The following is a 60,948-nucleotide window of genomic DNA, read 5'->3' as shown; positions in this document are numbered from 1 at the left end:
AAAATCACAGAAGCGATTAGATTAAAACTAAAAGATTGTAGAGAAAGCTTTTATGCTACAATGATCAAATTTATTAAGCTATTATTTTCCTTGCTAATTCTAAAGGTATATGAATCAAAGATTGAAATAATTAACAATAATTTCGAATTTAGCAAAGAATTTTAAGAACTTCTTTCTATCTCAAATATTATTTTATTCTTTTTATTTAATTTCCAATAAGTAATTAGCATATTATATGATTCGTTTGTTTCTTCTTTTTGAGATTTGCTCAATTTTGTTGGATAGTAATAAAGCTGTTGACAATGATATTAATAATTAAGCGCAATTTCTTTTTTTTTTTATTATGAATATAAATCAAATACACACCGGTAAGTCTAATTTTATCGTTTATTTTTCTTTTTTTTTTCACTTTTTTGTTGACAAGAAAAATGAGCTGTGATTTCATTCCAATACTCATTAAAAATTAAAAATTGCTAATAAAATATTATCTTGTGTAAGCATTTGTCAAATATATGGTTAAGTCAAGAAATAACGCTGAATTATTCAAGGAATTCATTGATTCTTTTTCTTCTTTTTTGTTTTTTTGTTTGGTGCAAAATCAATTAATTTCTCTTTTCAGTTCCTATATATTTTCAGAAAAAAAAAAAAGATATTAAAAAATTTATGGAAATGCTAGCAAAAAATAACGACGACATTCAGGACAAAAACTGAGCAAGGACACAAATATTAATTTTGACAGAATTAGAACCTAAAATTTTAATCTCTTCTCTCCTCCTCTTTCTCTCTCTCTGTTTCTCTCAAAAAAAAATTATATCTTTCCTTTTTTTTCATTTTTCACTTAAATCATAACATATTGATAACATATTTGGACTGTGAGAAAGGTTTGAAAATATGTAGAATTTAATTTATTTTACAAAATACCAGAGTACAAATGCTGTAAATAATTCATTGAAATTGAAATTTTAGAAAAAAATTAAATTGAAATTGAAATAACTGTGCTAAAATTAATATTTACACCTGCCCAGTTTATCTGAATATTGCATATTCTGGCATCATTTTTATAAATTTTTTTTTCAATTTTTTTTTCACTAGTTTTCTTGAAGATTAAAAAACTGAAAACAGAAATTAATTAATTTTGAAATACAATTGCAACTCATCCTGAAATCCATTTCTTTTCTTTTCGCAGATCAGAAATAAATAATTTAATTTGCACTGACAGCCAATGTCAGTAAAGATACTTCCTGCTTCAGATGTAACTCACATCAGCACCATGAAAAAGTGCTGCTGTTCCGGTAGGATGAATACATTGATTGTTGCTACCCGTATCCGGTTTTGACTCTACCGTTGTATGGCTATTTTCCGAATCCTTTCCAACAATATTCAACCGGCTACAAAGACCCATCAATATTAATTGCTCATGTCCTGCTGATTTATGTCGACAATCATCAGTTACACTTGGCATATAGAATTGATCCTGCAGCAGAAGGTGTTAATTGATGCGTGACATCACTTACGCATAGCACGAAAAATTTACGTGACAATTCAACGTGCTTTCTTTATAAATAATCGAGTTTAATTTATTTTACCATATCTAAAATAAAATAAGTCAACAAAAATTCGGCTTCAAAAATGCTTACTTCTGAATTTAAAACTGGATGAAGCTGAAAAACTGATAAGAAAAACCACTAGATTGAATTTTTCGTAAAATTATTTCCAAAACTCAGCAAATTCAAGAAATGAAAGAAATTGGTTGGGAAAAAGAATCAGAAGAATCTTAATTAAGCAGAATTTGTAAGAATCTTACCTTACTAACTTCAACTGTCACGTCACCGGATGAAATGTTAGGTGGATAATTGTCTTCTGCCGAATGTTGTCTCTGGGGTAACGCCAGCTTCCGATCCGGATGAGGTGATACTAAAATTGATGTCGTGTAGCTACGCTTTTTATCAATTCGGCTGCGTAAACGTGTCGCATTACCACTGATATCTACATTACCTTTCTCGATGACATGTCCCAACCGATCTGTAAATATCCCAGAATAATCTAATGATGGAATTCACATCTTCGGAATAACATTCTGAATTAGCATAATGTCACTCTCGATTATTAATATTCTCTGAATATAAAACGCATCGATATCTAAATGTGAAACGTGTCACGCATACACAAGTAAACATACGATAAGTGCAAGAATTTTTGCTTATTTTAATTAGGCTAATTAGTTCAGCACAAACCTGATAATGAGTAAGCTCTTGCAGATAGACCGCCGGATTGACTTGATCCACTAGCACGTGCTGATCCCGAGGGAGTATCCAAATCGATATCTTCGTTTATGTGATCTAAAACACAACTAACACAAAAAAGCTCACCAATTTTTAATTTTATTTTTAAAAATTCGACTATTATTTGTCATTTTTTTTTTTCAATTTTCAATTTCTACTCATAAACGTAAATTACGTTAACATAATTTTAGAATTACAAATAAAATGACTTTCGATAATCTAAAATAAGATTTCCTTTGAATTTTTTAAACTTTAATAAATATTTTTCGAATTCATTTCAGAATTTTTAAAAGCAAATTTCAAAACAGAAAAAAAAGATCGTACAAGCTTCATTTTTATTACGAGATGTATTCTTTAACAAATCTGGAGTTGGTGGTTGCGGTAGAAAAGTGGAACAAACTACATCTGTTTCATCTTCAAGTAAATCTTCATCTACTATTCCTGAAGAAAAAAAAATACATTGCATCTCGGAACAAATAATTCATGATCGAGTGATTAAGGGAACAGTGATTCACTGATCAGTAATTAAGGGAACAGTAATTCACTGATCAGTAATTAAGGGAACAGTAATTCACTGATCAGTAATTAAGGGAACAGTAATTCACTGATCAGTAATTAAGGGAACAGTAATTCACTGATCAAGTAATTCAGGAAACAGGTAATTCACTGATCAAAATTTAGAAAAAATTACTGCAAATATTTGAAAAAAAAGACTATTCGAAATTTGATAAACTATTATTATGAGATACCCAAGCATTGCAAAGAAAAAAAAAGTGTTAAATTAGAGATATTTGTAACTCGAAGATACCTACCTTCACCTTCACACAACCGATCATCTAATTCCGGATCTACAGATAGTGAATCTACGGCATCTGGATATTGCTGGAAAAAAATCCGTCTATCTTCAGCGATATCAACATTGAACACTTCCTGAATTTATTCAAGTTCAACGTTATTTTAGCATCTTATTACATCAGTGATAATAACATCATTGTTATCACTATCATAAATAAGTGGTGTTAACAAAGCATATCATGATCTACCACACTTATTTTACAATCTCACCATTTATCTTCAAAATTTGAGCTAAATATTCAAGCTTTAACAAAATTCACAACTTAAATAATTCCCTAAATTGATTAAATATAACAACAAAAAAAATTATCATCATTGTCATTCCTTCTTCTTTTCCCTTGCATTCCCTTGGATTTACTTTCTTTTTTTTTTTTTTTTTTTGTTGAAATTATTAAAAAAATTCCCACACTAATAATTTGAAATTCAAATTTTAATTCATGAATGAGTTATTTGAGATTTAAAACATTTCAAAAAACTAACAAAAGCATATTTGATGATTAGTTCTACTGCTTTGCTCATCAAATGAGCACTAGAAAGAAATGAATTATTGTTTGAATTGGACAACGGTGATGGTGATGGATGTTTCCAAATCATCGATGGTGTTATTACGGCACCCAAATTTGATGCAGTCATTAAATTATCCATTTCAAACCTAAACTTATCAATATATCATGAATAAAACAATTAAATTATCATTTGAAACTATCATATCATTGTGATAAAAATAATGAGATATGCTTTGTTTAGATCGAGAATTCTTTAAAGCATTAGAAAAAAAAAAATCTTTTTTTTTCACTCATTTATTTCTACCAACTATTTTTCAATCATAACTTTTCGAAAGGAAGAAGAAAAATTATTAAATGTAAATATATACAATGCACAATTTCTATTTTTAGATTATCAAAAATTAGGTTAAATTTGTTTAGAGTAATTCAAAATCATTTTAAAAAAATAAAACATTTATGCAAATTATCAAAAATTCAGAATTCAAAAAATTGAAAAAGAAAATAACCAGGTGACTCGTTTTAAATGAAGCAATAGGAATTGCAATGCATCTACATTTCTTGATGGTAGTTTTTTCATCAGTAATCTAATATGATCAACAATTTCTGGATCTTCCTCAACCAAATTTTTCTGAAATTTTCCGAAATTTTTTTTTTTTTTTTTTTTTTTTTTTTAAGGTTACAACTCGCTCAAATTCATAATTAATGTTTATTTATCATTTTACAAATTTTTACTATTCATAACATTATTTTATTACGGTAAAAAGTAACATTTTTGAACATATGAAGCATAAAATTATATAACAATTTAATAAAGAAATAAAATTATGCAGATCTAGAAATAATTTAAATAAAATTTAAATTAAAAAGAAATTTTTTTTAAACATTCCAAATAATTCCAATAATTCACCTCAGCAAATGCTATCCATTCATCGTATAATTCATGCGTCAGTAATGGTTCCGGTAATTTTCTCAAATAAAGTTTAATAACGGAAGCAATATTCATCGGATGATAGTTACTTAAATCAACTTCGTTATCGCTATTTGCTCGTTCAAAATCTTCACAAATTTGTTCAATTTTACTTTTTACACCGCATGTACGATAGATGCCCTTTAAAGAAAAAACCATATTATAATAAATAAAAAAAAAGATTTGATAATTTTTTTTTTTTATTATATTTTTTATTACTAGTAATAAATTTTTTTTTTTTTACTTTTATTTATTGTAGTTGTTAAATTTTTTAGAAATCTTTTAACAATATATAAATAAATACTAAATAAAAAACAAACAAATACTAAAAATTAAAATTTTAAAATTCAAAAATTACACCTTCACTTTTAATCCACGTTTTTGAAGCTCATCGACGCAACGTTCCAACACAACGGGAACCAATCGAGAAGGTCCATTTAGCTGACTGCATAATGGTACACCGAATACACTCGTACGTCGAGATGAATCCGAGAAACTTTTCGGATTCTGATCACACGGAACGGTAATGCGTGGTAAACATGACTTATGCCACGTCATACCACACTTTGAGCATTGAACAGTAGATAGTAATGAAAGGGTTTCACAATGGGCGCATTTTGTAGGTTGTCGTGTGCGTTGTAATGTATGGGACCTGTATGATTTGATTTGAGTTAATTATTGATATGAATTAATTTGTATCATAAATTATAATTGCTACAAATAGGTGGAGGTACTAAATTAGATATAATTTAGAATATTTATTTCTAAATTTAATTAAGTTTATTAATTTTATTAAGATTTAGATGAGAGAGAAAAAAAAAGAAAGTATTACTAACCTTGCAATTTCAGTATTCGGTCCTTCAAATGCGGCATGTTCAAACAATCGAGCTGAAATGTACATCAATAAAATGTGAGCAGAATGGGTTCGTAAAGAGAACTGGCCTGATATTAAATGAACGAATGAATGAATAAATGAATAAATAATAAATAAATAAATAAACAAATAACTAAATGAATGAATGAAAGGAATAGATGAATGGCTAATTTGGAAGGAAAGCGAACAACAAAGTATTCTAAAATTAATTGAATTCAAATCCCCATAGCAAATTTTTTCTTTAATGCTATCAACACCTCATCTTCATGTTTTCTTCCATATTGCGCTACCACTAATTATTTGACAAGCAAAAATACATTCCAAAAATACATTCCCAATATTTTGCGTCCACAGAAATTTAAAAAAAAAAAAAAGTATAATTTAATATTTCGTTTTGCAAATGTTTTTAAATATTTGAATAAAATTCGACATAATATTTAATTAGAGTATAAAAAACACAGCAGTTCAGGAATTTTGCAAAAAATCAAATTTCCAAAGTCAAAAAATTGAAATTTTGAATTTTAAATTAGAAATTTCATTTCATTAAAAGTTTAAAAAAATGAAAATGTTAGCAATTGCTGTAAATTAATTCAAGAAACACATTAATCTATTTCCGGAATCACTAGTTCATTTCAATGCATTTTTCTATGTGTTTTTTTTTTTTTTTTTAAACATATTTTCCAATTTGAAATTTTTGATTTTATCTCAAAATGGGAATTTAATTCAAAAGAGATTTGATTTAAAAAAGTGAATTAATTTGCAAAAAATTGTTAATATTTTCATTTCCAACAGATCACAATCATGTGCAAAATGTCATAAATTTTATTTTTAAATCTTTAATTCAGATATATGCAATTCATAAAATTAAAAAAAAAAAAAAAAGAAAACTAATATTAAATGAGAGTTTAAAAAATCAATGAAAATTTCCACTATATCTTCATTTAAAATTGGATATTTTTTTTTTTGCCCTAAAATTTAAATATTAAACAAAAAATTGAATATTTTTGAAATAACAACTTTTCATTTTAATTTTACCAACAACATACCAGCATTTTTCTTCTGCTTTCGTTCAAAGATTACATCCTGATCCATTAAATCAATCGCATTTCGTCGTTGCGATGAAACGGATGAGGACGACGAGGTTTGATTTTCTGACGATATACCGTCACCATTGTCACCTCTATAAATTTCCATTAATTATTAATGAAAATAATTTAAATTTGCATTAAATCAAAATAATGTTTATTTTGTTGCAAATTTCATATTGAAAATAAGTGGATGAAAAAAAAAAAATTTTTTTTTTTATTTCAATTATGATAAGACTTTATACTATAAAATAATTAGACTTACCGAAAAAGTGATCCAGTAGAGACAGTACGGCGTGGAAGATTTTGTAAGAAGGACATGTACTCAGCCCCGGGAATATATGTTCGCGTTGCATCCGCGAATTCGTGATACTTTCCAGGTTGTGGTACCCACAAATTTGCCAATGCCTATAAAAAATTAAAAATGAAACTTTTAGGAGACAGAAAAAAGAGATAACAAAGTTAATTATAGTTATGATGTCAAATATTCTTGATGAAACTCAATAATGATGAAAATAAACTAATTGAATTTCAAAAAAACCAAGATCTTTTGTTTTTAAAATTTTGATTAGAGAATTCAAACTTTTTTTTTTTCATCTAACAATGTTGTTTGAAATTATATAATAAATTAAAAGCATTAGTCGTCAAAGTGAGAAATGTTGCAGTTTGATAGATGGAAAATAACCAGGACATACTTTAAAATTATCCTTAAATTATGGTTAAGTTACGTCAAAACTTACGTCATGAAATAAGCATGTCAAATGAAAGCAAAAACGATGCTAATATGAATGAAATATGAAAAAGAAAAATTCCACATGAAATTATTTCACTTTCATTTTAAGTAAACATCAAAGATTGGTGACGTCGTCGAAGGAATAAGAAAAAAAAAAGAATGTTTACAGAAAGATAAATAATGCATTAAAGCATTGATAATCCTTACTTATCATTACTTAAATCGTTTGACAAACTTTTACTTTTATTGCTTAAAAATATTATAGACAGAAAATTAAAAGAATTCTCATAAACTTTTTTTAAATTTAAAAAAGAAAAAACTTCTTATATGTTGAATAAATGAGGAAAATTCTGTTATAATTTATTATATTTAATTTATTTCAGTCAAGTTAAGCTAAATTTAAATCCTATTCAATTCAGTCATTCCTTTTTCTTTCTTTTTTTTTTTTTTAAATTTAATTTCGCCTCAACAAATACATATTATAAATTGCTAAAAGCATTCTTCAAAAAGACAAAGAGAGAGAAAGAGAGAGAATGGAAATTTTTTTAAAAAAGGCTAATAATAGTATTAAATTATTAAGAATGAAATAACTTTTAATGCTATTAATGCAAGAGAATGCAACATTTGATCGATTAAACGTGAAATGGTCACGTTTTTTAAGAGAAAATTAATTTATAAAACGTGAAGAAAGAGGGAAGAATTAGGATAAAAATGATTGTTATCAGTGATACTGAGAGATTAAATAATTTTTGTGAAGTATTCAAATTTGAAAAGCAATAATTTGATTTAATTAATTCTAGTGAATTAATTCTAGTTCAATGATGAAAATGTATTTATGAATATTCCATCAGATCAGTGATAATTGTAATATGATTAATAATAATGATATTTACTTAAATTATATTTTATTAAAAATCAGTTTCAAATAGTTTATTAAGTAGAATTATATGATGCAAATTAGTGAATACCAGACGAAAACAATTGAAAAACTTATTAATTCATTTAATTTATTACTCAAAATATATTTCTCTGATTATTTAATATATATATTTGTTAACGATGTTAAAGTTATTAGAAAACTGGTCAAAAAATTTGAAACCATAATGTGTTACAAATTTTAATACAAGAATAAATTGTTGTTGAAACATTTTGAGTAATTGAAATGTTGAAAGGTTAAAGGTCGAAAATTGTGAAATTTTTGACAGTTAACAGATCAATCAATCGTCTTTGCAGCTTATCAATGTAATAGATCTACTGTTGAGCTAGTTACAATATTCCGATTAATTATGTTATATTGTCGATTATAATTTCGTGGCTAGTTATAGCATATGGTCACTATAATATGTCCTGGTCACTTAGAGAATGTCTTGATCACTTAGGGAATGTCCTGGTCACTTAGAGAATGTCCTGGTTAATTAAAGAAAGTCCTGGTCATTTAGAGAGTGTCCTGGTCAATTAGAGAATGCCCCGGTCACTTACAGAGTGTCCGGTCAATTTCATGTGTCATGAAAGCAAGAATAGATAATGGCTTGTCAACATTTATCTAGCCAATTCTTGACTGAATTATATTTTTAATTGCATTGTTGTTGACTTATGGCATTTAACTTCTCGTTCGTAATTTTATAATTGTTTTGTAAGTGAGAATTGACAGAGTTTAGCTGAGAAAAGAGAAATTCTTTTATAATTACACAATTAAAACGGTTTATGGATACTGTAAAAGAGAATTTTAGCAAATATGAAATGATGAATGATTGATGAATGATTGAAGTACATTTCAGGGCTTTTTGCCTTAGGCCTGTAAGTGGATGGTGATTTGAAAAAAGAAAAAAAAAATAGGAAGTGAGGATAAAATGTCTATAATAGATTATACGAGGGAAAAAGAGAGGAAAGAGTCAGAAAGATGGGTAATAGAGAGAGAGAGAGAGGGAGAGGGAGAGGGAGAGGAAGAAAGAGGTAAAAGGAAAAAATGAAAAAGATTGGAAAAAAAAAACCATAGCGAAAATAGTGATGCGAATTGATTTTAAAGTGAGAATGAGAAAAGGAATGAATAGCAAATATATAATGAGCAAACCAAAATAGAGAGCCTTGTAAGGCCTTAAATTGATGTTATAGAGGGGCCAACCGAACAATCAGTTAATAAATTGTAAACGAGAAAAAAATGATTGCTACCTGATCCATCAATCTTTTCCTCTCATAGCATTTGTTTATTGTGCCGTGATTTGAATTACTATTTAACTCTTCGCTACGAATAAATGATTCGAAAAGAAAGAGAGAGGAATTAATTTATGGAAGAAATGTTGAAAATCAGGAATTAATTTTATGAAAGAAATGTTGATGATTAATTTTTAAAAAAGCTACAATAGTAGTTTAATTATGCATCTTTATTAATTATGCATCTCTTATTTAAAGTATAATATTCTTTTATTGCATTACAACACATTTATGGTTAGTTTTAATCAAAAAAAAAAAAAAATTTAATTCAATTGTTTAGATAATTTGACAAAGTGAGCATAGCATATAGCACAGTTATAGCAATTATACAAAAGATTAAATTAATGAAATAGAATATTTGAATTTACCTGAAAATAATGTGTGGAACAAGCTTTTGTCGTTTGATCACATCGATAGACCAATTCCCTTAGCTGTCCAACGATTCGAACCTGAAGGATGCAAAATTTTTAGTATACTTCATAACAAGCAGACATTTGTATAAAATTTTGAAATTTGTTGAACCATTATCTAAGCTCTTTTTACCAAATCAGAATGATTGCAATCGTTTTGAAAAGTTTTCTAATTCTAAGGAAACATCGAGTGGAGATATGAATAGAAAATATAAGATTTGATTTGAAAATTTCAACAAAGTATACCAAAGTCAAAATATATCAATCATTGAATTTTCAAAATTTCAAAAATATCATAAATGATAACAATAAAAAAAGCATTTTATACTCTAAAAGTCTTGAAGTCAATCCTCCTTTTCATTTCTTTCATATTCCTCTCTCTCTCTCTCTCCCTCTCTCCTAATTTTTAAATATTTTGAATGGCGAAAGCTATTCGTTTTCCGGATTTCCGATATTTTATTAGAAATAATCGAAATAAATAAAAGAGTAAAATGGGAATAATAAAAAAAAAAAAAAAATGTATGTCAGAAATAACTCAAATATTCTAAACTTCCTTTTTCTAAAGCTAATTTTTCTCCCATATTTCAAAATGATTTCTGAGAAAAGTGCAAATCCTTAAGAAAGGAAAAGATGAGACAACTGAACAGTGCATCTTTTCCGAATCCATTTTCATCCTTAATATCTTCTCTATCTATTACTTCTCAGATATTCTATAAAATACTATTCAAATAAATTTCACATTCCTTTTTCTTTCTTCAAATACCAATCATTGCAATTCATTTGAAACAAATACTTTCAAATTTAATTGAGATAATGTGTATGTACAAAACTGTGGAAATCATTTACAAAAAGGAATATTTCGTTAATGAAAATAAATTAAATTAGAAAAGATAACAATTGCTTATCTTACTGAAACTTTCTCATTGCTGTTTTTTTCATCTTTTAATTTGTAATTTTGAAATTTCGAATTTTTTCATTTTATAATTTTATTCAAAGAAATCCTCATTATATACATTTATATATTCTCCCAAATTATTGAGACAAACGTATATATTATATGTTCAAAAATTACTGACTATAGCTTAAAGCCTAGTTTCATATGGCCCCAAGCCTACAAATTCAATTCTTTGCACTTCTAAAAGATATTAGCCTAGTCATCTGAATTCCTCTCCTCATATTTCCTCTCGCTATGTGCATATGAATATATAATTTTTACAAATCATTGTCACTCTTATAGGCCATCCTCATTTCATCTTTCTTCGATCCATAAGAAAAGACATTTTGTTTTTTTTTAACGATCATAAATTACAGAATTTAAAATTAAATTACAGAAATTAAAATCATCTTGAATAAACAGAGTTCTTCTTCTTTCTTTCTAATTAACTGAATTTTCTTTTAATTAGCATACTTTTAAGGTCATCTTATACCTATGAGAAAGTTAATTTTTAATCCTAGCATTGCCATAATTAATTAATTAATCTTTATCTTTGTGTTTCATTTAATTTCTAATATTTTAATTAAAAAAAGCGGTATCGATCAAAGCAAAAAAGAGATATTTTTGATGTATATCTTTTATTTCATTGAAACCATAAGCCTTAGGCTCGTTTTGCCTTTTCAAATCAGCAATAAGCCAAGCATAGTTCGATGATTAAATGACTCAAATAGTCACTTCCCACTTTTCTCTTTCAAAATTTTCCTACATTCATTCATTTTTCCCTTTCATTCTTCCATTATTTTTTATTTTTCTTATTTTTTTTCATAAAATGAAGAAGCAAAAAGAAGAAAAGGAAGAAAAGCAATCAAAATCAAAATGATTACTTATATATTTGATTTCAATTTTATAATTTTTATTTTTTACAACAAAAAATTTTTCTTTCATTTCTGAATCAGAGTTAAAAAAATGAAATAGAAAATGAATGAAGGAATGAAAAAAAATTCTTCAAAAAAGTTTAAAGAATAAAAACCAATTATTTGTATTGGTTAAAAAGTTTGAAAATACGATGACGTAGCGTTTTTCATTTTCACGTTATCAATTTATTACGTGGATGAAATTGATAAGGGAATGTTTAAAAATGATAAAATAATTTGTAAAAATTGCTGAAATGTTGAACAAAGATTTAAACATTTTTTGAGAAGAAAATTCCAATTTGCTCATTTATTTTCTCATTTTTTTTTTAGTTTTCACTGAAAATTTAAAAATTGTAAGATTATTTTTTTGATTATCAAACATAATTGTGAATTGAAGATTATGAAATATAATGGAAAGAAATTTTCCAGTTATTTTGGAAGAATTTAATTCAAAGAAAAAAGAAGGAAAAGTAGTAATTTATAAAATTTGTAATTTAAAATTAAAATGCAAACACTGAATGAGTAAATTTTTAAAATAATATTTTTAGCATTTTTTTTTTTATAATAACCTTCTTAGTGATTAAATAATTAGCATACAAGTAAATATTAGAGTTAATTACTTGGGTATAGAGACAAATTAAATAATACAGTGAAAAGAAATTAATACCTTTGTATCTTCCATATGATTTTGTCGTCGTTCCAGTTCCACTTCGAGCCTTTCAACTTGATTCTGTGCTTCATCTCTCTAAAATTTTTTAAAATTTAATTCAAAATATTAAATTAATAATGTTCTTAAAACTTTTTCGATAATAATTATAAATTTTAAATAATATTATCCCATTTTAAAATATTAATAAATAATATTTTATGAAATTTGATTCCATTTAAACAATGTTATTCCTTTTACTATCTCAGTTGAAATATAATGAAATTCTATTAAACCTTATTTAGCGCTTCTTCTTCATTTTTTCGTCTTTTTTCCAATTCTTTACGACGTCGAAGAAGTTCCGAACCAACAGCCGGACCCGTACATTCCGTACGAATGGATATCTCTTGCGCTTTCCGGTAGCCATCATCACGTGAACCAAGTAATGTTCGAGCTCGTTGCAACTCTTGTTGAGTGTCCTTCTGCAAAATGTGTACTGTTGTCGTTCCAACCAAATGCTGCGTAGATTTTTGTTCCCTTACTTAAATTATTGCTTCAGTAACGAAAAACTCTAAAGTTATACCTAAATGCAAATTCTATCGTCCATTTTTTTTTTTCAAATTAGTCCAAAATATTTGCAAGTTTATTCCAGTTGACCTTTTGACACTATCACTTTCTATTCTTTCATACCTTAAATTATAGGGACTATAATAATTATAAATTAGTTAATGTGATAAATAAATCTACTTACAACTTGTTTTGTTACTCGTAACCATTCATTTTTTAAACTTCTTCGTTGCCGTTCATGATCATCTCGTCTCAGTTCTAATGACTACAATTAGTAATTTAAAAATGAATGAATAATTTTACAAGTAAGATGAGAATTTAGAGAAAAACAGTAGGTGAAGAATTTATTGATTACTATCTGATAGATTATTAATTTGAACGCTTTTCAACAAAATATGACAAAATAGCATGAAAAAAAATATTCAAATAGATATGATAAATAATATATGGCATGAATTACCTTAATAAATCTATCTTGAATGTACTTTACAGCTTCCTGTGTTTGCTCACAAAATGTGATGTCATTTTCAAAACTATTTTCGAATACATCTTTTAACGGCAAATAATGCTATAAATAAAAATTTCTCGAAAAAAAAAAATTAGATTGATTAAAATTAAAAATAATGCGAAAAAAGTAAATAAAAGCATAGATATTTGAGGTAATAAAAGTAAGATTCAAATTTAATTTAAAATGTTCAATCAATTAGCTCCTTCAATATATCAATCAATTAACTGCGAATTCAGGTTGAATACAATTAATGAACAAAGATAATTGATAAGCTTTATCTTAATATTTGTTTTATTATTTCAACTCACAAAAAATTTTCAATTTACAAAAAATCTTTAAACTAAAATTAAGAAATCGATGACAAACTCACTTCACTGATGGCAGTTTTTGACTGATTCGCAAGATTTTGTACACGTTTTGCGTGTTCTAAGTCAAGTTGCACCCGACGTGACACATGATTTAACAAGTCTTTACAATATTTGGTCCATGCTGGAAACAATAATTGAAATTAAAATTTAAGAAATAACAAATAATATTTCATAATGCTGTAGAATTTTGCAATCAGTAATGCAAACTTAGTGTTTGGATGAAATTATGTGACACATTCAATTAAACAGTATCTTTTTAATTTCCAGTTCAAGTATTTAAGTAAAAAATATCTGACACAATCACTGAAATATTGATTTCTTAAATTGAGATTTTTCCCTAATTAGACAGGATTTTGAAACGGAAAAAAACAAGAAACGCTATTCACTTGGCATTTAATTTAATTCTAAATTTAAATATTTCAATTTGCCATTCCAATTATTTTTGCGATTCTTTGTTACTTGATAAATACCTCAGTTCTCACTTCTTTCATCACTGATTACTGATTATCTTTTCAAGTTTACAAATGAAAAAAAGAATCGATGATTTTCTATTTTATTTTTTTTGTTTTTAAATAATTCCTAAGCCACCATTTCAGTTGAAAATATTTTATGAAATTGATAAATTACCTTTAGCTCGTTCAAAAGCTAAATCAATGCCGTCGCTTCGATCAGCAACCATTCGATCCATTTCTTCCAAATTAATAAAACCTAAAATTTAATAATTATTCAATTTATCTGACTTTTTTTCCGTTATTAAATGATTTATTAAAGAAATTCTCTAATATTAATATAACTTTTATCACATTAAAGAAAAAAAAAGAATTAACCCAAAAAATTGAAACAAAATTTTATCAAAAAAAGATATTTTCATCATATTTACAATGAATAAATATAATAAATATTTGACTGCAAAGAGATTTAAAAAATGAGAAAAAAAAATTATTTTTTTATCAGTACTATTGATTCTATAGTACAATACTAAAATGATAATTTGAAGTGATCGATCACATTGAATGTCCGATGTTGACCTATTCTACCTGTCACTATCTGTTTGACCTCGAGAAGTTAAGTCTTATCTATTACAAAATATGTCTAAATGATCGGTAACATAATACACTACTGCTACTACTTCATCAAAATACTATTTATGTGAGTTGACATTTGGTTGACAAAATGGATGATAATACGATTAGCAGTAGCATTAGTAAATGGAACTAACTGATATCACAAATGTTGCTACTTCTCTCTAATTCCAGCATAGTAATCAAATACTCATATATATTAATGTCTATAATATCATCTTTCTCCTTTGCTAGATATCATCAATGTAACAGTGTCACCTGTCACCTGTCTCATTCTCCAATCTTTTCTCTCTCCCTCTTATGGCTAAAACTCTTCAGTCAATACTAATTCCAAATTTGAGCCTTTTCATTGTTTTCACTTTATAACAATCATTGATCTTTACAAATAAAAATGAATAAGCGACAAAATTTTACGAAAAATATTTAACAATGCGTTTCGACAATTACATTTTATATTATTAAAATGGTAAAACTTTTTTTTTTTTTTTGAAATGTTACTATTTGAAATGAACTGCTATTAATTACTTAGAGCTTTTTCAAAATATTTGCGATCGATATTTGAATTAAAATATGCTTAGATTTAAAATGTATTTTAGGAAAGATTAGAACTTATTATTATCTTATTAATAAATAATAGAGTAATCATTAAGATATAAATGTTTAAATAATGACTAACAGATGATTAAAAGATTATTTCATATGCTTATAAGATAATTTTAATGAAAAACAAATATATAATGATGACTGTTAATCTTAATTGTAATAAAGTTTGAAACTAAAATTTAAACTTTCATCATTATTTCAAATGAAAGTTGAGAAAACATTAAATTTTCATTGCCAAAATTTATAAATTTATGATAAGTAAAAAAAGAAAAAACCATATATATACATATATAATAATAAATAATTAAATAAGTAATTTGATAGTATAAATCACTAAAAATTGATCAAAACAAGCTGCGATTGAGTGAATAAATGATGAAATATGCTTGTGTTTTGTTTACTTTACATTACTTTATTTTACTTTCTTTTGTTCTCTGTTTTTTCTTTTCTTTCTATCCATGATTGATTATATGATAGGAATATTATAATAGATTTGTTGTTGTCATTTCAATTATGGATAAGTTTTTGTTTTGAAATGATTAGCTATTTTCAGATGGCAATCACAAATTTATAGAGAAACAAACATGAGCACATATTTGATGATAAATGAAAAAAAAAAAAAAAAAATTGAGGTGATATAATGGTGATGGGTTTACAAAGTTCAAAGGGAGAAAAGAAGAGAGGACAGGGAGAAGCAAAGAGAGAGAGAGGGAGAGAGAGAGAAGAGAAGAGAAAATTTGTACCATTTACATGAACTAACTTTTTCTTCCAACAATCATTCATCTATTCGAAAAATCATTCAAATGCACTTTTCAAACGAATCTTTGCTTTCTTTTTTTTTCTTATATTTTTTGTTTTGGCATAATTAGTATGTCATAAATATGAGAAAAAGTATATGTATGCATATGACATTATTGTTTACTAATTTCTATGATAATATTGATTATTTCATTTGTTATAGTGATATGATAATGGCAATAATGATAATAATCAAAAAGAGTTTAATAGTAAAAAAATATCACTTTTCTTTAAGTTTTAACTTATTATTTGTTCAAAATTTTCATCCAAATCTTCCAATTATTCAAATATTCAAATTCAGTTTACATTTTAGCTTATTTCATTTTTCAATTTTCTCTCATACATACATATTTCTATATTTCAGTTCATAATGATGAATGAATGAGTAATAAAATATTGAAATATTGAAAGAGATATTATTATCATTTATATATTAATAAAAACGCCAATCATTTATTGAAATCTTTTACAGTATGACTTTTTAACATTGAAAACAGAAAAACTGTAAAAAAAAAAATCGCTTGAAGAATTTCAATCAAAATATAAAATATTTGTTTCATAGATGAAATGAAAATATAATCGAAGCATAATGAGGCATATATCTCAAGAAATTTAATGAATTCCACTTAGGTTTCTTGGGAAGCTAATATTAGCATTATTATATTCCCAAACATATTTATGGTAAATTAATTGAAGTATTTGCACATTCTCATATATTTTAATTGATTTGAACAACTTGCTGCAACAATAATATTAATAATAAAGTTTCAGTGGGACGAGAGAAGCAGAATGGAAGATGGAATAAAAACAACAATAAAAATAATAATAAAGTTTCATTTTCATTTTTGTTTAACATAAATGCTTACAAAGCTTGAAACTTAAATGCTAATTTTAGCAAATAAACAATCTTAAAAAGCTAGAAGAGTCCTTATCAAAGTAATAATTTCTCTTTAAGGTAATCAAAGCTCTCTAATATTTTCATTAAGTGGACAATAATAAAAAAGAAAAAATAAATAAATAGATGACAAAATATTGGAGATAAATAAACGAAAAAGATACAAATCTTTAGAAAAAATTGCACAGAAATTTAAATTTAATTTAAAAAACAAAAACTATATAATGATTTACTTAATCAGTATGATAAGAAAAAGAAAAATTAGCCACATTTACTTACTTCATTTTAGACTTTCATAATTCTGTCTCTGCTTGCTTGTCCAAATTTGATTGATTCATTCTTGGCAGTGGTTGAAATTACTATTTCTACTACTGCTACTACTTCATAAAATTTCATTTTAAAAGATGTCAAAGGAGGAAAGAGACAGAAAAAGGAAGGAATTATAATAATATATACATATATGTATGTATTACATATGCATAATATATACATATAAGAATTAGAAAACAACCGTCCATCTCTCTCTCTCTCCTTCTCTCCCTCTCCCTCTCTCTCTCTCTCCCTTCTTCTATTATTGTTCTTATCAACGATAAGAAATCTCCGTCATATCAAACCCAATAAGACTTCAAAATATTTGCGCCATGAAACGAAACTGTCTGTTGTATCGTTGAAGCAATGGAAAGTTAAGGAGGACATTAACATAATACTGCCACATTAAACAATCAGTATTATTTAACAATAACAATAACAACAACAACAACAAGCAGAAACAATAATAATTAATGATAATGATAATTTTAGTTTATAATTTGCACAATTAATTAAGTAATTAAAATTATAAAGATGGAATATGTATATATATAGCAAAACTTTTTTTGATTTTTTTTTTTGTATGAAATCTAATTTATTTCTTTCTTTTTTTTTTTTTTTTTTTTCATTCTTCCTTTCGTTTGCAAAATTAATTTCTCCATTTAGCATAATGCGGTAAATATAATAATATAATATAAAATGAAATAATATTATTACAATAATTTTCTTTTCTTCCTTTTTTCTCTTTTTATTATATATCATTTCCGTAATATATTTGAAATGATTTTTCAATAAAAAAAAAAAGTTTATTTCATATCTTTTTATTGAAATATAATAGAATTAAATTGAATATATTTAATAGTTATTGTTATAGTGATTTTTCTTTCTCTCATAAAACATATTCAAACTTTTTCAATTTTCAGTTTAACTTTTTTCTTATTCTAATTTTTATATTTCACTTTTTTGAATAACTGAATCATTATCATTATCATCATCATCATTATCATCATCACTAGTATTATTATCATCATTATTATCATCGTCAGCATAAAAGATTGAATTATTAGTTAGAAAAAAAATGAAAAGAAAAAAAAAAACATCCATCTTTCTAGTCTTTTCTTAAATATGCTATGTATAATATTTACATCCTTGTCAAATATCTCAGTTTGAAAAAGTAGCCCAGAAAAAAAAAGAGTAAAAGTAAAAATAAAAAGTCCCAAAAGATTTACAACTATGTTCGCAAACACATTCTCATTTAACATTACCAACTTTTTTCTTCGCTTTCTCTCTTTTGGCTTTCTCATTCAAATTTACGAAATTCGATGATAAAGTAGGAAAAAATAGCGGAAGTAACAATTAAACACAGTAAAATTAGCAATGTAAATATAAGCTTTAAAAGTGAAATTAAATTAGTTTGAAATGAGAAAGAATGAAATGAATATTTTAAACGAAATGATAATAAATAGTAGACTGATAAATGCAAATATGATTAATTGAGCAAAATGATAATAATGAAATTAAATATTCAAAGGCTTCTCTTTCACTAGTCATTTGTATAGTTAAACTTTTTGAAAGTAAAATTAAGCAAAGCTCTATGATCTTATCACTTATTTATCATTTTATAAAGCAAAGAAAAAAAATGAAAATGAAATGTAAATAATCTAAAGTATCTCATACAAATATAAGCAAAGTTTTGAATAATAACTTTTATTATTTATTTAATGATGTGTCATTACGACAACAAATCATTTGTATTACTGCGAATAAAAAAAAGCTTACGCTTTAATAAAACAATAATAATTATATCATCATGATCGTATATATCATTAAATAAATTTCTTCTTTTTAGATAGCTTATTGAGAGCTAAATTAGCATTTTTTTTTTCGAATAAATAATTATTTATCGAAATATTTAAACAAACAAAAAAAAAAAAAAGAAAAAACTAAATTAAAAAAGGAATTGCAATAAAAATAATTTAAAAAAGTAAGGAAGTAAATAAAAATAAAAGCAAAATTATGATGTAATGCAAATATAATTTACTTTTTTTTTCTCAATATGAAGCAAAATGTAAAAGAAATGGACAGAATTGAAAAAGAATAAGTATTTAAGATATAGCTAAATAAATGGAATATATTAAAGATCACGATTACGATTATGATTACGATTAAAATCACTATTAAGATTTGGATAGTATTCAAATTGATATATCATATTTACTGTATAATTTTCCTTCAGGAAAACACCAAAAAAAAAATCTTTTTTTTTGAACTGTCAACATAAATATTGTCTTCTGCTACAATATTATGCCGGATATGACCGTATTTATATCCGTAAAATAAATGGAAAATAATGATAATAATGTTAACTATTAGAATATATGTCGTTTTTATCTATCCGGAAATTAAATTGACATTTTTAGTAAATATTACAATGCAAGTAAACGGTAGGAAAGATTTTTTTTCAAACAATAGCTAAAAATTCAAAAGCAAAGTTTAGCACCACCTAAGATAGTTTACTGAACAAGTCATGATTTTTTTACAAATCCGGAAACGGAAAATATTTATGAATTACTAGAATCGTCATGAATACTTGATTAGTTATGGCATTAAATTTTACTACAAATATGTTTCGCTGTAATCGATTCAGGGAAATAAATCCATTAATGCATACAAATCATTTTAAAACTGTTCAATTCTTATTTTTTTATTGTTCAATTGATTTTTACATGAACAGTAAAATGTTAACTTATCCTAACTTACTTTTAGGACTGCTACATCCGGATGCCATCTTGCTATATTACAGTTTTTGTAAGATTTTTCTTTCTAAATATCAGGAAATAAAATGTTCAGTTTAAGGAGAAAGTTATTCATATGATCTTTTCCTTTTTTTTTTTTTCTTGTTGAATTAATAGAAATTTTTAACTTACATTAAAAAAGCAAAAATTTTTGTTAAAAATTTGTCTTTTTTTTCCTTTTTTTGTTATTTCTAAGTCACAAACTTGAAAGGTACATTTGAGAAATATTTTGGAAATTATAATAATAATTATGCTTGTCATATTGGTATTACCATGCATGCAATACTTGCAAAAACATTTCTATTGCAAATAACGATAGGTCTAATCTTTTAGGTAAGTTTGTCCAGCTTTAATAAATAATTTGTGTTTTTAAGGTTAAATTTAAAAATCTAAAATTTATCACAATATTTGAAAAAAAGAATTAATTTCTTTTCCAAAATAATTATTAGAAATGTTCAATATTTCAAAAATATTTAGTTAAAAATTAATTAAACATAAATGACAAACAAAAAGAAAGAAATTATTAAAAGCCATATTAAACAATTCCTAAAATTACAAGCATCCTTTTTGATAATCAGTGATTCGTTTCTAATTTATTTTCCAAAAACCACTTCACTTCATACTTAATTCATTAATCAAATCTATTTCATGCATTTGTACCAAATAAACAATAAGCAATAAAAGCCACTTTTAATTATGTCAAGAAAGAAGAGAAAAGCTACAATTTCTTCTATACTCTGAAAGAAGCACTCACTAATTACTGAGATGCAAATGAAGGATGGCTTCCACTGAAATAACATTTTCTTCCTGTGACATTTTGCGCTTTTAAATGTTCTCTTGCACTTTACCTACCTACAGTATACTGCGCGATACTATTTGTACTTAACGAACTAACTTAGTAATAATTAAAGAATAATTTGTTGACAAATATCATATGAAATGGATGAAATGAAATGATATATTATTGTAAACGATAATATTAACTATTTGGATTAAATCATTACTTTTAGTTTCTTCATTGATTCTTTGATTGCATTAAGAGAAAAGAAAAATAAAGAAAAGTACGCTAAGTAACACCTAAACAATGATAATCGATTAAATTAAAAATAAAATAAATTAAATAAATCCAGAAAAAAAAAAATAATAATGAAGTAAAATAAGTGTAAATAAACTAATTACTTTAATGAAACAGAAAGCAACAAGCAAGAAACAAGAAATAAAAATAAGACGAAGAAAAAAATAATTACCTAACTAATCGAAAAGCATTATTATCATTTTAGTATAAAATCATTAATTAGCTAATTAGTAAGTATAATTCGATACTATAATTAGTATATATTTATCAAATCTTTAGAAAAAAAGAAAAATAAAATTGATTGAGACAAAAGTAAAGATAATATTGGATTGCTGGGCTTACTGTTAAACATTTATTTCATCGATAATTGATTCTTGTTGCAATCACTCAATAATGACATCTCCCAAACTATCGCGATAATGACATTCTTCCCTTTTCTCTCTCTCCCTCTCCCTCTCTCTCTCTCTCTCTCTCAGCATAACATTCGTTTGTATAAAAAAATTATTATGCATTTTTCTATCAAACTAAAAAAAGTGCGACACATCATTATATTTTTTTAAGCTATCATTTTGTCGCTACTGTTATTATTTACTATTATTGCAGTTATTACTACTGCAACCAACTGTAACTCTATACAAGGTAAGTACTACTATTACTGCAACTAACTGTAACTCTATACAAGGTAAGTACTACTATTACTGCAACTAACTGTAACTCTATACAAGGTAAGTACTACTATTACTGCAACTAACTGTAACTCTATACAAGGTAAGTACTACTATTACTGCAACTAACTGTAACTCTATACAAGGTAAGTACTACTATTACTGCAACTAACTGTAACTCTATACAAGGTAAGTACTACTATTACTGTATACATAGCAGCAACTGCAACGAACTAACTGTAAGTTCAAAACAAAGGGAACAAATATTTTCTTCATTCGCTTCGTTGAACAGATATGCTTTCCATTTTGAAAATAAACTTCAAATAGCTATTATAAAATGATATTTACTAGTTATCTCGCATACATACATCAAAACTCACGTATGTGATACACGTTTGCGTGACCATGTCGTGCATTACGTGTATTACTTTAAGCTACAGAGAAACTTTGCTTTTAATTAATATTATTAGCTCATCTGAAACAGAGAGAGAGAGAGAGGTCAAACAATTAATATTATTAGCTCATCTGAAACAGAGAGAGAGAGGTCAAACAAGTCATTTTTGATTTTAACAAAATTAGATAAACTGATAATCTCAAATTCGCTTGGAAATGATATATAGATATAATGGTAATAATACTTGTTGAAATTCATTCAAGTTCAAAATTCATCTAAATCGAGGTTGAAAAGTTAAATTCAATGGCGTGAGTGATGATAATAATGATGATGATATTATCACTTCCATTTAACAATTCCAAACACTTTATGCTACGTTTGATGATGATGATAACAAGATAATGTAGACGATAATAATAGCGAGATGTGATGATAATAATGATAATGATGATGTGACGATGATAAAAATAATGACGTGAAGGATGATGACAATGATGATGTGGAATGATAACGGATGTTATGATGACGAAGATAATAATAATAATGATGATATGGATAATAATGATAATGATAATGATGTAGCTAATAATAATAATACTGATGTAGAGGAAATTAAAGAAGAAAGAACGACATCTTAGCTATATAAATCTATGCAAAAACTAGGAAATGAAAATATTTTTTTTTAAGAAAGAAGAAAAATACCCTGGAAAGGAGAGAGAGAGAGAAAGAGAGGGAGAAAGAGAGAAGTCAAAGAATAATCAACAAACAATACGACTTACTTTTAGTTATAATTTCATCATTTCATAAATTTAACCAAATTAAAAAGTAATAGAATGCTTGATAGATTTAAGCATAAATGTGTGTTTGTGTTTGTACAATTAGTTTTGATAGTAAATATATCCAACATACAACTTAACAAAGGTAAATAATTTTTTCTTTTTTAAAAATAAAAAAAACAAATATTCTATTTTAGAAAAAATTTATTTTCCTTCTAAAATATCATTACTTTAACACATACTTTACTTCTAACACATTACATTAAAAATGAAATATGTAATAGTTGTGGTATGAATAGATTCTAACAAGTCAACAACAGGATTTCATCGGACAAAACTTAGATAAAGGTAAAAGTAGCAGCAATTGACAAAAGCAAATCAAATATACAAAAGACGAAGTGTCGGAGGGAACAAACGGAACGGAAGCTGTAAGAGTAAGAGGTGACATGGGACACAGCGATAGAAGGATAATATTTTCGGAAAACATATTTAAGCAAACATCATTATGCGCAATAAATAGTTTATTATAAACATATTCTTATACATTACAAATTGTGCACACACACACATACACACATACACACACACACACACATACACACACACAGACATACACACACACAGACATACACACATACACATATATAATGTATTTGGTGTTTGGTATATTTTAATATCTACCTGTGCAGAATGTATAAATTGAGTGAATAAGTTTGAAGATAATTTAAAAATAATTTAACTTTAATATTTTTAACTTTTCTTTAAATTTTTTTTTCATTATTTTTCAATACAATATTACTATATTACATTGATAATGTCATATCATATCATATTTCTTTATACTAATTTGTAATGATAAAATTGTTTGTTGAATATTTTCATAAAAGAAAAATTCAATCATTCTTGAGCAAAAAAATTTCAATGAATCAAGAATGACAAATTTGTGAAAAGTTATAATGGTAAGATTATTTATCATTTATCACATTAATAGCATCTACTGTGTTCTAGTAGAATTAATTAGTTATAAAAATAAAATTATAATAAAAGAAAATAGCTTTGTTGAGCCAAATATGCAAATACCAAATTTTATTAATAAAGAAATTATTGAGATTTGAGAAAATTGACATTCAACGAAATAAAGCGCAATTTTTTGAGAATAAAATCTGACAAATTTTTTGACAAAAAAAAAAAAACTTAGTGTTGAGAAAATATACATTGAAATGTTAGTTAGTTTGGGGATTAAACTAAACCCAATTTGATTTTAACCATCATCCTTTCCTCCCCCTCCTCCCTCCAAAAAAAAAAAAGAAGGAAAAAAATCGTTTCATTTGTTTGTTTTACATCAATTTCATTTCATTTTATTTTATTTCATTTCATTTCCCAATCAATACTCTTCCATATGACCAATGAAATTATTATTATTCATTTTTTTTTTAGAAATAAAAAACAAAGAAAAAAAGAAAAAATGAATGATACTTATGACTGAAAAAGTGTTGAAATGACAAAGCACAACACATCACATATATTTCATTCAATTCATTTGTAAACGAAATGCAACAAAAAACAAATTCCGGAAATAAAATGTATTTATCAAAAATTTTCAGAACAGTAGAAGGAGAGAGAGAGAGAGAGAAAGAAAGAGAGAGAGGGAGGGAGAAAAGTGAAAAAAAAAAAAGATGGAACAGAAAAGGCAATAAGAAAATGAAATTTTATTATTTTTAAAAAATTGTTCTGAATAAAATTACTGTTTTTTAAAAAAAAAAATTTTTTTTTTCACTAGGTTATTTATCTTTCTCATATGATTTTAAGCTTTCTTTTTTTTCATATATTTGACTTATTCTGGAATTGAGCCTAAATTGGCTCACATATTTTTTAATGTCATAAACATAAGATAGCATTTTTGAATAGCAAATAGTTTTGAATATGAATTATAAATTTAATGAATAAATTAATGTTAATGAAAAAGATTTAGGATTGAATGAAAAGAAAAGTGACAAATTAGTCAATAATTATAAATATGTTTCTTTAATACATACTTCAACCCATACTTTAATCTATACTTCAACTCGTCTGATTCATCAAAATATGTTTTAAACACTCAATTACTGGCACTCCCAAATAGCATTTTAAAAGGCACACAAATTTAAATTTGTATTAAATTTGATAATCTAAAAAGAAAAAGAAAAAAATGTGTGCTAAACTTACAGTTATCATGATTTTTTGGTTGAAAAGCTGAATGTCGTCGAATAAGTACTCGTCCATTTTTTAAACCATCCTGAAAATTTTAACTCTCTTTCATTCTTTTAAAATATCATAGTTTATAACATCAAAATTTTCATAGCACAAAAATTTTGAAGTTTTTCTTTTTTTTTTAAAAAAAAAAAAGAGAATAACTAAGTTTTATTTCATAAATTGGTTGGAATATGCCATAATAATAAATACATTAGGACTAAAAATTTATTCCAATCGCTAAGAATATATTTTCTACTATTTTCATGTAGTATTAATCATTTCTTTTTTTGTTATAATTTACCTATGACACTAAATTACAAATACTTGTTAATTAAATTAATAGTTTAATCGATTTATCAATTTGAAGAAGAAAGTTGTAGTAATTAAAAAATTCGAATGATTCATATGATTTGTTTATTAAAATACTTAGTGATGCTTTGCATGAATAATTTATATCACAAATATGCAACGTACGTTGCGTACGCTGCACATAATTATGTATAAGCACGTAGTTAAAGGACTCATTATGCTGTTTATGAAATTTAAGTGATAAAAAGTGAAGTTATTCTGATGGATGATATGATATGATTGATAATGGTAGAAATGAAGTTTGATTGAAATTTAAAACGTAATAAAATGAAATTGAATTAATCATAAAAAGTAGTAAAAAGTGAAAAATGAAAATAAAAAAAAAAAAAAAAAAAAGGAAAATGATTGTTTAGTGCTGTGATTATGATTTTATTTGATAAAAATTAATGCAAGTATTTGTGCATCTTTCATTTTTTACGTTTTCATCTCTTTCGCTTCATTTTATCTCTCAAAATATTTCATATCATTCAAAAACATCTTTTTTATAAATTAAAATATTATTTCATATCCTCATTATTTTGTTTAATTACTTAAAAAAGTTGTTCTAATTAATTAGGTATAGATTTGATATTCGCATATTCTAAAAATTAATTATATAAATTTAATCTTTGCACTTTTCACATTTTTCCTTAATTCTGCAATGTCATTCGATAGAGTAAAACTGGAAAAATGGATGTTACAGTTTCTCTTCTTTTTTTTTCAAAAAACTGAATAAAATTATATCCTTCAATTAATTTTTTGATTGATTACAATAAAAAAAAATTTCTCCAAATTCATTTTTTTTTTTTTCAGAATCAAATAATTAATTCAACAAGGAATTTTTATTTGCATATTATTTGAAAAATTTCTCTGTGATCTTTCATTTTATTTTTTTTTTAGATAACTATATCGATTTCTTGACCATCTAATGATAAAATTATAAAATTTAATTTAATTAATTCACTTATAAATTTAACTTATAAAATTTAATTTAATTAATTAGATTAATGGATAGTTTTGATGCATCCACATTTTAAAATTTGAATCCAAACTTTAGAAAATTAAATAAATTTGAAATTACGGAAGGATATCAAACCTAGAAACAATGAAAATTTTGAGTTAAACTTTGATCTACAAACTATATTTCCATTTAAATTAAATTACATTTATGGATATAAGCAGAACATCACGGAACTTATTGGCTTAACCTAAAGGATGTAACACTGATTGGTTCGAGTCATCAAAGCATAATCGGTAATTTAAGTTCTATGCATCATTTTAAAGTCAAAGTTTTGAATAAAGTCAACAGTTCAAAAATTAAAATGTCATAAATCATTTCTACAGCAATTTAAAATATCAGAAGTTAAATTTATAAGCGTTATTGATTGCAAGTAAACTTATCTAATTATTGGAACAAACATCATTATGAAAAATAATTGCAATCATGCGAAAAGCTTTATCAATCTAATTAAATTCTCTTTTCGGAAGAGAAAAAAGAAATGAAAAATAAGAAAGTTGAAAATTAGAGAATGAAAATTTGTTATGAAATAAATTATTCTAACATTTCTTAGAAATTATATATTTATTCTTTTTTTTTGAAAGAAAAAAAAAAAATGTTATGTAAATAAGTCCTACCCACGTAGCTAAAAGGTTTAACTAGTAAATTTTAGTTCATTCTAAAATCTTAATTTTTTCTACAAATTAAGTTATCAATTAAGTTCAATGAAAAAAATCAACAAATAATAAATGTAAAAGAAAATAACGAACATGTTTACTTTTGTGACCTAACGTAGCAGTAGTGTATTTTGTCGTTCGTGGTCTCCTGTAAATTAAAAAATTGTCAACAATGTTTTTTGCGTGAGAAGTATACTTATACTTTCTTACTGATAAATTAGTGAAAAATCAATGAATTACAGTAAGAGAGGATGAAACTAACAAAGATTGTTTGAGAGTATTACCAACAGCTGCTTCAAGTTTCTCCAAGCATGAAAGTGTTCGAGATGCGTCAACATTTGAATTATCAAAATTTAATTCTAGAAAAATCAGTGCTGATTTATGTGCATGGATGGATAAGTCTATTTGCTGGATATTTTTGAAGCTTTTAATTATTTCATTAAGTATTTCTTAAATAGACTGTTTCACGTAAAAACGTGAATTTTTTTTTTCGGTTTAAAATTTGATTTTCTCTTTTTTATCAAATTCAATTATTAAATTGTTTGTTTATTACCTATTTGTTTATTATTTGATGTTAAAAATTTTAATTATATTTGTAATTATTGTATTATTGCTTATGATATTTCAAATTATTAATAGAAATAATAATTTTTTAAAATATTGTTTTGAATTATTTATCAGTTTTGAATTTAAAATAAATTAATAAACACGTTTTTTTTTTTTTTTTTTCTAACCTTTAACACTGTGAATTAGTTGACTAGCAGGTAGTAAAACATGAGTTGTTTTGAAGGCTGGATAACGGACTAATAAATCACGGACTGTTTGTGATACCATTGAAAGTGCTGAATGTACCGATACACACATTGACTTACCATCTATAAAGTTTTTATTTATTACTTCAAATTTTTAAGAAATAATTGAATTACGTGATATAGTTATTAAAGAGATACGTGAAGAGATACGTGATAACGTCAATAAAGTTATTCTCAAATCTATGATCACTTGGGAAATACAATTGTTATTATTTAAGACCAACATATTTGTATCAAATTAATTATTTTTTAACCAAAATCAATTATTTATAAAATTTATATCTAAAAGTTTAAATTCAAAAAGTATTAATAAGTCTTAAATGGATAATTAATGTAATACATAAAATTTAAACTCGTTATATCATTCTTTAAGAATTAATTATATGAAAAGAATTTCATATCAATTTGTTAATTTTTTATATTAATTATTATCTTTAATTTGATAAACTTAATTATGGCCTTTTATTCCTCATTTCTAACTAATATTTTTAGATGCAAAAGAAAATAAATAAATAAATAAACCGTTTGCATTGATAGAAGGATCAAGCGATTGACGCAATCGTTCTGCGTGATTTGCAAAATTTTCAATATCATTTACCAGTGCATCACTTAACTGAAATGGTAAAATGAATTCTGTCTGATAAAATTAAAATTTTTTGATAACAAAAAATAAATTTGCTAAGTTAGAGAAAGGATGAAAAAAAAAAGACAAATATATATTTGAAATTATTTGAAATATTTGAAAATGAGATAAGAATAACGATAAAAAATAACAAATATTTTTGATCAAAATTAATTAATTAAAACATTGAAATCCAAAGTTCAAATTCAAAATTAATATTATAATATGGTTAAAATAGTTCTAAGATTTTTTTTTTTTTATAATATTTATTTTTGAACTAATAATTATAAAATTCATTCCTTTCATTTCCACGCAAATGGATGATAAGTGATAAAATATAACAAAAATTAAACTGTAATGATAAATTTAAAACATTTACAAAAAATCATATAATTTGATTAATTTGTGTAAAATAAACAAACTAACAAAATAATCGTAATCATTATCAGTGTAGGAGAAATCATGTTTGGATGATAATGAACTGGATGACATCGTATTGCCACGAATGATTGTCCCGCGAGTACGAGACTTCCTCTGACTGAATCGTCCTGCAATTTAAGTAAAATAATTTATTTTTCATTTCAATTTTTTTGTTAAATTATTATTGGATAATTTCAATGACAAATTATGTACCATTCATTAAACATGCAAAATACATGAAATAACCTGTAAATTTTAAAATTGAGAACATTTTTTTTTCTTTTTTTGCTCATTAATATGAACTAATTACATTCAAAAATTCAAAAATAGGATATTAGAACAAGTGAAAAAAAAAAAGGAAACTTTTTAATTCCTTAACTTTAAGAGTTCTAAATGAAAGATTATCATTTTAACCTAACATTTGATGAAGTAATTCTTACGGGAAAAGCGTTTTACAATTGAATATCAAATTCTTTATATTTAAATCATGTTATTCTACATTTAGAGACAAAAAATTAAATTCAAATAAATTTGTCTTTGATTAAAAATAACTCTCTCACAGTGTTTTGCTTGCTGATTTGAAATTAGAATCAGAATTTGATATATTTAATTAATGAATTAATTATGAAAGATAAAGATGTTAATTTTATTTCGAATGAAAAAATGGCGGACTTTTGAAAGTATTTAATAAGTTAATTCATAAATTACAAATTAGGTTATTACTGATAGCAATAATTAAAACGTTCCCACTGATAAGAAATTTTGCTGATAACAGCAAAAAAGAAGGCTTATGACTGCTTTATCGTTATCAATCTTCTGATAATGATAAGCAAACATGCTAGATACTATTTTTTTGCTTTTTTTAAAAATTATTTATTTAAACAAATATTGGTTCAATTATTGATTGCTAAAAAGCTTACTTACATTAATTTTTCCTTCTACAGTTCAATTCAAAATTTCAGTAAAAATTTATCAGCTAAACATAAAACTAATTATTAGTTTAGAGTAAACTAATATGACTAATTTTTTACTTTATCTCATCAAAAAAGTTTAAAAAATATGCACTAAATCACTTTGCCATTCATTTCTTTCCTCCTTTTAGCTAGAATTTATTTTAGCTAAAGTAATAGTAAATTTTATTGTAATATAAGCAAATCAAATAAGTAAATTAGTTAATTTTGCAATTTCTTTAAATTTGGAATATTTGATAAGCTCAAAATAAAATAAAAGTTTGAAAAAGGCAAAACTATACAAACAAAGAAAAGAAAAAAAAAATGAAATTTATTGATAATTTCATATGTGCATAAGTGATAAACGTTTCTGATAATAATGTAAACTAATAAATTTTCAAAAAAAAAAAAAAAAAATAGGAAAATTATTAATTTATCTGAAATGAAAGCATTTACGGTATTAGAGCTATAAAAAATTAATGAAAAATGCTAATCATTCAGTAACTATTTAATATTGCTCTGATAAGGTATCACTTATGATATCTATTTAAGGATGACCAATAAAGTATCAAAAATTAGGTTAATGTCATTGGAAGAGGAGAAAAAAAACAGAAAAAGAGGTAAGTAGGATGATGAAGAAAAAAGTTATTTATCATTTTGTGGTAAGAAACTTTAAAAAAAAAACGAATAAACCCAAATTTTATTAAGAATTGCTAATATTTCTTTCATTTACACGTGAGCGATCACGTATAATCATAGAGGTTAACTATTAGTGTAACGTCATACGTCATATAAAACAAATGTGATTGTAAGATTGATAGCAGTAAATTACAACAGATATTTTCAACAATTTTTTTTTTCTTTTTTCAATTACTGTTATTGATATGAAAAAATAAGTTAAATTAATCATCATTATAATCATTGTTAACTTGATCATTATTATATCTATCATAAGTTAATCATTATTAACTTAATCATCATTATATCTATCATAAGTTAATCATTATTAATTTAATCATCATTATATCTATCATAAGTTAATCATTATATAATCATTATTATATCTACCATTGTTATCAGTATTAAAATAGGAAGAAAATTCGACTTAAAGTTTTTCATATTTAGAAAATATTTGAAAAATATAGTAATAGAGACTATCAAAATTTAGTGATAAACTGTGAAAACTTCGAAATTTATTATAATTAAAAATAGAATTAATGAATAACTGTGATAATAGAATAGTAATAACAATATTGATAGTATTCGATAAACATTACTAATGATAGAAAGTATTTGTGAGTAATCGCATGAGTCCCAGTGTGTGTGTGTTTATGGTGAAAATAATGAATAAATATAAAGATAATTATGATAAAACGATAGTAATAATGATAATAACAATAATGTGATAACCGGAAAGTAAGTATGGAAATAATAATAATTTATTATTAATAATTAATAATAATAACTGTGAGAGATAGAAGTATAACTGTAAACAATAAAAAAACAGCAAAAAAACGGAAATGGAAAAGTGAGTGACGTCCATGACTGGTTTTTTTCAAAAGTAATATACAATTAAAAGTAATGGAAAAAGTTAAACAATACAAAATGGTAAAACTATAAAATGACTACGTCATCGTTTTGTTTTTTAAAATTCCAATTTTTTGTTTTGTTTTGTTTTTTTTTTTTTTTTTTTTTTTTTTTTTTTTTTTTGGGAGGGCTTATTTAATTGTGACACTTAATTATCTAAAATGATGGAAATTTCAAGTATTTAAGTAAAAAAATAGTAGTAAAAGATTGAAAATCCTTTTTATTTTTTTTTCTTTTCCTTCTTGAAAATTAATATAGTTTTTAATTTTTTTGGGTAAAACTAATCATTTATGAATTTTATGCAAAATTTATTTATTAATTGCCAATAATTTATTTATTAGTCATTACTATTTTAATTGCTTTTATTGAACTTTATATTATATTAGATTTGCTTTGTTTGTTTGTTTTTTTCCATTAACTAAGTAAGCGAATTTTTTTTTTTTTTAATTTTTGGCATTGTATTGTAAAATATCAAAGATATATGTATATTTTTTTAAACTAATAGATAATTTTTAAGGCAATTAAAAGTATCAGTATGTGAAAATTTGCCATATATCAGAAGAGGTACAGAACTAATTGAATAAAAATAGCAATACTTTCCGGAATTGATTCATAGTTTTAAATTTCCCAATAATTTATTTTGCTTAATTATTTTAATTTTTTCATCCTCTCTCTTTCTCTCTCTCTCTCTGTTTATCCCTTTTAGTCGGTGATAGGAAAGAAGATCAAGACATTTAGTAAGAAATAATTGCCTAAATGTTAAATTCAATTTTTGAAATTAAGAAACACTTTCAATTAATCGAAATTAAAATATTAGAATTAAGCGAAAGAACTTAATTAAAAGATAGAAGTGGAATTGAAATTTCCACAACAGCTGTCCATTTTAAATTTACTAAGTAGATAGAAGTTTATAAAGCAAAAGTTGTGGACAGACTGACATTTGTATGCGAGAATGCTACTACTACTTTGAAAAATTAATAGTAGAGTGTGCTATTTAGTTTATTACAATCAAATGGCATTCAGATGAAATCAATATGAAATGATTCGTTATCTTCTAATATTGGAATGATAAAATTGATAAAATGAATGATAGCAATTATTAATAGATTTGATCATTTCAAACATAAAATGTCTTCAGGAAATGTTCAAAACCTGTTTAACACAATAATTACTCACTGTGTTTATTTATCAAATAATTAAAATATATCTAAAACATAGAAGTGATAACGATTAACCGGAAACGATAAATGTAAAATGAGAAATAATTTTGCACATTAATTTAGTTATATTGTTAAAAGATTTTTGATACAATTCAAAAGTAATAAAATTTAAGAATCATTGATTTCAGAGATATCTCAGTTTTCTAAAAATTCAGCAATCACAAATATCAATCAATATGTTAAGTCATTGATAAAATTTTCGTAATAAAATTGCTTAATAGTTATACCAATGCATTGATAATATTTCACTTGTAGGATTTATAAATTATAGATCAAACATTTTGTCAAATGAATGAAAGGAATAAATGAAAAATAAGCAAAAAAATAAATAAATAAATAAATAAATACAATTAGCAAATAAATAAATTAATTAATCAATGAATAAAAATTGAAACACACACAAAAATAGACAGATAAAAACTCATAATTAATTCTTAAAAGTATTATTTTGCCCTTAGTTTTGATTCTATCTAACTTATCACACTTATCAGGAATGATTGATAGCGATAGAAAAGAAATATCACCTTTCAAGAAATCTGCATCTTAGAAGAAACAAATATTATAACACATTGTATTTTAACCCTTTCTCGATATTTCTTTTTTTACATTGATAATTTATAGTTTTCTAAATATTTCTTTAAACTTTCGCTTTCTTTTTCTCTTCGTTTTCTTTTCTGATCATTAATTTGATATGTTTTAAATAGATTAGATGAAACTTGAAACTATAATAAAAAATTAAAAATTTAAGCCCTAAATTTTATTTTTGATATTAAATAGCAAAAATTAAAATAATTGCAATGAAATCTATATGAAAGTACGTCTAAATAAGTTACATTAAGTACAAAATTAATTACATAATTAGCAATCAAGTAAACTATCAAAGTTAATTGAATTACTTATTCAAACTTTCGGTTAAACATAAGCCAAAATGAATCAGTTAGAAATATTTATGGAATTCAATGTGATAAACGAAATAAGTTAGCTATTAAAAAATTGAGAGCAAAAGAAATCACTTCCACTTTTAATTATTAAAAATTATAATTTATCATAGTTTATAAGATATAAAATTATAATTTACAGAAAATTATAAATAAAAGAAATTATAAAAATTAAAATTTAAAATAATAATTAATAAATTTGTAGTAAAATCCATAACTGTTATAAATAACTTTCTTATATGGTAGCAATTAAATGAAAAATTTTTGATTGCAATGATTAATTTATAAGAAATATTGGTATTCTCGATATTCGGGGTGTGCATATTGTTGCACTGATGCATAAATTAATGAGAAAATGATGAATGCAAAATACTAAGGAAAGAAAAAAAATAAGAAAAATGGGAATATTGGAAGAGAGAGAGAGAGAGAGAAGAGAGAGAGTTTTTAATCGGAATATTTTAAATTATTATTAGAATTTCAAATATCTTTTCGTAACTAATACAATATTACATTGACTACTACTCTGCTCTAAATAGATGTTGTTTAAAATTCAGTAATTTGCAAAATTGCCGAATTTTAAACAAAAAAAAAGTGAAAAAAAAAGATCAAAAAAAAATCTTAAATTTAAAATTTCCACCTAAACGATTATACATAAAAATTGTCAAATTAACTCAATTATCAATGAATACTGCTCATTTTAGGACATTTTCCAGAAGAATGAACAGATCATTCAATTTCTTCATATTTCATTTTTCTTTATTTTTATTAAAATTTTTTACAGTACGAATAGGTAAGGAAGTTGAAAAGAAAAGAAAAAAAAAAAAAACAAATTCTTTTATATAAAATTTTGATCAAATCTTCGAGAAATTTTTCCTTTTTTTTTTTTTTTTTTTTTTTTTGCAGAATAACTTTTTTTTAAAACTTGTAAAAAATTCAAGAAAAGCAGAATTTAATTTTTTTTTAATTAAAATTTTAAAATTAAAAAAGCAAATTTTTTTTCTCTTTTGAAAAAAATAGTTATAATCAAAGATTAAAATATAGATAGCAAATATTTAATATGAAAATAACAATGTGATTTTCACGATATGTTTTTCAGTTTTTAAGAAAAATGATAAAGATGATGAAGCAGAAAGGATTAAGAAATGATAAATAGGATTAAAATTTAAGAATGATTTTTAAAGCTGTGAAATGGAATTATGAAATAGTATTTAAGCTCACTTATGTTAATTTTTCGAAAAAAGAATAACAAACATACCCACTTTGATAATTTTTTTTTTAAAAAATAACCACAAATAATTAAATAAAAAAAAAAAATGAATGAAAAAAGTTTTACACCAAAAGAAATGGGAAGTGTGAAGATATAACGGAATTTTCCCATATAATTATTATTACTCTAAAATATTCCAACAAAAATATCACCCACCCATAGAGGAAATGACCGCTTGACCTGACCTGGTCCAATACACATGAACAATTAACGCCAAAAACATCAACACCATCATTATTATTATTATTATTATTATTAATTATCATTATTATTATGAAGGTCGAAATAAAAATGCTAATACTATTTTATATCAAACGATGTAGACAAGGTCATTGATGGTGGATTGTTTCTTTAAACATGAAATATACCGCTTGAAATGTGTTAGTTTCCTTCCTCTTTTTCTCAAAAAAAAAAAAAGGAAATAGAAATGAAAAGGAAAAATATGAAAATTTTCTGAATAAACTAAAATGATTATTTTTTTAAAATTATTTTTAGATTTAAGCTTTTTTTTTTTTTTTGAAATAAAAGAACAAAAAGAATATCGCATTAATTTCAATTCATTTTCTTACCTCAAATGACAAAAAGTATAGGATTGATAAAGAAAAAAAATGAGAAGATTAAGTATTCAAATATAAATTTTGGAATGTAACATCAATTTTTGGTTAGGAAATTAATTTTTAATTTCAAATTTACTATATTATTCAAATACCATCGTGCTATGTCACATTTCCATATTCAAAATATATTAAGTAATCTTATTAAACGTCGAATTTAGTTTTTTATACTTTCTTTTAATACTTTTGTGATGTATTCTTTAAATTAATTAGTCATATATCCTTAGGTTAATTAACTATGTGTCCTATTTAGCTAACTTCCTTAGTCAATCTCATATCTTAAGCTTTCATTCTACGCTTAGACATCAATAATTAGCAATTAAAATTTTATTTTCTTAAAATAATAATAAATAATAATTTTATCTATTATTAATTTACTAATAAAATGTCTAACTTTCACATATGTCACCATTATTTCATGCCTAAATAAAATACAGCAATATGACATTTACACAAGGCTTTAAATTTTGAATGACCTTGATTAATTTAAAGGAAAAAAAAAAAAGAAGAATGAAAGAGAACAATGATAAATAGAAGATGCATTGTTCTTACCGTTCGCAATTCACCAAAGATACTAATGATCGAAAGCTAATATCATTGCATTCCCTAAAGATACTTCTCGATCATCGATAGGCTTATATCATTGTTTAAACATTAAACTCTTCTTCATATGTTAACCGATCAAATGCTATAATTGTAGTTTATTTCTCAAAATCTATTTTGCATAACAGAGACGATGCTTACTGCTTGCTTATTGTTTACAAATTGTGCTACTACTGCTCAAATATTATTATTATTATTATTGAACTAATTTTGTTATCGCTCATCATTAATAGTACGATGTAACAATAAATAATAATGCAATTAAAGTTAAAATTTATGCGAAATTAGCGCAATTAACGCAATAATTTCTACATTTTTCTCTTATCAAAAAGAATAATTTTAATGCGTAGAAGAAAATTTTGAATAAACATTTTTTTTAGCAACAATTTTATCCAAATTTTATTAACAAATTTGATAATTTTGCGAATAATTTAGATAATTTAGATTTTGAAATTTTACAAATATTTTGCTGTCTTTAAAAAATACAATTAGATTTATTTCTTATCTCAAGATTCTACTGTAAAATAGGGTAAAAAAAAAGTGAAATAATCCAAAAAAAAAGAGTTAAAGGCAGGAAAGTTTAAGTTAGATGACAGATTAATAAATAAAATGAACAAAGATTAAGATTGTAAGATTTAAGGCAATTAATTTCTGTTTTAGTTTTATTTTTATTATTGTAAAATATATATATATATATGTACTTAATTTGTCTATTGTAATTAATTTCCGTTTTATTTCATAAAATATGAACCTTCTTAGAAGAAAAACAAAGAAAAGACACTTAAAGAAATGAAAAATAGAAAATAAAAATTAAAAAGAAAAAAGAAATTGATAAGTTTTATGAAATATTCGAAAAATGGAGGAGGAAGATTTGTAAAAGTTTATCGAAATTGAGAAATCCCTTTTACAGCAAAAATTAAGACATGAATTTGAGATTCAGACTTTACATTTCAAACAAACTCCGACAACAAATGCTAAGAGTTTTTCGAAGTTATACTTTTCATCAGTTCAATCATTTTTTTTTTTCTTTATTTCAATTAAATGCTGTAAGAAATTGAATTAATTCAGCACAAAATAGCTGTACTATTGCAATTGAATTTTTTCTTCTTTTAAATTATTTCAAAGTATGAAGTTGCATGTTATCAAACAGTTATCAGTTAAATTATTAGGAGAAAGAAGCAGTGATAAATGTTATCTTTTACTAGTTTTACATTTATCAATAAGCTAAGTGAAAATATTTTTCTTTCTTACCACATTTCTTCAAAAAACAAGCTAAAAAAAAGACAAATTGTGAGAGTGAAAAGTAATAAAAGTAAATTAAATTTAGAATATTTCTAACTTAACACTTTTATCCTTGCTGAACTACAGTTTGTTGTTTCACTTGTTGGATGCAAATTTAATTCACAAGTAGCTAATTACTTCTATTAGAATTTTCCGAAAAGACTGAGATTCTTGATTTGGTTGATAAATTCATCAGGAATTTTCATTTTCACTGCTTCTCTTCTTCCGTTCTCTTTTCATTGTTTACAATTTGATTTCAAGCAAAACGGCGATAACTTCAAGAAAATGTTGAAAAAAAAAAAAAAAATGATAAAACTAGAAAATTAGTAAAATCAGATGAGAAATGTAAAGCTATAAGCTTAGGTTAGCGTTGAACTAATTTTTAAGTGGTTATCTTTTCAGTGTAAATACTTCAAATACGTTTCCGAATTATTCATAAAAAATTTTTCTTCAGGCTAATTAAAACTTGATCAGCTAATTTTATTCACAATAGCATTGACTGATTGATTGATTGATTGATGCATCATTCTTACAATCTCAAATACTTTCAACAAAAATTAATTTACTTATGCTGGCGTAGCATCATCAAAATGTTACATAACTAATTTAAGTGTGAAATTCTTTTTTTTAAGCAAAAGAAAGGCCAAAAAAAAATAAATAAATAAACTGTTTGGCAGATACTACAAACTACACCATTAGATGTCCTTATCAATGTTCATTGTTTATCAGCAATGATATTACCCTTATCTTTCTCAAATGCTGTTGAAAATTTTATCAGTGAAATTGAAGTTTCTCAATTACGATTAGCATTTATTGATAACATGTAATTCTCACTTTGGTTTTCATTAATTCAATAACATTTTTCGTCACTGATTTAGTAAAACAGACAAGTTTTTGTGTTGGAAATTTTAATAAATTTCAAATTTCTTCATAAAGCTGAAATTTTTGAATTTAATTAATTACGAGACGAGCAGACTTCACGTGTCCTCGGTAGTATAGTGGTGAGTATCCGCGCCTGTCACGTGCGAGACCCGGGTTCGATTCCCGGCCGGGGAGTGTACCTCTTTTATTTCCTTTTCCCATTTATTTTTAAAAACGTGCCAGTGAAATTAATGTAACATTTTAATGGTTAGTAAAAAATTTTGCAAATAGAAGAAAGAAATGAGATATGCGGAATATGACAAAGTGAACGAAAAGAAGAGATGGAATTTGTTTTAAGAAAAAAAAGTGATTTCATTTTAAAAATTCATAAATTAATGTTGTTGCTACTTAGTAGTAGTATTTAATTTAAGGTGAATTAAAACGGAGAGAGAATAGATAAAAATAATAAAGAAAAGGAGAAAAGAGATTAAAATTCAATAACATAAATAAGAATGAATAGATTTAGTGCTAAACCAACTGATCTATCAATTCTCTCTAATCAAATGATAAAATTCAATTTCCTATCATGACCTTTCAAGGGAATATTTTCCTTTCTCTCTCTCATCTTTTTTCTTTTTAACTGTTAAATTGAAAAGAAATTTTTTTAAGAAAAAAAGACAAAAAAATATCATACATATAAGGCCAGCCAGTAAAAGTTAATTCTTAAGGAAAAGCTAATTTTAGCAAAAACAAAATTATGTTCATACTTTGTCTGCTATATGTAATATTTGTGAGGCATTGAATTATTAATTAAATTTCAATATAGAAAGATGAATGTATTTAATATGGTGAAGAAATTTTTAAAAATGTCAAATTTTAATGGAAAAAGAAAAGATTAATTGTGTAACTGTTTATTATTACATAGCATTTGTCTTTATGGATTAATACTAATAACATAAGCAGTTCAATGAGTAATAAAAATGTTTAATAAGCAAAAAGAAAGAAAAAAGAGAAATGAAAAGAATAGGAATGTAAACTCACGCATAATTGTTGCTTGGTTAAATAAATCGTGTAGAGCTTTCTCATTAACCGGAATAGATACTTATGACAAAAGCCAAAATGACGTGAATGACGTGAAAATTTCTTTGTGGGATAATTTGCAGACAGAATGAATCAATTATTAGTGATATAGTATCCTGCAAAAAAAAAAAAAAGATTAATGAATGAATAAATTGCAGTTGACCGTGATATTGTATAATTTGAAAGAAACGTTGAGCAATTCTAATTTATCAGCAATTCAATGTTGATATGATAAAAATAATCAGTATGTCTTCTTTTAATGGGATTAAATTGACATATTGACATTAAATATTGGGTTGAGAACTTGTTCCTGTTGCTTGTTATTGTTGTTGTTGTTGTTGTTGTTGTTTAGCATTGCTATAGAATTAAGATAATTTGAAATGCTAATTAGCATTGAAATAGAATTAAGATAATTTGAAAAAATTTTTTCTATTTTACAAATTTATTTTAGTAGATGGCACATAATATCAGTAAAGAAGAATTTAAAAAAAAAAAAATCGAATAGAAATAGACAGTATACACTTTTCTTCTGAATTCTAACGAAAGAGAAAAGATTGTAATGGTCGCAAAAATTTGAAATCTGCGTGGAAAAATCAAAGATCAAAGATAGATATGCAAAAGTCTAAGATTTTCGAGCAATTCCAATATCTTTTTTCATTAATGATGTCGAAATTATGGCAAAAATTATCAATAAATATTAATAAATAAAGAATAAAAATATTCGTTCGATTAAATTTTACAATTTTTGTTGAAAAATTTTATTTGTAAATTAAATTAAATTGATTCCATAGATTATGCAATATAATATTTGCATTAAGTCATCAAGCAACAACTAAAATGAACTGAACATCTAATATTTTGAGTTTTTTTTTTTTTTTTACAGATAAATACCCATTATACATTAAACAGTAAATAAAATTAAATTCGGTATGATAGCTTATCACTGTGATACAACTTTTGCACTATCGATAATATGATAAACATTTCAAACATAATTAAATTAGAATAATTCATTTTCAATAATTTCACAAAATTATTATTATAAAATGAAATTTGTAGAGGATATGAAAAAATATGAACTTATACATTTACAAGATCAAATGAAACAAACATTATACATATATAAGTATGTGTATATTAGCGCCATAAAGTGATTTACCGCCGTTCATGTTCATGTACATTTGTACACATTAAACAGAATTTACATAGATGATATGAAACAATGAAAAGTATGACAAATTATTGTCATATATTGCAAGAGAAATAGAGGATGAAGAAAAAAGTGGTTCGAAACTTGTTTGGAAAATCAAGAATGAAATTTGTTTGAGTGTTTCTCATTTATCATACTGATTTCTGGTTTCTTAGCATACATATTCTATCCCATTCATTCTTTGCATCCTTTGTTTCAATGAAATCATCTTAATTTTTACCTTCTAATCTAGATTTAATTGCTATTGTATTGGTATTCATTTCATAATCATTCGTTATTGACAGGAAGTGAAAATTAATTATGATAATATTGATAACAGATCATAAAGTTTATCAGCTATCAGCACTCTTGCAGTATTGTCATTTTTACTACTATAGTAGTGCTTCAAATACGAGAAATATTAAAAATTTGACTCATCCTTTTTTTTTTAAGTCTTCAAAATTTTATCAATAGAGAAGTGTCATTCTCGAATATTTTCAGCAATTGAATTTTTAGTTCATTACAAATTGTAAAAATTTCTACTGGTAAAGTTTACATTATTATCATTTATATTGCAAAGTGAAAGATGATATGATATAGCTTGAAAAGTTAAAAATGACTTTGAATCGATGCATAATTTATCGAAAATATCTCGAAATAAAATAAGTCAAAAAAGAAACAATTTTCAGTTAATTTACTTTATCAACACCACCATAAAAATGCAATCAAATGATAGCATTTTGACTTTTTTTTTTTTAATAACCAAAATGAATTTTAGTCTTAGTCAAACCACTTAGATAATTTGTTATTATGTACAAATAATAACTTTCAATACAAACATTTAGTGGCCATTTCATTGATGAAACCATAGCTTGAGGAAATGTAATAAATTTCGATGATTGATAGCAACATTGATGATGATAATGCTGATAACGATGGTTTCGATGATGACTGTGACAGTGATGATGATGATGGCGATGATAATGATGATGATGATGATGATGATAATGATGATGCTGATGATAATGATAAGTTTTTTTTTTTGATTAGTTCGATAAATCAGCCGTTCCATGCATGTCGTGTTTGTTTTTAAGTTTAGCCGAATATTACTTATAGTTTGTTTGTTTGTTGTAAACAGTCGTAATCATAGGAAAAGCTAAAACAATCAACAAATATTTGAGTTATCTGAAAATTTTGATCAGATAACTTAGCCTTAAATGATTGCTGATTGCTCTTTATCGTAGAAAGAACAAAATGAACTTTGATTTAAGGTATGTCAATGAGAGAGTGGTAATCAGTAATACAGCAAATAAAAGCAAAATTTTATTAATTATTTCAATCAAAGCTAAAAACTAAATTTAGTGTTCATTCAATGTTCCAATATATTCAAATAAATAAATTTAATTTTGGATCACTACTTTTATTTTTTTTTTCGGTTAGTATATCCTTGCCTATTATTTCCTTTTTGGAAGTTAAAATTCTCGAAATTCAAGCAAAATCATCTGTTAATTTAATTTTTATCAAGTACCGCCTAAAATTTACATTTTAAAAATGTTACACAAATAATATTTCGCATCGCTATGTGGATATATTATGGAAAATTGCAAAAAAAAGATTTTCTGAGAAATTAAAAAATAACCAATTAATTGAAATTTGTTTACATCTAAACCTAACGATTGATCACATTTGATCAAGAAATAACGGAAGTTCAGTCTTCACTTTACTCAACACACATCGTAATCCATTCATTTGACTAAATGACCTAAATCTAAATATTCTTTCACACTATCAAACAGCAATCTCAAATGGTTGCAATTCTTTAAAAATTAAATCATCGGTCGAACGGTCAATTTCATTGTGTGTTTTTCTATTAGTAATTGAAATTTGATGTCCTTCAAAAAAAAAAAAATAATTTTCCTACTTTTTTTTTCTGAATTAATGACATCATTGTTGATGTTCAACTCAATTTATTGTCATAAATATTTTGTTAATACGAGAAATGAGAACTGAATTAGAAAATAATTATACTAAAAAAAAAAAAAATAAAAATACATTTTATATAGTTTCTATGCGATGTGTAATGGATTTATTCACCCCTCATAGTTCGTAATATAAATTTTTCATAAATTTTGTATCTTTTGATGTTATGCTTTTTTTTCTTTTCTTTCCGATCACAAAAATTAATCGTTTGCATGATGTCATATATTTAATATAAATAATATCAAATGAAAAAAATTCCAGAATTAAGGAATTAATGTGTCTGAGATAAAACAACTAATTATATGCTACTGTGAAAATAAAAAGTATAAATTAATAAATTATGCGATGTCACTTTGATAAGCAACTGAAATGAAATTGTGAAGAGAGATACTAAAAAATTGAATCGAATAATTTTTACAATGGAATCAAGAGTACAAAATAGTGATTAGAAAGTTAATTGCTATTAAAAAATTTTTTTCTGAGTTCAAAATTAGAGAAAAAAATCAAATCAGTGTAAATTTTAAAATAATAAATTAAAAAAAAAATGATGAAATATTTAAGTAATTGAAGATGAAAGCATTTATAAAACTGGAAAAGATAGTCGAGTATTTCAATTTCAAGAATCAAAGCAAACACTACAAAAAAAAAAAAATTGCACGATTTAAGAAAAAAAATTAAGAAAAAATTTCAATGCAAAATAATATTCAAAACAAAATGTAAAACAGGATTAGGATGAACTGAATCAATAATTTCCGGATGAACTGAATTTAAGAAAAGGATTGATGATGAGTGACAATGATGTAAAATAAACTAACCGGTCTGAAGTGGATGAAATGCTAACAATTTGAATGATGTTATCGGTACTCAAAATACTACTCATTACTTCTTGAAATATGATACTATTCCAATTCTCTTAAATAATTGTATGATTCGAAAAATGGTTAAATTATTTCTGATTAAATCTGACTAACAATGATAGGGCAATAATTGAAGTTAGCAAATAATTAGCAATTATAAAATATAAAATTTGCATACATTCATGTCCATATAATAACAACTATAATTAATCAGAAAGATTTCTTTGCGCTATAGTTTTGACAATTCCGCCCATTGCTATAGATAAATGATAAAAAGCGCCACGCATTTTCAAGTATATTTAAGCAATTTATTGCATGAAGAAATAAAATTCAACGATCCATCATATTATCATCAAATATTGCTTTACCAAAAATTTATCCAATTGTTTTATTCGTCATTTGTTATTTACTTTTGATAAGAAAATTGAATTCCTTCCTCGACATTTCACACTTTTTTAGTGATATATTGTTTCAAAATTATAACTTTTACAGAATAATTTTTTAATGAAACAATTTCTCATATTCACAAAATTTATGCAATAAATCAAATGTTTAAACTCGAAGTTATTAATTTAAAAAATAATGATTGAAATGATGAAAAAATAATGAAAAATAACAAAAAAAAATGAAAAATGATCAAAAAATTGCTTGACATATTATTCTTTACACTATTTTCATGAGTTTTAAGATCATTATACATTATAAAGAAAGATCGGATAATAGAGGTATCATAAAACATTTCTGAAAAAGGTCACCTGGCTTTACTGTAATTCTCTCTTCCATAAAAGTATTGCGACAAAATGACAGTAGAATGGGATTGTAAAATGGGTACCATGTCACTATTACATACCAATATTTCCCCAATAAACTACTATTACTCTTTTACTACTCACTATTAAATCCTAATACTAATACTAATATCAATATTAGTAGTAATATTAACATCATTATTAATACTAATACTAATATTAACATCAATAATAATAATAATAATAATAATACAATAAGTATTACCAATTTTTGTATTACAAAAATAATTTGCAAAGAGATCAAACAATCGGCAACACAATAACAACTAAACTACTACAATTGCTTTATGCCAAATAGACTGTATCCTTTTTACTACTCAAATAAAGACAAGTGGTTGAATAGATACAGCAAACAAATAAACAATTAGTTCTGAAATAAATGAATGGTCGGAAAGTCTTTTTATTCAATTTCTTACTTTTCGGCAACAGCGACAAGTTGGCACCATATTTTACAATTAGTAATTTTTCGACAACAAATTAACATTTGTGGCTCAGAAAAGAAAACGATGAAAGATTAGAAAAGGAAAATGAAATTTTAGCAAATTAATATGTTAGTAATCTTATTAAATCCATTTAGGATGCCTATATTTAGCAATTAATGATATCATATCACTTTCAGAATTTCCGGTCAAAGATATCGATAGGACAAATATAAGGAATTCAATAGAATGAGGGACAATTAAATGAGAAAATGTTATGTAAAATCTATTATGTTAAAGCCGTGACGAGAAGTGATACGTGAAATAAGTGATATCAGTGTTTAATCAAGGAATGGAAATTTTAAAAAATTCTTTTGCATAACGGTAATATATTCGGTTATTTTGTAAAGCTTTCTCTTTTTTTTTTTTTTTAATTTATTTCATTAATCATTTCTAAGCGGATTAGAACTCAGACAAACTGTGATTAGAAGAAATTTGAAATTAATGAAAGTGCCAAGATATTTCGAGAAATATCCCGGGAAAAAAAGTATTGAATGATATATTAAATATAAAATATTGCACTCTTAAATATTTCAGTTATTCTTACTTTATTTTCTTCCATTAATCTTCAATTTCTAATAAAGTTTCACGATAAATTTCCTTGGACAAATTTCTGGCATAAAAATAAAACTGGGAGTGCGGCTAAAGGCATTAATTACAAGCATTTTGGATACAAGAGTGATTACAATCGTAAACTTATTCAACTATCATCAAAAATTAATTAATTAATTAGTAGTAACCAAGATTGAATCTAACAAATTATATTTAAAAATATGATGCAAGAATGGATTGTTACAATTATTTCATTTCATTAAAGCAACCTTACATGATTTACAGATATGGCTGTTATACAAATATGAATTTATTGATTAGATCAAAATTATTCAATTAATATTAAGAAATTGAAAATTGATGTGATTTTATAGTGATCGATTGTGATGCTTTCAGTAATATTTATCATTAAGTAATTTATTTAAATTAAAACATTTACAAAATTTTTTTTTAAAATTGTGAAAAAAAAAAGAGGAAGAAAAATCAATTAGTGATGAAATATTAGCGTATAAAAATATATGAATGAAAGTATATTTCAAGGAGAAAGAAATTAATTTTTTTTTTTTTTTTTGCAAATTTTAAAAACTATCTCGAATGGAGCATTAAAATGTGGAATAGTTTATTGAGAGAGTGAAAATGTACCATCTAAAAATGATATACTAAAATATTGTGATTTACTAATTGGCTGCTAAATTTTAATGCACAACTCATCAAATGAAGTTTCAAAATGTCAAAGAGAAACATGAAGAGAGAGAGAGAGAGGGAGAGAAAGAGAGAGAGAGAGATGGGTAAAAGAAACATGTGAGGAGAGAAGAGAAGAAGAGAAAAGTTTTAGTTGAAATTACTAATTTAACAGTGATTGACCTTCAAATTATCTATCGGTGTACTCATTTCAATGAAAATTTCCTCATTTATAACAGTATAAAGTTACTTTTGAACAAAATATATATGTAACAAAACATTTTTGAACAGATAACAATTACTCAAAAGAAAATAACGCTTACTAATTGTTTTAATTTTTTCGAAAAGTTTTTTTCATTTTAATATTTAAAAAAAAAAAAAAAACTTATGCTAAATGATTCATTATTAATGTCATTTTCAAAATGGAATAAGCGTCTAGCCCGAACTATTAAGTAAGTAATTGCAAGGTACTAAAATATGGAAAAAAAGGAAAAATTTTTTAAGTGCATCAAATTTTTTTTTTTTTAAACTTTTATTTTATTTTTATTTTTATTTTTTTCATGAAGAACTAATAGAAATTACTGAAATTGAAAATTGAACATTGCTAAACATTCATGAAATTTTTTTTACAAAATTTACAAACTTTTAGATTAAAATAATTAATACTATCATAGATGGTATAATGTAATTAGTTGATCATAAATGATATTTAAACTTATCTGTCATTGATCAATCATTCATCAGTTATCAATCAATTAATCAATAAACCAGTTAATGAACCAAAGATTCATTCATTAATCCAGCAATATTTTAAAGTATGTTTTGAACAATTCTATTGGATTTTATTTAAAAATAACAAAAATAAAAAAAATTATGAAATTTAAACTTGTCACCAACCGATGTGAATCGATTTGCACGTAGCAATTGATATGACTTTTTTCATTTGTGCAATGTAAAAGAAATTAAATTCCGGAACTGTCATTTTATTTGATATTTGTCATCAAAAATTTTACTTATCTAATTTATGGGATGGAATAAGAGGAGCAGAAAATGGAAGCAAAAAAAAAAAAAAAAAAGGATGGAAAAGGAAGAAAGACAAGAAAGCAAAAAAAAAAAGATGTAATAAAATGGAATATAAAAATGTAAGCAATATGTTAGGCGCAAAAAGTGATAACTCAGTGCCATCCATAAATAAGACAGTGTCTCATTTGACTTTCTAATGAGATCAGCAAGTGATAGATTTGCAAGATAAAAATCTAATGATATTGATAAATGATAATTCTTTATCATATGGGAGAATTCCTGTTGCATTATGTTGTTTTTTTTATTGTCTTTCCGGTTATTAATCAGTTTAACTTTCAAAAAAAAAAAAATTTTTTTTTTTATTATATAAAATTAAAACCAAATGAAAAGAAAACTTTATATTAAACAGTTAACAAGTTTTAGAAAAAAAAAAAAAAAATAAATAAATAAACAGTTTAGCAGTTTAACAGTTTGCAGTAGCGATAGTAATTAGATAATTCATTTGTTATCTTCCTCAATTTGATAATATTGATAAGTGATTAGATAATGGTATAAAAGGAAGTGACATTCTATTCGAAAATAGAATGTTTAGTAATGGTTTAGTCATTTATATTACAACATCATTTCCTTTTCTTGTCCTTTACAAAATTTATCACTGTAAAAATGATAACTAATTTAAAGAAATAAATTTTGAAGATAACAATCAAAAAACATACAAAGAAAAAATGAACTAAACAATAATTAATTTAGAATTTTTTCATGTTTTATAAAATTTATCAAATTTAGGTGGAACAAGTCCTATTTGAATTGATAAATATTGTTACAAAAAAAACGAAACTATTTTTGTTTAAAATGACTATGATGGTAAAATTAAGTAATTAATTAACTATCAATTAATTAATTAATTAATTAAAATTGCAACATGTTTTATCCTGGAAAATTTTAAACAAAAGCTGAAAATTAGAACTATGGATGGAGTTAAATCAGTCTGATCGAATTAATTTTGATTGGAATTAGTGTAACAAAACTATAATGCGAAACTAATAAAATTTTTTCTTTCTTTTCGAGAATCATAAAATTAATTTGTTATATTTTTTTGGAAATTTGAGAGCAAAAATTCTTTTAATGAATGTATTTTTTGTAATTATTATGAAAAAAAAGAAACTACTGTGTTTCCTGGATTTGTGCGAGATTGAATTCTCGAAATGGTATATTTGTCAGGAATTATTGTATATGTGAGATTCTTTCAGGATGTTTTCATGAATTTTACGGATAATCCGGTACTACTAGTGTTCAGAAATTAGAAGGCATCAAAGAATAATCGTTATATGTTATTCCGGAAAATTGCATGTAGCTTACATATTTAGGTGACTTGAAAGAATTTGTTTAAAATAATATTATTTAAAATTTGTCATATTTTTTTGCCATTAGGAACAAGTAATTTTGCTGAGCTCCAAACAATAATTAATAGAGTTTAAATGAAAATAAGGAATTCTGTTTGAAATACGAATTTTATTTATTAAATTTTATTTAAAATACGACAGACAGAAAATAAGTGATGTGTAACTTATAATGTAACATTGGAGGCAAATTACATCATTAATATTTTTTTTTCATATTTTCATTTCAATTTGAATGAAAAAAAAAAAAAGATCAGATAATTAAATATGTGAAATAGTGTTAAAATGAAATTTAATAAGTGTTGTTGAAACTTAAATTTCATCTATTTTATAAATTAAGTAGAAAATTGGAGAGAAAAATTTATTTAAAATTCTTCCTAAAACAAAAATAATGAAACGAAAAGCTTTTATCAGAATCACTGACCTTTTTGTGTCACCCAAATCAAATAATTGTTGTCACCATTGTTGAATAGTTCTAATTATTATTGTAGGAAAAAAAAAATAAAGAGAGAACATTGTCATATTTTGTCAACAAACACAACAATTCCTTTACTCTCTAACTGTCCTTTGTTAGAATTCCGATGCACAACGATCGGTGTAAAAGGAATTCTCAATTTATCTCAAATTTTTTCTATTACTGAGAGATGAATGAAACAAAATAATGCATTTTAGCACCTTAAACTAAAATTCATTCATCATTAAATTATATTTTGTATGAGAGTTAGCTATCAAAGAAGAAAGAAATTATTTATTGATTTTGTTAAGAAATAAAATTTAAAATAATTTTAGAAAAGAAGGTATTTGATAGTTAAAAACTTGTGCAAATAATTTCAAATTAATTGTATTCTAACGTATTAATTGGGTAGTTAGCCTTCTTTACCTCTTTGGCCTTGAATAGTACTATTATTTGGATTTAAATATTCGCGTAACATAACAATGGGTCAACGAATGATTGACCTATTCGAAATGATTTGAAAATCAATTTTTATAAGTATAGATTGTCCATTAATTTATTTCATCAAATTGCTAATCATTGCTTACCAAAGGAAAATCTTTCAAGTTTTTAATAAATTTTTATAAAAAATTGTAGTCAGTTGGAATTGAAATTTCAATTCAAATACTATTAACGAGTCTAATATTTCATGAATAATTATTGATTATTTTAAATTTACTGCTACATCATAGATAATTTAGAATTATTCAACTGGTTAGAACAAAAAAATGAAAAAAGAAAGTTATAGTAAAAAGTTCTAAAAAAAAGTGTGATTCGAAGAAGTTTGTAAGCTTGATCAAAATGGGAGCTTGAGAAAAATTAATGACGAGAGTGAATTATGATAAGCTGATAGTAGGAAGTGATATTTTGAACGATATGACAGGATGAGATTATAAAGTTCAAAAACACAAAGAATAAAATTACTAATTAAAAAATTATCTTTCACTTATTTTCACAGTGAAGAAAAATAGAAATGAAAGTAAAAAATAAAAAAGAAAGCTAAAACTGCTATGTAATTTTAATCAGTTTAATGCATTATACAAAAATGGAATTGACCTGAACCGGATCAAACTGGATTAGACTGGATCAAAACCAGAATGATCAGAGAGCATTATTCATTTCTTGATGTATTACAAATGAACTTAGTGCTATTACTGCAACTATCAATTGCTATAAATGGAACAAAGAAAAAAAATGAAATTTAAAAAAAAGGTTTTATCAAAAGTTTACACAAAAATTCTTTTCTCATTTTTATTTTTTCTCCTTCCTTGCAATTCGACAATTTAACTGTATGTTATCATCACTAAAATGAGATTTTATGAATGGATGAAGATGGAAAAAAAGTAACACAAAAATGATGAAAAGAGAAAAAAAAAAATAAAAAAAGGATAAGGTAGATGAATCGGAAAATTTAAAATGATTTTTTTCTTCTCTTTCTCTCTCTCTCTCCCTCTCTCTCTCTTTTTCTCTCAAGTAATATTCATTTTTGTGAAAAGTAAATGATGACGATGAAATGGTGATGATAATAATGAATTGAGACTTTATGAAGTATAAGTAATATAAATCAAAATAAATTAAGCGGTTGAAATAATAAAAAATAGTTATAATTGATGGTAATCTTTGCTTTCATGCTTTTTAATTAATTTCTTCAAAATATCAAAAATGAAATCATCGTTTTTGATTGGTTTGTTTTTCTAGAAGTTTGCTAATTACTTTTAATTTTTCATTTTGTTCTGTTTTGTTTATTTCAATGGGTAAATTAATGGAAAGTTAAAAACTTAAGGGTAATCATTTCCCTACATTTTTTTTTGCTTTCTTCTTTTACACTTTCGTACTCATAGTATTTCATAGATATATAATTAATGATGAGATAAATGAATCGGAAATTTTAAAATGTTTTTCTTCGTTTTTCACAAGAAGTGTATCTTTAAAAAAAATGTGTGATAATATGATAATATTTGATCCATCTTTCAACCAAATTTCACCCAAATTTCATCCAATGATGTGACTGTATTCATTTTTTTTGAAATATCAATGAACAAGTTATCATGTTTCATTATTTTAATTGTATTTTAATTAAACTAGTAAAATAACAAGGTTATAAAACAAGTAAAAGTATCATTTAAGTTATTAGAAATACATTAGTTTTTTTTTTTTCTTTTTTTTTTTATGAAAGTTCAAACTTATCTTTAGTGCATAATTATTAGATTTTTTAAAAACGAAATTGCAATAAAATAAAATTTTTTGTCTGAAATTTTATAATCATATATGAAGATTTTTTTATAGCTTATATGTAAATTAAATTTAAAATATTTCTAAAATATATAAATTTAACTCCATAAATTTTGAATTTAAAAATATTTTTAGTCAAAAAAAAAAAAATTTTTTTTGGATAAAAACAAATGAGGTATAAATAAATGAAGTCCAGCAGTACAGCAATCATCAATATATTATTTGAAAAGTAAAAAAAAAAAAAATTCAATATTTATAAATTAAAAAAAAAAATTATATTACTAATGATTTGATATCATTCACTTACGATTTGTAAATTCGATAGCATCAAGCATTGCTGTGCTAATATCGTTAGAAGCAATATTTGAATTGCTCTTGAGAAAATTATGATATATAAAGTTGAAATTAGCAAAAGAAAAAGCAGAAATTTTTGACAGGAAAAGGAATAACATAAGTGCTAAGTGATTCTGATTGATGAGATTTGATTGATTAGAATTGGAATTTGAAATTGAATAATGAATGAAATTGAGTAATGGAAAGTAATGAGAGTAAAGAGTAATTAACTTAATGAACTTAATGAGATTTTAATGAATGCATTGAATTATTAAAATACTAATAGATGCAAATTATTTCAGAAAAAGAAAAAAAAAATTACTGCTTATGTAAAATAATGAAAAATTATATTGAAACATTAGAATGATAATTATCAGACATGAAAGATTAGTTTCCCAGTAATTACAGATAAACATTTTATCAGTAATGAATCAGTGAGAAAGTGTTAAAAACTGTAGAAAATGGCGCTGATTGCTTAATCACCGCAAAATGCAAAATGATGCGGAAGAAGTGGAAGGGAGAATAGAGGGAGGATTTATCAATTAATAATTTATCAAAATAGAAATCGATTATATCAATGTCTGATGAACGTTAGATTAAAGAAAGTTATTTTCCTTTTTTCTTTCACTTAATGAAAAGTTAAAAAATTAAACTAGTTTAGTGATAAATTTCAAAATTTCAAAGTAATGAATAAAAGTTATGAATAAATAAAAGTGAATTTAATATCATAAAAACTTCAAATTCGAAGTTAGAAATGGTTATTTTAAGAAATAAATTTAAAGAACTCAATTTTTTTTTTTTTAAATATTTGAAAAAAAAAAATAGTAATTAGAGCGTAACTGTATTTATTGCCCTCAAAAAAGGAACAAAGATTATCAGAAATATTTGCGGAATAAAATTACTCTAAGAAACATTTATTCACTTTTTTCACTCTAATAAATTAAGTGGAAAATAATTTCTTACAATATTTTTTTAGCTCTTTTAATAATAAATAATTTTAATACGTAAAGTCTAATAAATTTTTGTAAAAATTGCAGCAAACAGTAATAAAATATTTTGATGCATTGTTTCAATTACAATTAAAACATTTCTAATATTCATTAATTCAAATTAAATTAGTCTTCACTGAATAGATTAGCTGAAACACATTCTAGATTATTCATTCGATCACATTAGATCAGATTAATATTCGTCAACTAACTATTAGCTTTTTTGTATTTAATTAAAATATTTATTTAATTTAAAAAAAAAAAAAAATGGAAAAAGATTTACAAAGTTTTTTTGTGCAAAAAAGTTACAATTTAAAAAAAAAAAAAATTAAAAAAAAACTTTACATAATGTTTGTTTTTTGTTTATGAATAGAAATAGTTCTGTATGTATGGGAAAGTAAAAAAAAAAGAAAGAATAGAAAAAAAATAATTGAATTAAAATCAATAAAATTATATGAAATCATTGAAATAATTTGAAATCATTTAATAACTTTAAATAATTTTTGTCAAAAAAAAAAAAAGAGATTTCAACTATTAGTTTTACATTCAAATTCAATATGAAAGCAAGAAAAGAAGGCAAAAAAAAAAAAAAAAAGAAGTCAAAAAGAGAAGCAAAGATGATTCGAACTTCTGCTACGATCGGCAGATGACTCATCGTAAATATCTAAGCTAAAGCTAAATTTGTCCATTTTCCCTGCTATCATTTTGATAATACTATTACTATTGCTACTAACCACTACCACTACAACTGTTACTGATAAAATATCAATAACAAAGTAATAACAATATTAATAATTTAAATTTTGAATTTTTATTTGTGCATCATTTAATGAGGTAAATAAGTATTTTTTAAATGAATAGATGATTAAGTAAATTTAAAATAACGAAAGCAAAGAGAGTAATTATTTGCATTAATTATAAATAGTTCTAGCAATGAATAAATAAATAACTGAATTACTGAGTAAATGATTAATAATTAAATAAATGAGAATAAGTAATTATATACAACTGAATAAGCAAATTATAAAATGTTCAGATTTTTTTGATTAAAATTAATTTATTTTTTAAAATTATTCTTTTTTGCTCAAACATTATATAATTTACAGTGCATCTTTTTATGACATTTTTTATGCTTTTTTTAGAAAATAATTTTTGAAAAATATAGAAATGCAAGGAGGACAACAATTATGTAAGTGGATTAATTGCCTTTTGTAATGTCTTAAAAATTATTTAATTGAATAACTAATGGACATATGAGTGATTGGCAACAAATAAGGTAATTATTACCACAGGATCAGGTAAGTGGTAATTAAATAGGTGAGAAAGGAATGTTTGGTAGTTACCATAATTGTGTCACTTTTTTTTTTTGAATTTCAATTTAACTAATGGAATGTAAAAAGAATATGACTGATTGAAATACTTAAAAGTATGAAAACATATGGGAAATGATTTCTACTGATAACAAATGGTTTAAATTTGACGATTTAATCAAGATTTTGTTCCACCGTAACCAACATACGGTACCTTTTCAACCAGATGAGCATGAAATGTTTAATAGTTTGGATATGATGATACCAAGAGATTATAATTTTTGACCAATGAAATTCATGTGAAACTTTTTAAAATTTGAATCGAAAAAAAATAATAATAAATGTATTCAATGATAGTAAACTAAATTATTCAATTGTTATTCAATTTGCTGGTTGTTAAGCAGATTTTTATGCTTTTCAAATAGACCTTCAATTTCCATTTTTTTTTTTTTACAACTTTCAGTTTTTTGTCAATATGTGATGATTATAAGCCTACAATTTTTGAAACTGAAAATATTTTGATTAAAATAAATTTTTTGTTTGTTTGTTTTTTTTTTTTTTGATAAAAAATAGTAATTGATTTTTGAGCAGCGAAAAGTTAAATTTTTCCATACGAGGAATAAAGGACAGTTATGAATCAGATGTAATTAACAGGAGACAAGAAAAAGCAAAAGAGAGAGATATCGTTTAAAATCACCTTAAATTTTAACGTTTTAAAATCAGAGCTATTAAAATTTTTTTCCATCATACAGAAGTTCCAGTAACCGGAGGAATATTTCAATTATGTTTGATAGAATTAAATTTATAATTTAAATTAAGTCCAATAGGAATGAATTTAAAGTGATAAATTAATTCTCGGCTTGTTTAATTTTTCTATGTTTACTTTTATTTTAAACGTTCATTTAATGATTAGCAATAAGTTTCGCTAATTTTTAGCAAATAATTTTTTCTAAAATAAATTCGATTAAAGCCCTCATTAATCTTCCATTAGCTAAAAAATTTTTTGAAAAAATGCTTGCCCCATTAATTTAACTATTATCTATTAAAATTCGATAAAACATTATAAAAAATTTGCTAATAAATTGGTTTTTTTGGATGGATTCAATTTAGCTAGTTAGCATTTAACTTTAGCTTATAAACAAGAAAAACATTGTTGTGCTAAAATTAAGCAACAGCTGTTTCTTCAGTCTCAACATATTTATTGAAAAAAAAAAAAAAAAAATCTAAGACCACTTTGTGGCAAATAAGTAAGCAAATGTTAAAATAGAAAAGTTAAAGTGAAATTTCAGAATTGTGAAAAAAAAAAAAGAAAAGAAAAGAGAGAGAATGATTAAAATAAAGATAGAAACAAATGAAAGAGGAAAAAGAGGAAAGGGAAGAGAAGAATGGAGGTTATTTGTTGATTTTGAATTAATTTCTTCCCACAAACTAATACTATTCACTATCGTTTGTATTTGCTTGCCTATTGTCGAAAAAAGAAATTGAAAATTCCATTGAATATTTAAATTTTCTATCAATCATTTGCAAATAAAATGCCTCCATTATTGCAGCCAATATATCCGGTAAGTAAGGAAAATTTTTCGTTTCTCTTTCAGAATAACTATTTAAAACAATAATCATAGCATAAATTTTAAACTTAATTAAATTTGTAATTTAATATTAATAATAATAATAATGTTTGCTCGAGATTTAACTTTTGTTATAATTTCGAATTAATAAGATGATAATGAATACTTCATTACTTCTATTGTATGAAATGTAATTCATAATTTTTTATTTCATTTCCTATGTGTAAAAATTCATAAAAAATAAACCAATAATTTCAAATTTCTAAATTACAAAGAAAAAAAGGAAAGATTCTTTCTATTTTCATTTCTAATTGCTTTAAATTCAGATTAAATTTAGATACTTAATTTTTTTTTCAGTTATATCGCTCAAAATCATTGGAAAAATTAGCAAATGATGAGAAATATGCAACATTTTGGCCAAATCAACAATATAGAAATTGGAGTTTGGTTAGTGTATTTTTTGTTGTTGTCAACATTTAGAAAACATCAGTTTAGCATAAATTAATTAATTCATAACATTTGTAACAGCTAGCAAAATATTCAAAAAAAAAAAAAAGACAACAATATGTTATGTTGAAATATATTGAATTTTTGTATTTTTCCTTTACTTATATATTTAAATTTAAGCAAAAAAAAAGTGTTCATAATTTGTAAAATTCAAAAATACACAAAAAAAGGATAATAGAATTTGAAAATGGTATCTAACACAGGTAAATAATACTTTTCATACAATAGAAAATCCAGTTCACCTCCCCCTTTTTTTTATCTTTTTTCATTTATTACAAATAGAAATAAATTAAAATTGCACAGATCATCAAATAACAGATGAAAACAACTTTTATTGATTCAGCTTTTACTTGATTAATGCATCAATGCTAAATTTTCTCTACCAAAATTATTAATTTTATTACTATCACTATTATTTCTATTATAACCAGTACTACTTTCTTTTTTTTTTAAATAATTATTCAAAAAATAAGCTTTAATATAGTTTTCCTTTTTCCTTTTTTTTTTTTGCATTCTTTTAAAACCTATGTTAAAAATAAGTGTTTAGCTCAGAGGGATAAATTTAATTACTAAAAAAAAAATTAAAAATTATTTGCAGTATATCTGTTACAGTGTATATATGTAAATTATAAAATATTAATTTATATAAAAACGGATCAATATTATTTTTCTTTTTTTGTAATGTAAATTTATTTGTCATATTACGTTAAGATATATTTTTTAAAGTAAAAATTAATGTTTCGATGGGATGCATAGTAAATCATAATAATTACCAAATACATTTAGTGCTAATTATTATTGTAATGATTATTTACAGTATGATGATTACTGGTATGATTGTTATATGGGGAGTTCACCGCGTTCTCGAACTGATAAAGCACCATATAGCATGTGGAATTATCCATATAGTTCTTGGCTAAGATACAAGAATCATCTGTATGTAAATTATGCAAAAAAAAGAAGTGAAATAATAACTAAAATAAAATATTTACAAAATGAAAATAAATAAATAAATGAAATATAGGTAATGTCAAGTAAGTATCAGTAAGAGGCATCAACTAATGTATGTAATAATTAACAATATTAAGCAGTAATACTACTATTGTTGATTCGTTAAAGAAATCAATTAATGATAAGAGATAAGTGATATACTACTCAATAAAGAAAAAAAAAATCAGCAAACAAAAGCGGAAATTTCAGATATGATTTGCCATCCATTTATCCATCATACTACAGCATGCATCATTACGGATATAATGATAACGCACGCTATTTGTATTATCGAAACTATTTCACTTATTATTCACCATTGAATCGTCAATGGCTTAAATCTACCAATAAATATGGAAATTATTCCTAAAGTTACATTTGTTTAAACATCATTCAACAATTATGTGAATTTTACAATTGTAAAGAAAAAAGGTATAAAAAAAAAAAAAAAAACTTTTGAAATTATCCGAAAATGCCAATGTAACACTTCGCTTTCATGGATATTATCGATTATATGCTATTCAGCTAAGATTAATCATCAGTTAAACAACAACAGTTATTGTATTATTTATTTAGTTGCAACAAATAAATGATTTGTCGAACTATTTAAAATATTTCACTTCGCTTTTTAAAACAAAATGCACAATGTCCTCATTGCAATCAACATAAAGCTATACATCTTAGAGAGACGAATTACACTAATGGATTAAATTACTAAAATCTTGCTTTTCATTTCCCTTAATCGTCATATTCAAACAAATGCAAGATATGAAAAGAGAGCAAAAGGCTTGATGATGGTTTTAATTATAACATATTTACTGTTCACCTAAATCCAGAACAACGTAAACGATCAAAACAACAAAATACATTCCAATTCCATGTATCCCTCCCCAAGAGAGATCGTTCAGTTTCGTATCCAGTCAATAAATCGGTTAATTTCCAAAAACTAAGACAATTTATCCATCCAAAAAACTGACACTTATTGCAGAATCAATAACTAATACATATTAACATAGGATAAATACACACTCATCACCTAAAGTAAAATAAACAAATAAAACCGAACATTTTTCTTTTTTTATTTATAAAGTGGATATTTCGGAACTCATTAAAGTGGCAAAACACGTTCTATATGCAAGAAAAAATGAACTGAGTGATGAAAAAGAAGATTACACATATGTTCATTTTCCAAAAAAGAATGTACGATGCATTAAAACATTTTGTTTAGTGCATCCTATAGCTAAGTTATAACAAGTTTAACAATTATGCATTACAAAAAAAAAAGTTACATTAGTAATAAACTTATCTAATTATTATATCTCAACACTAAACAAAAATTAACTGGAAATGAAACATCATAAGTCACTTAATTTTCTCAGCACACATGAATTTCTAAATAGAAAGCTCAGTGCTGTAAGGATCACTTGCTGCTATTGACTAGAAAAAAATTTGTCAACATACCGAAAAAAGTATATTACAAATACATAAAGAAGAAGAATATAATTTCAGCCCAAATTACATCACTCTTTATTGAATTATGAGTGTCAACCATCGCACTAGTCATTCCCTCCCCTAAATTACATATACATATATATATATTGGAAAATTCTGAAAATAAATGTACAGAAATAGGGCCAAGTGTATAATTTACAGCCTTTAAAAAAAATACATAATAGCTTGCATACATAAAATACAAATCCAAACAAGTAATCTCAATTGGATTAATGAAAATAGCTATCTGATGCTACATGATTAAATAAAAACTGTTAGTTTCTTAATTAAAAATATTTTGTCGCTTTCTATTTCCACACTTTGATAACACCATCCCGACTTGATGAAATCAAATATTCTCCGCAGCACAGAAGATCGGTGATCGGACTTTTGTGGCATACCGTCAACTAGAAAAATAGGAAATATGTCGGTAAAAATAAATAACAGCTCACTGATTTACAGTGTTCTTAGAGAGAAAGTTCTTCAAATTAGGAATAAATTTGAACACAATATTTTAAATAAATTAGAACACTTTGCAGTAAAAAAAAAAACGAAAAGCGCTAAAATTTTAGGTGAAAATCATACCTGCACTTCAAGTGGATTCACAGCATAAAGTGGTTCGGCAGTCCTACCAGTAATTGTTTCACTCAAAACTTCTACTGTATCGATTACAGATTTACTATAACGGATGGAAGCGAAATGTTCAGATAACGATGAAGAAACGGCTTCAGTGGTTCGCCGAAGTGACCCAGAAAGATAAAAACATTCGTTTGGATCTGACAAATTATATGATCGTATGGTACCCAAACTATCACCTGTGAAAATACGACCCGTTAATGGACAAATAGCCAATGCAGCAGTGACATGCTTATCTTTCTGAAAAATAAAAATTTTGAGATATCCCAGAATTAAAAAACCTATTATATATGTAATCAAATCTTAATGCATTGACAAAACATAGGTGCCAAATCAATTTGCTTTACTTCCACATACATCTTTTGGCACTAGGATAATATATTTTAACTTAATATTCACTACTAAAAATCAAAAATCAATACGATGAAATTATAATGGAAAGATTTAATTTTAGCCATAAAACAGCTGCTTGGAAAAAAATTTTTGAATAAACGATTAGCATACTGAAGAATACTGGAGAGGCTTTTTGGAGGAAGACCATATAACATGTGTCCTTTGCGCTGTTTCTAGTTTCCAACGACTTAGTTCGAATGCGCATGATGATGCTGTCCAAATTTCTGCACATGAACTACTAGTATGTTCATTCACTGTCGGATATGCCGGCCAACAACGTAGCATTCGGCATGCATCGTTGGGATGTGGCCAACTATTTACTTCAACTCCAAACCTACAGCATAAATAAATTAGATTTCAAGGGATTAAAACTAAGTAATTAAATGGACTGAGTTAGATTAAGTAAATCGAATAAATCAAATTTAATAGTTGAATAAATACGAATAAAAGGCAATCCAGGCATAAATTATAAATAAAATTTTAGAAACATTCACAGTTTTGCTAACTGAAGAGCTTCTACATATTTTCAGTATCATCATTTCCACAAATCATCTTACCACGCTGCAAATATCGAAAAAAAAAACAAAAACAAAAACACTCCAAAACGCATCGTGTCTGTCCTTAGTGTAGCAAAAAAGGAAAAAAAAAAAAAAGACTTTCCTCTTACTTGAACGTACTCTAACTGTAAGATTAAAGGAAATGAAAACTAATAAAAGTGGACAGTTGCATTATTTCGCTATCAAATTGTGAAAAAACAAAGATGTATTAAATTCTAAGAACTCCAAATTTCAACCGTTAAAAAGTGTGTTGTCTCTTTAAAAATGAATGAACAACTGGCATTTTTAAATAACCTATCTCAAATGCAGCAAATAATAAAATAAAATGCCTACCTTAGATCCCACAGAATGATATAACGACTGGTTGACGTAAGACACATCCAATTTTGGCTTACTGGATCGATACAAAATGATGTTATCAAACCATATTCATTTTTGATTCGATGTCGCCAAACTACTTTGGGCTTACAGCCCAAAACTGCTCTCTCATACGTTGGTATCCTAAGATGGCTAATTAACGATTAGTCAAATATGAGCAAATTTTATTTTAACATTTTCTGAATCGTAAATCAGAAGTGCTTAACAAAACAAAACAGAATCATTTAGAAGACGATAATATTCATCAAATAAAATTTTAAAATGTAATAGCCAAATATTGTGGATATAAGTTTTTCATGGACTATTTCGCATCTGAATCATCAAACTGGAAATATTAGTT

The 60,948-nt window shown here is 24.7% G+C and overlaps 3 protein-coding genes and 1 non-coding gene across 5 annotated transcripts in view; 2 read left to right on the top strand and 2 right to left on the bottom strand.

Annotated features, from left to right (window-relative positions):
* Window positions 1-1,246: 1,246 nt before the first annotated feature.
* Bma-spv-1 lies at window positions 1,247-39,726 on the bottom strand (the record flags this gene model as incomplete). Of its 2 annotated transcripts, XM_043078304.1 has the most annotated exons (26): window positions 1,247-1,474; window positions 1,805-2,022; window positions 2,235-2,339; window positions 2,607-2,723; window positions 3,095-3,212; window positions 3,618-3,789; window positions 4,150-4,271; window positions 4,551-4,751; window positions 4,971-5,262; window positions 5,447-5,498; window positions 6,531-6,664; window positions 6,835-6,977; window positions 9,882-9,962; window positions 12,439-12,516; window positions 12,714-12,899; window positions 13,169-13,249; window positions 13,445-13,552; window positions 13,863-13,981; window positions 14,488-14,568; window positions 25,458-25,527; window positions 27,600-27,654; window positions 27,769-27,865; window positions 28,241-28,381; window positions 28,841-28,931; window positions 29,367-29,488; window positions 39,723-39,726. In XM_043078304.1, 26 exons carry the CDS (start codon window positions 39,724-39,726, stop codon window positions 1,247-1,249), a joined length of 3,216 nt encoding a protein of 1,071 aa, XP_042934238.1. The 2 variants fall into 2 exon arrangements, with proteins under 2 accessions (XP_042934238.1, XP_042934239.1); XM_043078305.1 differs by lacking the exon at window positions 39,723-39,726 and having other exon boundaries at window positions 29,367-29,432.
* On the top strand, window positions 38,805-38,876 carry Bm14543. The gene has a single exon. It is a non-coding gene; the product is annotated as a tRNA-Asp (tRNA).
* Window positions 39,727-55,620: 15,894 nt separating the features above from the next.
* Bm220 (Uncharacterized protein) lies at window positions 55,621-57,523 on the top strand (the record flags this gene model as incomplete). Its single annotated transcript, XM_001895979.2, has 4 exons — window positions 55,621-55,650; window positions 56,014-56,103; window positions 56,981-57,099; window positions 57,364-57,523. 4 exons carry the CDS (start codon window positions 55,621-55,623, stop codon window positions 57,521-57,523), a joined length of 399 nt encoding a protein of 132 aa, XP_001896014.1.
* A 1,429-nt stretch (window positions 57,524-58,952) lies between these two features.
* Window positions 58,953-60,948, bottom strand: part of Bma-vps-15 (Protein kinase domain containing protein) — a gene marked incomplete at both ends in the record, with an annotated part of 11,739 nt that continues 9,743 nt past the window's right edge. Inside the window, 4 exons of the mRNA XM_043078303.1 lie at window positions 58,953-59,051; window positions 59,230-59,520; window positions 59,785-60,007; window positions 60,564-60,731. Of these exons, the coding sequence (XP_042934237.1) occupies window positions 58,953-59,051; window positions 59,230-59,520; window positions 59,785-60,007; window positions 60,564-60,731 (781 nt within the window). The remainder of the gene's footprint in view (window positions 59,052-59,229; window positions 59,521-59,784; window positions 60,008-60,563; window positions 60,732-60,948) is intronic.

This window comes from Brugia malayi, assembly GCF_000002995.4.
Source record: "Brugia malayi strain FR3 genome assembly, contig: Bm_v4_Chr2_contig_001, whole genome shotgun sequence".
In the NCBI taxonomy this organism is placed as follows: domain Eukaryota; kingdom Metazoa; phylum Nematoda; class Chromadorea; order Rhabditida; family Onchocercidae; genus Brugia; species Brugia malayi.
The sequence above is the reverse complement of the archived record's forward strand: the minus strand, read 5'-3'. Positions and strand labels throughout refer to the sequence as shown.